This window comes from Hyperolius riggenbachi, chromosome 10, assembly GCF_040937935.1.
Source record: "Hyperolius riggenbachi isolate aHypRig1 chromosome 10, aHypRig1.pri, whole genome shotgun sequence".
Classification (NCBI taxonomy): domain Eukaryota; kingdom Metazoa; phylum Chordata; class Amphibia; order Anura; family Hyperoliidae; genus Hyperolius; species Hyperolius riggenbachi.
In genome coordinates this window covers 216,678,753-216,743,778 of record NC_090655.1, presented here as the reverse complement: position 1 = coordinate 216,743,778, position 65,026 = coordinate 216,678,753, and the positions used below count along the sequence as shown (strand labels likewise).

Sequence of the window (65,026 nt, the reverse complement as noted above, 5' to 3'; positions counted from 1 at the left end):
TTATTGCAGCTGTTAGAGAGAGAATAACAACAAAATACCAATCAAAAACCCAGTGCCTTAAAGAGACTCTGTAACAAAAATTTCATCCTGTTTTCTACCATCCTACAAATTCCTAAACCTATTCTAATGTGCTCTGGCTTACTGCAGCATTTTCTACTATCACCGTCTCTGTAATAAATCAATGTATCTTTCCCCTGTCGGACTTGTCGCCCTGTGTCTGGAAGGTTGCCAACTCTTCAGTGTGATCTGCTATGCACGCCCCCCTCCAGGCCCTTCTATGCACACTTCCGTGTGTGTGTTATTTACATAAGTCAGCAGCGTCTCTGCTCTCTGATATCAGTGAGAGAAGAGAGCTGGATAAAAATCCTCCTCTGTAGGCTGTGAAATGAGCTGGCTGACACATACTGAGGAATTACAGACACAGGCAGAGCTGTCTGCAGGAACAAATAGGAGATGTCCCCTAACGCACTGGTATGTTTACTTTTGTGCAATTTTAACAATACAGGTTCTCTTTAAAGTCAGAGCTTGATGTGCATTGTAATGACTGAAATAAGTACTGTATTTGATCCCCTTTGAAAAGATGACATAGTAGTTGGTAGCAAAACCCTTGTTGGCAATTACAGAGGTCAGACGTTTCTTGTAGTTGGCCACGAGGTTTGTACACATCTCAGGTAGGATTTTGGGCTCTTCCTCCTTGCAGATACTTTTCCAAGTTAGTAAGGATTTGAGGCTGAAGTTTAGCAACTCGGACCTTAAGCTCACTTTACATATTTTCTATTGAAGTAAGGTCTGGAGATTGGCTAGGCCACACCAGGACATTTGTGTTTCTTCTAGAGCAGGAGCTTATTTGTTACTTTGGCTGTGTCATTTGAGTTATTTTCATGCCGGAATACCCAATCACAACCCATTTCCAATGCCCTGACTTAGGGAAGGAGGTGCTTGCTCAAGATTTGATGGTTTATGGCCCCATCCATTGTCCCTTCGATAAGGTGAATGGTGTCCTGTCCCCTTAGTAGAAAAATACTCCCAAAGCAGAATGTGTCCATGTTTGATGGTGGGGATGGTGTTCTTGGGGCCAGCATTCCTCCTCCTCCAAACATGGCAAGTTGAGTTGATGCCAAGGAGATTGATTTTGTTCTCATCTGACCACAACACTTTCACCCAGTTCTTCTCTGAATCATTCAGATGTGCACTGGCAAACTGCAGACTGGCCTGGGGACCTTGTGGGCTCTGCAAGATTGTTTTCAAGGTGACTATAGTCCAAGCTGCAATAAGTTCCCCCATGTAGTTCTAGGCTGCTATGTCACTGTTTTCATGATCATTGCAACTTAACAAGGTGAGATCTTGCATGAAGTCCCAGATCGATGGAGATTGACAGTCATTTTGTTTGCAAATTTAATTTGCACTTTTATTTGCAAATTATCACACCAACTATTGTTATCCTCTCACCAAGCTGCTTGGTGATAGTCTTGCAGCCTAGTCCAGCCTTATGCAGGTTGACAATCTTGTCCCTGACATCCTTGGACAGCTCTTTGGTGACTAGTTTGGAATCTGATTGATTTATTGATTAATTGCTCCTGTGGACAGGTGTCTTTTACACAGGTCCTGTAACAAGCTGGGATTATAAACACTCCCTTACAGAGGGGACTCCTAACCTCAGCTCATTACCTTCATACAGTGAAGACACCTGGGAGCCTGAAATCTTGCTGGTTCATAAGGGATCAAATACTTATTTCATTCATTACAATGCACGTCAAGCTTTGACTTTGGGGCACTGAGTTTTTGAGGGTTCTTTTGTTGGTATTCTGTCTCTCAAAGCTACAATAAACCTACCACTACAATTATTAACTGGTCATTTCATGGTCAGAGGGTAAAAAAGCTAAGTCATCATGGTATTAAAGAGACACTGAAGTGAAAAAAACATTATGATATTATGATTTGTATGTGTAGTACAGCTAAGAAATAAAACATTAAGATCAGATACATCAGTCTAATTGTTTCCAGTACAGGAAGAGCTAAGAAACTCCAGTTGTTATCTCTATGCAAAAAAGCCATTAATCTCTACGACTAAGTTAGTCGTGGAGAGGGCTGTTATCTGACTTTTATTATCTCAACTGTAAGTGAACTGTTTTCTTTTTATCTGCTAGAGGAGAAGTCATTACTTCACAGACTGCTCTGAAAGAATCATTTTGAATGCTGAGTGTTGTGTAATCTGCACATATTAGAGAATGATGCAATGTTAGAAAAAACACTATATACCTGAAAATAAAAGTATGAGAATATTTTCTTTGCTGCTAATCTTCTAGTAATTATTCATAGTACACAACCAATTCATTATATCATATTTTTTTTTTCGCTTCAGTGTCTCTTTAAATACTTCATTTCTTCACTGTATGAGACAACAAATATGATAACAACATAGTACTCAAAGTTCTGCAACTTGGACCTATCTCAAGAAGGAATTTGTGGGTTCCTTCAAAATTGTTATCATGCTGAAATATCAGTGGGACGCGTTTATTGTGGGAAGCCAAACAGGATTGCTGTTGTGTTGTCTTGCATTATCTATGTGACTGCAATAAGGTTCCATTTTTTTAATAGCCACCACTAACAGACATCAAGCATATTAACCCTCCTGGCGGTCTAGTAAATTCCGCCAGGAGGCAGCGCAGCAGTTTTTTTTTTTTTTTTTTTTTAAATCATGTAGCGAGCCCAGGGCTCGCTACATGATAGCATCCCCCCGCCCGCTTCGATCGCCTTCGGCGATCTCCGATCAGGAAATCCCGTTTAAAGAACGGGATTTCCTGGAGGGCTTCCCCCTTCGCCATGGCGACGGGACGGGATGACATCACCGACGTCGTGACGTCATTGGGAGTCCCGATCCACCCCTCAGCGCTGCCTGGCACTAATTGGCCAGGCAGCGCACGGGGTCTGGGGGGGGGGGGGGGCGGCGCGGCATGATGGATAGTGGCGATTTAGCGCGGGGCGGCGGCGAACGGTGTGCTGACGCAGCTAGCAAAGTGCTAGCTGCGTGCAGCAAAAAAAAAATAGTAAGCAAATCAGCCCAGCAGGGCCTGAGAAAACCTGCGCGGCTTATCCCGAACTACGTTCGGTGTTACCGCCAGGGAGGTTACAGGACACCCGAGGTGAAAATGAACTAATGAGATAAACAACTGTATCTATCTTCCTTTCCCTAAAAAAGATTTTTTTAAGATATCCCACAGTTGTATTTTATATTTCAATCTACTTTTTGAAGTTTTTACCGTTTTATTGTTTTTGCTCAATGACACATTCATTCGAGTATGCCAGAGCTAAAATTCTATGAACTGTTAACCCTTTATCTCCCCTGCTCTCCAAAGCAATTTTCTGCTAGGAAAGTGTTTTATAGTTGTAATTTCTTATCAGTAAGGGACACACTGTGGTCTGACTCAGTACTGACCCAGACAGGAAGTGCTGCTTACATACCTGATGTTTAACTCTTTCAAGCAGAGAAAGAAAAATAGGAACACAGCATAGTTATCTGTGTGCTAGAAACTGTACATACACATGTCTATCTCATCATGTCACATGTCACCTCAGGTATCCTTTAAAATGGTACTACAGAACAGCACAGACAGTTTATATTCTTAGGCAGGAAGCCTAAAGTGATTTTGGTACAAAAATTAGAGAACAGAGTCACAGGAAATCATTTTATGATGACATTAACCACTTCAGGACCACAGTCTTTTCGCCCCTTAAGGACCAGAGCCTTTTTCTCCATTCAGACCACTGCAGCTTTCACGGTTTAATGCTCGGTCATACAACCTACCACCTAAATGAATTTTACCTCCTTTTCTTGTCACTAATACAGCTTTCTTTTGATGCTATTTGATTGCTGCTGCGAGTTTTACTTTTTATTATATTCATCAAAAAAGACATGAATTTTGTCAAAAAAATGACTTTTTTAACTTTCTGTGCTGACATTTTTCAAATAAAGTAAAATTTCCTATACATTTGAGCGCGAAAGTTATTCTGCTACATGTCTTTGATAAAAAAAAAACCATTCAGTGTATATTTATTGGATTGGGTAAAAGTTATAGCGTTTACAAACTATGGTGCCAAAAGTGAATTTTCCCATTTTCAAGCATCTCTGACTTTTCTGCGCACCTGTCAGGTTTCATGAGGGGCTAAAATTCCAGGATAGTCCAAATACCCCCCAAATGACCCCATTTTGGAAAGAAGACATCCCAAAGTATTCAGTGAGAGGCATGGTGAGTTCATAGAAGATTTTATTTTTTGTCACAAGTTAGCGGAAAATGACACTTTGTGACAACAACAACAAAAAAAAAAGTTTCCATTTCTTCTAACTTGCGACAAAAAAAAAATGGAATCTGCCACGGACTCACTATGCTCCTCTCTGAATACCTTGAAGTGTCTACTTTCCAAAATGGGGTCATTTGTGGGGTGTGTTCACTGTCCTGGCATTTTGGGGGGTGCCTAATTGTAAGCACCCCTGTAAAGCCTAAAGATGCTCATTGGACTTTGGGCCCCTTAGCGCAGTTAGGCTGCAAAAAAGTGCCACACATGTGGTATTGCCGTACTCAGGAAAAGTAGTATAATGTGTTTTGGGGTGTATTTTTACACATACCCATGCTGGGTGGGAGAAATATCTCCGTAAATGACAATTTTTTTATTTTTTTTACACACAATTGTCTATTTATAGAGATATTTCTCCCACTCAGCATGGGTATGTGGAAAAATACACCCCAAAACACATTATACTACTTCTCCTGAGTACGGCAATACCACATGTGTGGCACTTTTTTGCACCCTAACTGCGCTAAGGGGCCCAAAGTCCAATGAGTACCTTTAGGATTTTTACAGGTCATTTTGAGAAATTTCGTTTCAAGACTACTCCTCACGGTTTAGGGCCCCTAAAATGCCAGGACAGTATAGGAACCCCACAAATTACCCCATTTTAGAAAGAAGACACCCCAAGGTATTCCATTAGGAGTATGGTGAGTTCATAGAAGATTTTTTTTTTTTGTCACAAGTTAGCGGAAATTGATGTTAATTGTTTTTTTTCACAAAGTGTCATTTTCCGCTAACTTGTGACAAAAAATAAAATCTTCTATGAACTCACCATACTCCTAACGGAATACCTTGGGGTGTCTTCTTTCTAAAATGGGGTCATTTGTGGGGTTCCTATACTGCCCTGGCATTTTAGGGGCCCTAAACCGTGAGGAGTAGTCTTGAAACCAAATGTCGCAAAATGACCTGTGAAATCCTAAAGGTACTCATTGGACTTTGGGCCCCTTAGCGCACTTAGGGTGCAAAAAAGTGCCACACGTGGTACCGCCGTACTCAGGAGAAGTAGTATAATGTGTTTTGGGGTGTATTTTTACACATACAGATGCTGGGTGGGAGAAATATCTCTGTAAATGACAATTATTTGATTTTTTTTACACACAATTGTCCATTTACAGAGAGATTTCTCCCACCCAGCATGGGTATGTATAAAAATACACCGCAAAACACATTATACTACTTCTTCTGAGTACGGCGATACCACATGTGTGACACTTTTTTGCAACCTAGGTGCGCTAAGGGGCCTAACGTCCTATTCACAGGTCATTTTGAGGCATTTGGATTCTAGACTACTCCTCACGGTTTAGGGCCCCTAAAATGCCAGGGCAGTATAGGAACCCCACAAGTGACCCCATTTTAGAAAGAAGACACCCCAAGGTATTCCGTTAGGGGTATGGTGAGTTCATAGAAGATTTTATTTTTTGTCACAAGTTAGTGAAAAATGACACTTTGTGAAAAAAACAATAAAAATCCAATTTCCTCTAACTTTTGACAAAAAATAAAATATTCTATGAACTCATCATACACCTAACAGAATACCTTGGGGTGTCTTCTTTCTAAAATGGGGTCACTTGTGGGGTTCCTATACTGCCCTGGCATTTTACGGGCCCAAAACTGTGAGTAGTCTGGAAACCAAATTTCTCAAAATGACTGTTCAGGGGTATAAGCATCTGCAAATTTTGATGACAGGTGGTCTATGAGGGGGCAAATTTTGTGGAAGCGGTCATAAGCAGGGTGGCCTCTTAGATGACAGGATGTATTGGGCCTGATCTGATGGATAGGAGTGCTAGGGGGGTGACAGGAGGTGATTGATGGGTGTCTCAGGGGGCGGTTAGAGGGGAAAATAGATGCAATAAATGCACTGGGGACGTGATCGGAAGGGGGTCTGAGGGGGATCTGAGGGTTTGGCCGAGTGATCAGGAGCCCACACGGGGCAAATTAGGGCCTGATCTGATGGGTAGGTGTGCTAGGGGGTGACAGGAGGTGATTGATGGGTGTCTCAAGGTGTGATTAGAGGGGGGAAATAGATGCAAGCAATGCACTGGCGAGGTGATCAGGGCTGGGGTCTGAGGGCGTTCTGAGGTGTGGGCGGGTGATTGGGTGCCCACAAGGGGCAGATTAGGGTCTAATCTGATGGGTAACAGTGACAGGTGGTGATAGGGGGTGATTGATGGGTAATTAGTGGGTGTTTAGAGGAGAGAAGATCTGCGGGCGATCTATTGGTGTGGGTGGGTGATCAGATTGCCCGCAAGGGGCAGGTTAGGGGCTGTTTGATGGGTGGCAGTGACAGGGGGTGATTGATGGGTGGCAGTGACAGGGGGTGATTGATGGGTGATTGACAGGTGATCAGTGGGTTATTACAGGGAATAACAGATGTAAATATTGCACGGGCGAATTGATAAGGGGGGGTCTGAGGGCAATCTGAGCGTGTGGGCGGGTGATTGGGTGCCCGCAAGGGGCAGATTAGGGTCTAATCTGATGGGTAACAGTGACAGGTGGTGATAGGGGGTGATTGATGGGTAATTAGTGGGTGTTTAGAGGAGATAAGAGATGTAAACAATGGATTTGGGAGGTGATCTGATGTCGGATCTGCGGGCGATCTATTGGTGTGGGTGGGTGATCAGATTGCCCGCAAGGGGCAGGTTAGGGGCTGATTGATGGGTGGCAGTGACAGGGGGTGATTGATGGGTGGCAGTGACAGGGGGTGATTGATGGGTGATTGACAGGTGATCAGTGGGTTATTACAGGGAATAACAGATGTAAATATTGCACGGGCGAATTGATAAGGGGGGGTCTGAGGGCAATCTGAGCGTGTGGGCGGGTGATTGGGTGCCCGCAAGGGGCAGATTAGGGTCTAATCTGATGGGTAACAGTGACAGGTGGTGATAGGGGGTGATTGATGGGTAATTAGTGGGTGTTTAGAGGAGATAAGAGATGTAAACAATGGATTTGGGAGGTGATCTGATGTCGGATCTGCGGGCGATCTATTGGTGTGGGTGGGTGATCAGATTGCCCGCAAGGGGCAGGTTAGGGGCTGATTGATGGGTGGCAGTGACAGGGGGTGATTGACGGGTGATTGACGGGTGATTGACAGGTGATTGACAGGTGATCAGGGGGGATAGATGCATACAGTACACGGGGGGGGGGGGGTCTGGGGGGGGTGTCTGGGGAGAATCTGAGGGGTGGGGGGGTGATCAGGAGGGAGTAGGGGGCAGATTAGGGACTTAAAAATAAAATAGCGTTGACAGATAGTGACAGGGAGTGATTGATGGGTGATTAGGGGGGTGACTGGGTGCAAACAGTGGTCTGGGGGGTGGGCAGGGGGGGGTCTGAGGGGTGCTGTGGGCGATCAGGGGGCAGGGGAGGGGGAAATCAGTGTGCTTGGGTGCAGACTAGGGTGGCTGCAGCCTGCCCTGGTGGTCCCTCGGACACTGGGACCACCAGGGCAGGAGGCAGCCAGTATAATAGGCTTTGTATACATTACAAAGCCTATTATACTTGTTACATGCGGCGATCCGGGTGCTAGTAACCCGCCGGCGCTTCCGAACGGCCGGCGGGTTACAACGAACGGTGGGCGGAGCCAGTCCCCGGCGGCTGATCGCGTCACGAATGACGCGATCGCCGCACAGACACTCCCGCAGCCGCCCCCGCCGATGGGCGTATTGCGGTCGTTTGGGCCCGGTCTTTGCCGCCGCCCATCGGCTGGGGGCGGTCCTCAAGTGGTTAAGTCCAAATTATACTTATGTTCAGGTAACTGTTTCTACCCTGTGCATTTTCCTTCGATGTTTTGCCAGTCCTGATTTCTGTCTAAAAAACCTTTCACACTCTGGACAGGAAAAAGGTTTTTCACCTGTATGAAGTCTTGTATGGTCTATAAGATGCTGTTTTTTAGTAAACCCTTTCCCACACTCTGAACAAGAATAAGGCTTCTCTCCAGCATGCATCTTTTCATGTACGATGAAGACAGATCTGGCGATGAAGCCTTTCCCACATTCTGAACACGTATAGGGGTAATCACCTGTGTGAATCCGTTTGTGCTTAACCATGTCGGACTTATCCGTGAAACACTTTCCGCAGATGGGGCATGAATATGGCTTCTCCCCAGAGTGGATTCTACGGTGACTAATGAGGGTTCTCTTGTTGGTGATGTGTTTCCCACATTCAGGACATGAAAAAGGCTTCTCCCCTGTATGAGTTCTCTGGTGGGAATCAAGAGAGGCTTTCTGGGCAAAACACTTTCTACATTCAAAACAAGAATAAGGCTTCTCCCCTGTATGGGTCCTCTCATGAAGAACAACATTAGACTTCTCCCCAAAGCATTTGCCACATATTGAACATGAAAATGGCTTCTCTCCAGTATGAACCCTCAGGTGCTTCAGGAGATTAGAATTTTGATCAAAACATTTTCCACATTCTGAACACGAGTAAGGTTTCTCTCCCAAGTGAACAGTCTGGATGTGTCGGAGAAGGCTGGATCTCCGGCTGTAACATTTCCCACATTTGGAACACGAGGCTGCTTCGTCCCCTTTCCGGCCACCATGATTGTTGGCAAGAGAGTTGGTGGAATCTTGTGTGCCATCTTGTGAAAAATTCCTTCTACATATTTCATACATCTGGTATTGTCCATCTGGAAGACATAAGAGAAGAAAGGGGATGGATGATTTTAAATGTTTTGTCATGTGAAGGATCTGTGAAGGATTGCGGAATAGCCGCCGCGTGCTCTGACGGCGTGGCGGCTGTTTCCGCATCTAGTCCGGCGGTTTACACGCAGCGACATGTGTCTGATCTGGTTCAGCCTTCCCGTGCACATAGGCTAAGGAATACACGCGCGCGCGGAGAGGCAGAAGCTTTATGGGAAGCAGAGACGGATCAGCTGACTCCCTTGGTCAGCTGATCCGAGGATGAATGCGGATTGGCTGGAAGGGACTGGGCGGCGCTGATTAGCGCTGCACTATATAACCACTCGTCCCTCAGTCTCACGTTGTCTGCTGTTGCAAATGCTTTATGTGTTAGCACACAGACCTCAGTCAGACCCTACAGTGTGTTAGAACCAGGACGGACCTGGGAAATCACACTGAGCTAGATTCTCCTGCATGTCATGTTGTGTTATGCTGTAGACTAGTTCCAGGGTGTTGTGACTACGGACCTCACACCCAAGCCTAGGAAACTGTCTCAATGCTATGTTATGCTATACACTAGTTCCAGGGTGTTGTGACTACGGACTTCACACCCAAGCCTAGGAAACTGTGTCAATGTTATGTTATGTTATAGACTAGTTCCGGGGTGTTGTGACTACGGACCTCACACCCAAGCCTAGGAAACTGTCTCAATGCTATGTTATGCTATAGACTAGTTCCAGGGTGTTGTGACTACGGACTTCACACCCAAGCCTAGGAAACTGTGTCAATGTTATGTTATGTTATAGACTAGTTCCGGGGTGTTGTGACTACGGACCTCACACCCAAGACTAGGAAACTGTATCAGTGTTATGTATGCTAGTTCCAGGGTGCTGTAACTACTAACCTCACACCCAAGACTAGCATTGTGTTTCTACACTACCTTAGCCCGTCACTAGGGTGTAGAGAGCCAGTATCTCTCATCCAGTAGGGCAAGTTTGTTCATTTAGCAGCAGGGCATCCTGCAACCTAGCCCAGGCCCCTCTCCTAGGGAGCCTTTGGCCTATAGGGATTCACCCACAGTCTGGGGTGAATTCCCTTCACCGTCCTACCTCCAGTTCCTCTGGTGGTTCTCGCTCAAAGTATTACTGTTATTCCATACACTCATATCTCAGATGTCCAGAGGTTAGACATACCTGGATTATTGGTGATTCTGCAGATCATCCATAATCTTGTGTATATCTGTATTACTGGTGATTCTGCAGATTGCCAATAATCAGATTCTCTCTCTGCGTGTTGACACCGATCGTTACAGGATCTAAACCAAGGATATCCAACTCGAGTTATTGATGCCATATTTTGGAATGAATAAAGCAATTTACTTTGAAAACCACTGTTTTCATTATTTACTATGTTTATTTAGAGCTTTGCTAAACATTTGTGTGGATCTAGGCCCTCAAACAATGGAGTTGGCCAGATAGTATCCAGACCAGGATTCCTCCATGTTATTAGAGCATGCACTCATTTATTAATAGTGGTCTTTACCAGGTACCCCCAATGCCATGAGCATCATTTCAAGTACCTCATAACACAAACACACACATATTTTTAGGAGTAATCCACTGAAAGTTGGCTGCATGAAAGCCCACTAGAGGGCGCTCCTGGAGCATAATTCCGATCGCCTCCGTCGATCAGAATTAACAAGGGAGGCCGCAATGAGCAGCCTCCCTTGTTTTGTTTACCTCGTCGCCATAGCGACGAGCGGAGTGACGTCATGGACGTCAGCCGACGTCCTGACGTCAGCCGCCTCCGATCCAGCCCTTAGCGCTGGCCGGAACTATTTGTTCCGGCTGCGCAGGGCTCGGGCGGCTGGGGGGACCCTCTTTCGCCGCTGCTCGCGGCGGATCGCCGCAGAGCGGCGGCGGTCAGGCAGCACACGCGGCTGGCAAAGTGCCGGCTGCGTGTGCTGCTTTTTATTTGGTAAAAATCGGCCCAGCAGGGCCTGAGCGGCGACCTCCGGCGGTAATGGACGTGTATACTCGTCCATACCGCCAAGGAGGTTAATGACAGTATGTTTGTTTAGGCTGGAGTTCCTCTTTAACTAAAATTTCATGAATATAGCCCTGGAAAACACAATGTGCATTTTGTGAACTTAGGATCCAGACTAAACTCAGAAACCAACCACTTTCCATGCTGCTGCAAATTTGTTAGCATGCAGAAACCCAATCCTTCCCGCTGGGCACATACTGTCTCCCATTACTTCTAATAGAGGCTGATGTCTCCTGACTCCTCCACCCGGGCACATACTGTCTCCCTATTGCTTCTTATAGGGGCTGATGTCTCCTGACTCCACCACTGGGCACATACTGTCTCCTCATTACTTCTAATGGAGGCTGATGTCTCCTGACTCCCCCACTGTCCACATACTGTCTCCACATTACTTCTAATAGGGGCTGATGTCTCCTGACTCCCCCACTGGCCACATACTGTCCCCCCATTACTTCTAATAGGGGCTGATGTCTCCTGTCTCCCCCACTGGCCACATACTGTCTCCTCATTACTTCTAATGGGGGCTCATGTCTCCTGACTCCCCCACTGGCCACATACTGTCTCACCATTACTTCTAATAGGGGCTCATGTCTCCTGACTCCCCCACTGGGCACATACTGTCTCCACATTACATCTAATAGGGGCTGATGTCTCCTGACTCCCCCACTGGGCACATACTGTCTCCTCATTACTTCTAATAAGGGCTGATGTCTCCTGACTCCCCCACTGGGCACATACTGTCTCCCCATTACTTCTAATAGGGGCTGATGTATCTTATCTCCCCCACAGGTCAAACACTGTCTCCCCATTACTTCTAATAAAGGGTTAATGTCTCCTGACTCTCCCACTGGCCACATACTGTCTCCCCATTACGTCTAATAGGGGCTGATGTCTCCTGACTTCCCCACTTGTTACATACTGTCTCCCCATTACTTCTAATAGAGGCTGATGTCTCCTGACTCCCCCACTGGGCACATACTGTCTCCACATTACATCTAATAGGGGCTGATGTCTCCTGACTCCCCCACTGGCCACATACTGTCTTCCAATTACTTCTAATAGGGGCTGATGTCTCCTGACTCCCCCACTGGCCACATACTGTCTCCACATTACTTCTAATAGGGGCTGATGTCTCCTGACTCCCCCACTGGCCACATACTGTCTTCCAATTACTTCTAATAGGGGCTGATGTCTCCTGACTCCCCCACTGGCCACATACTGTCTCCACATTACTTCTAATAGGGGCTGATGTCTCCTGACTCCCCCACTGGCCACATACTGTCTTCCAATTACTTCTAATAGGGGCTCATGTCTCCTGACTCCCCCACTGGCCACATACTGTCTCCCCATTACTTCTAATAGGGGCTCATGTCTCCTGACTCCCCACACTGGCCACATACTATCTCCTCATTACTTCTAATAGGGGCTGATGTCTCCTGACTCCCCCACTGGCCACATACTGTCTCCACATTACTTCTAATAGGGGCTGATGTCTCCTGACTCCCCCACTGGCCACATACTGTCTTCCAATTACTTCTAATAGGGACTGATGTCGCCTGACTCCCCCACTGGGCACATACTGTCTCCCCATTACTTCTAATAGGGGCTGATGTATCCTGACTCCCCCACTGGGCACTCACTGTCTCCCATTACTTCTAATAGGGGCTGATGTATCCTGACTCCCCCACTGGGCACATACTGTCTCCCCATTATTTCTAATAGGGGCTGATGGGTCCTGAACCCCCCCTACACACACACACACTTTCTCCTCATTACTTAACAGGGAATGACAGCTCCTGACACCCCAAAAGACACACATGATCATTCCATTAATAGTAACAGAGGTGGTTGGCTTTTGATTCCTTCACTAGTCACATGCTGTCTCCCCATTATTTTCTACTCACAGACAAGGGAGGAGGGGTGGAGAAAGAGAGTTGTTCATCACCTGTATTGATCTCTGGATGAATTTCCTCTTCTTCTTCTTTAACAATAACTTTAATATTAAGCAGGTCAGCAGCCTAAAAAGTATAATGTACAATAAACAGGATTTCGCAGACTAGCGAATTCAATATATTAAGTCTATGTTCATATCATGCAGTGCACACTCCCCACAATGCTTAATACAAGTCTTAAAGGATAATGCTACTTTTTATTCCCATAAAGCCTCATTATATAAAAACAGCTACCTTGCTTGTCTGCATTCCCAGCTGCTTGACTTTGGGAGGATGTGGAAGTGCAGGAATTTATAAACTGTCTCAGTGACCAATAATAAATCCGACTTTAGGGCCCTTTTACACTGTGCCAAAACCGCTCCAATCCAGCAGGGCAGAAGCGGATGTGTAAATGGATGCCATGTTAAAGTAAACCAGAGACCACTAAATATAAGGATTTGATACTTACCCAGGGCTTCCTCCAGCCCCATAAGCACGTGTCACTCCCTCGCCAATCTCAGATGGTCTGTCGTTCAGCCGTGATCAGCCCCGGTAACAGGCTCAGTCGCGTCAGTCGTGGCCTTCTGCAGTCACGGCCCACCTGACGGGACTGAGCCTGTTGCCGGGGCTGATCGCAGCTGAACTACAGACCGCAGGAGGACGGCGAGGGACTCACATGTGCTTATGGGGTTGGAGGAAGCCCCGGATAAATATTGATTTTTTATATTTAGTGGTTTCTGGTACACTTTAAGCATAGAATCCGGTTACACTTGTCAATTTCAATAGAACTCAGAGGGCGCAGAACGCACGTTCCCGACCAGTGCGATTTTTTTCGGAGCCCGCATACACTGCAGATGCTCATAGAATCATTGCAGCCTATGGGAGCAGACTGTGTCATTTCTTAATCGACTGTTTTTCCCCTCCGTTTCGGATCTACTCACCTGTCTTCTGTGTCTTTGTTCGCCATTCGAGTCCTTCATGCTGCAGACCACTGCTGGGCTCGGGAACAAGCACCGGTATAGAAGTCCCGACAGAACTATCAATGGTTTGCGAAAAAAGGGCTATCATTGGTTTGCGAAAAAAAACAATGAGAATCCTCTCTAGCACCAGGAAGGATTTTCATTGGTTCACTGAGAGGTGGACCAATGAGAATCCTTCCTATTGCGAAGAAGAATTCCCCTTGACCTAGCCAATGGTAGGCCTATGTTGTCCCCAAGCCCAGCAGTGGTGTCAGCACACCAGAGGACCCAAATGGCGGTGGCAGCATGGGTCACATTCTCTGCCATAAAGCACAGTACAAAGCTAAGAAATATTGAGGTGACTCCAGAAGGGAGAAGAGAGTAGACCAGCCTGCAGACTCTAGCATGGCAAATAAGCTAGGTTTTACAAATGTTATACTATGTAACTACTACTTGTGTGCTATGTTGGGGCTGTGAAGCAGGCAATGCATGATAATTGTTAAGATTCACATAGATAAGGGTCTCATTTCCACCTACCAATTGATTTTCCTCTTCAAGATCCTGGGATTCAAGCGGGCTGGTACATCTCTCTGGTGGCGTGTTATTGCTACAGCCATCTGTAAGAAGCAGTGAGAAATAAACATTTGTACTCCTCTGAATTGATACTGTAAAGTTTATCGAATCAGATGAAAATCATGCCGCAACAAGCATCCCCGATCCATGATTTGACCGATTTTGAGTCGAAATCAGTCAAATCTATTGATTGAGCAAGCTGGAAAATCTTGTTCCGATGTAGCTGATCAAGTGCGCAGCATTAACGATATTGGGAAGACCGACTAACGTAATGTACCCCTGGACACTGTCCCCTGTAAACGTGAATGTCCCTTCCCCCAGTTCCTTTGTATTTTAAATCTCGGTTGAAAACACAGCAACTGGCACTATGACAGCGCTTAAAATAATACATTTCTTGCAATCTTAAGGTGCATACACACATCAGACTATAGTCTTTGGAAACTGAAAGATCACAGACCAATCTTACCACCCTTCATGTAGTATGAGAGCCATACTCTACACAGTCTATTCTATGGAGCTGAACTCCCCATCAGAAAAAAATCTTTGCAAGATGCTGCACACACAGATGCTGTACAGACACAAAAGATCAGTATCTGCAAAAGATCTGTTCCTGCCAAAAATCCATTCCTGCAAAAAGCAATGATAGTCTATGGGATCTGCAGATCATCATACACACATGATTTAACTGACATTCATCTGCAGATCAGACAATCATCTGCAGATCTGAAAATCCATCCTGGTGGATCTGATCTGCAGATGAATGTCAGTTAAATCATGTGTGTATGATGATTTGCAGATCTCATAGACTATCATTGCTTTTTGCAGGAATGGATTTTTGGCAGGAACAGATCTTTTGCAGCTACAGATCTGTTGAGTGTGTGCAGCATGTTTGTGTGCAGCATCTTGCAAAGATTTTTTTCTGATGGGGAGTTCAGCTCCATAGAATAGACTGTGTAGAGTATGGCTCTCATACTACATGAAGGGTGGTAAGATTGATCTGTGATCTTTCATTTTACAAAGACTATAGTCTGATGTGTGTATGTAGCCTTAGAGGTATATTAATTCCAGAGGATAGTCACACATCCAAAACACAGCGTGCTCAGGATCCAAGAGAAATATAGACATCAAGTTCATGCAACAAGCAAGAATATGAAGATCCGGCACTGCATCAATTGTATTTAAAAGAGCTTTATTTCTAATTGCTCTTCCAGTTTGCTAAAAAGTAACTTATGCAATATGATCATATCAGGTGCACATACCCGTTGTGGTTAGAGGTTGTGGGGCATGGTGGTAGGAATAGGCGGGCCGTTCCTACCACCATGCCCCACAACCTCTACTAACCACAACGGGTATGTGCACCTTATATGATCATATTGCATAAGTTACTTTTTAGCAAACTGGAAGAGCAATTAGAAATAAAGCTCTTTTAAATACAATTGATGCAGTGCCGGATCTTCATATTCTTGCTTGTTGAATGTATTTTAAATCTCACCTGTCCAGCTGTTGTGACTCCCGCCCTCCTCCACTGTCTCCCCAAGTACCGCCAGTCACGTGTGTGTATGAGGTCATGCGCTACATGGTATATGCCCAACCACGGAGTGTCGATTGGTGTGATAGTGCCCTCGGGTGAGAGTGGAGGAGACCGGGGGTCACTGCAGCTAGACAGGTGAGATTTATAATGCACGGGCCCCGGGAGGTATTAACATTTGGGGTGGACAGAATTGGCGGTGTCGCAAGGCCGATCCATGAGAGATTTCATGCTGAAGTCGATCGGGCATCAGCCTGTGGTGTGCAACAAACAGATCTCTCTCTGATCAGATCTGATTAGAGAGAGATCTGTCTCTTGGTTAATCTGCCCTTACATCATTAGATGTATGGGCACTTTTATCAGCTGACCCTTTGTTTACCGCTTATCTGATCTGCAAGTGTAAACTCGGTGCTTAAAGAGACTCTGTAACAAAATTTTCAGCCTTATTTCTTCTATCCTATAAGTTCCTATACCTGTTCTAATGTGGTCTGTCTTACTGCAGCCTTTCCTAGTTGCACAGTGGCTGAATTATCTCTGTTATATAATCTAATCTTCTTTCCTCTGACGGCTTTGTCGGGCTCAGGCACTCAGGCAAGAATGTGCTGCTCTGCTTGTTATAGGCAGAAGCTATGAACACCCTCTCCACGCCCCGTGCAGGCTCTGTATGGGTCACAGACTGAGCTCCTCTCAGCCTATCACATGCCATGTCTTTTGTTTGTAAACACTGCCAAAAACTGGCAATTACAAGCCAGGATTGCAGCAGGGAGTGGCAGAAACAGCACAGAGGGGCCCAGGAGAACATAATGAATAGAATGGTATGCTTTTTATTGTAAGAATTTTAGAGTACATATTCTCTTTAAGAGCAGTCAGCTCAGATATTTGAGACTTCCAGTCCCTGTTTAATTAAGATAGCCTAAGAAATGCTCATGTTTCCTTCTTGCGTAGAAACTAAATGCAATTTATAATTGGACGAATGAAATACACTTCCTGTCATTTTGGAATGGCCCAACTTCAAGCTGCACACAACTTGCATAAGACTGGGGCATGCAAGCAGGCCCCTAATAATTCAGTACCTAGAAATTACAGGATACTCCTTTTTTATTTTGATTCTGGCAGTTAATTTGTGGAGTAACATACAGATATAAATACATATAAATAAACTCCCACTGACAGTGTGTTCGGGCCAGTGCAGTTTGGTCCATTTACAAGAGACCCGTCAGCCATTGCCTTGGCAACGTATCAATGCCCAGGAGGAGGCTGGGGGTGTGGGGATCCTGGGAGAGATCTTCCATATGCCTGGAAACTTCTTTTTGCCCGGAACTAAGAGCAGGTTCAACCAGTTAATAATATTAAAGAGGAACTGTAATGAAAATAACATAATGAATACAACTGCTTTTTTTTTTTTTTTACAATATTTTTAACCCAGGAAATCATTTTTCATTTCATCTACAAAATAAGTTTTTAGCACGACTGAAAAAGTAACATAAAAAGTAATATCAATAAGTATTTCCTTGCTTGCTGCCAGCTTAACGAATGATAAGAAATGAATTGACTATTTCAGTGTGCTGAACTAGAAATGTTAAATCATTAACCTTTAATGGCAATAATAATTCAGCTGTCAAAAATGTAATTTACTCCCCCACTTGCCCAAAAAACAGATAGATAGCTGAAACCCCACCCCTTCATCAGTAAAACCGCTGTGGTGGTTATTTTTCAAAGCTTTGCTAGATCAGACCCCAGCTCTGTGGCCACCCCAAGCTCTGTTGCCATGGACACCCCAACTCCTTATCTCCCCAGCTATGTAACATCCCCTAGCTCTGTTGCCCTGGCCTGCCCCCATCTCGGTGGGGGGCGAGGGTTTCAGCTACATTTTTCTCGGGATGAGTAAAATACATTTTTGACAACCAAATTATTATTGCAGTTAAACGTTAATGATTTAACATTTGTCGTTGAGCACATTTTGGGTGCTCTTTAATAAGGTGTGAAAACATCTGTGAGAAAATCAGGAGAAAAGTTAATTATGGTCCCTTGTAATATCTGAAAGATTTGGAGAAATTATTGAGCAGAATTTTAAAGAGTACCCGAGGTGCTGCGGCGCCTAAAATTGGCGACAATGATTGTCCCTTATGCTCAAAATGCCCACTAGGGGCGTTCTTGCAGGCTTTCCCCAGCTGCCATTGGGCAACTGTCTCTCTCTGGCCGCTCCCTCGTGTCCCTGCATGCTGACAGAGATGGTGGCTACCTGATCCGGGGGGCTGGGCGGATCAGGTAGTCGCCATCTCTGCCGCTCCTGTGGTCTGCATCCCGTTACTTTCATTTTCGTGGCCTCTGAGGTCACGATGCTGGAAGGAGAGCTAGCTGCTCTTTCAGCATGCAGGGAGGTGGAAGAGCGGCAGAGGGAGCGGCCATGGAGAGACAGCTGTCCAATGGCAGCTGGTGAAAGCATGCAAGAACACCCCCATTGTTTGTTTGTTTTTAAATTTAAGTCCACACCTCGAGTTCCCTTTGAAATAGTGCTGGACTGTAACCTAATGTGGTTTGACTGACCTGTACAGATCTCTGGTGGAATTTTCTTCTCCTTAAACCCCACAAATTCCTCATCCTCTTCCTCAACTTTTACTGGTATCTTCATAACTTTGGTATCTGTAATGAGAGATGAAGGTGAAGCTAAAACACAAACAGATGATGGGTTTTGGGGGGATTGGGGGTGGAAGGTTATTGATACAATTGAAATTCAGCACAAATACCATATCTGGTGACCGTCTAACACAAGAGAATACTACAGTCACAGAAAAAGAGGCAGCACAGTATCTGACTACATAAAAAGATAACAATCCTTAATTCACAGTCTCTGGACCCTTAAAATGTACCCTGAGGTAAATGGGACACAGAATCATGCTCACTTCTCAATGTCATGCCTCTGTGTACCTTCTGCACCTCTCTCTGTGTCCCCCGCGACCCACTGCCCCCCCCCCCCCAATGGGGAAAGGGTGTCCCTTGCAGGAAAGGAACTCCTGGGAACTCCCCCCCCCCCGACTCTCAGTGCCACCTCATTAGCTCTCCCCCACCCATTCCCTACCTCTTCACTGCCTCTTCCACTACTCTCAGTGCTCTTAGAGGAGGACGCAGCCAATTTTTTTTAAAGGGAACCTGAACAGAATGTAAAATGCCATACTGAACTTACCTGGGGCTTCCTCCAGCCTCTCGTAGTCCATGAGGTTCCTCAGCATCCTCTGGGCTCCCTCTGTTCTTCCGCTGGCAGCTACATTAGCACACGGCTTGGCCGGGAGTCATGCACATGTGCGGTCTGTGCTCGTTCTACACGTGTGGTTCATTCTTTTGAGAACTGCACATAAACAGAACACCCACAGTGACGGGGATGCGAGCGGGACCGTTCATGCGCAGTTGTGCACGACTCCCGGCCAAGTCGCGTGCTAATGGAGCCGCCATTGGGAGAACGGAGGGAGCCCAGATGACGTTGAGGGACCTCATGGACTACGAGGGACTGGAGGAAGCCTCAGGTGAGTTCAGTATGGCATTTTATATTCTGCCCAGAGTCCCTTTAAGAAAAACAAAACTGAAGATTAGTGGTCAAGAGCGGCAGTAAGTTCCTCCTAATCCAACCAGCCCCCCAGATCAGGTAGTATATATATATATATATATATATATATATATATATATATATATATATATATATATATATATATATATATATATAATTTTTTTTACCAACTTGTGTTAGTTTTAAGGACCAAAGACTTTTTCTCTACAAACAAGTTGTGATTACTGTGATTGGTTGACAGTGATCACAAGGTCAAAAGCCAATGAAACTGGCTCCTGACCGGCACATGGAGCTCTTCTGTCAATACAAGCAGGCTGTAGCGACCACAGAGTGGTGTGAATTGTAAGAGCAACGAGACCACGCAGCGTGAGTAGCTGATATCTATACCTTGGCAGGGGTAACAGCACCCAAACAGGGTAAAGGCTTCAATTAAATTGGAAACGGTTAATGAAGAAAAAAAAAAAAGCTTCAGAACAAACCACACAGTGTGCATGATAAAAAAAACATTCAATACAAAAATCATATTAAAAACGATAACATACTTGCTTCGTGCATAGCCCTTATAAGACTTTGCAAATAGATATAGTTATCTGGTACAAGCATGTTTAATTTAACTGTACACAGGAAATATGCCAAATTATAGTAGATATTAAACCATCCATCCAACATGTCTGACAGCAGTGTGTGCTCATTGGCCTTAAACACACTAGATTAAACTTGGCTGAGGTGGCCGCTAAACACCGCCTATGCCGAGAATCCATTGTATGTACATTGGCGCCGACCCTTCCCGATGTGTTCCAGCCTGCCAGATATTAGTCAAACACTGTTGTTTTCCTGCCTCACCACTCTTGCTTTGTTGTGCACTGCTCACCGTCACTCCACACCCCTATGTAGCAACAGAATGGGTCTATACAGCGTTGGGCCCTGAATTGTCACACAGATCATGAATTCCCTGCCAGCTGACCGTGATTGGATGCAGCTTTACACTACTAGTAAAACTTGGATGTAATTCTAGTTTACCAAAGAGGAGTGGTTTTCCTGCAAACTCACAACACATTCCAATCTCAGAGATAAATTTTTAGAGTAGTTTAATAACTTTAGACAATGCTAGAACAGGTGTATAAACCCAGTTCCCTCTTGTAGGCATTTGGGACACCTATTATTCTGGTTCAAATAAATACGAGCTACCTTGCAGGGGGTTTAGTGAAAAGTCTCTTGCAAGTAGGACATCATATAACAGGGGTCGGGAACCTATGGCTCGCGAGCCATATATGGCTCTTTTGAACTCCGCATATGGCTCTCTGGCTCGCTAAAACACGTGTGACGGAGCGGCCAGAGAGACTTTGTTTACTTTTAAATTCAGTGTGCGCCGCCGCCTCCTCCTGCCCCCCGGGCTTCATTTACATATCCACCTCCCGCCTTCCCTCACATGCGTGCTGAGCGCCGCCTCCTCCACCCGCCGCGGCCAGCGTACTGTAGCTCCACCCCCATGGTGACGTGGCATGCAGGGACTGGAGGCCGGAGTGAGTTGTGGCCAGTGATTGTCAGCCGAGCCCGCGCTGTGGAACTCCGGTGAAGCTGACTAGAAGCTGGTGAGTGTTAGCATTATTAAGCCTGCCACCCAGCGCCTCACCTGTTTCCCCCCACCCAGCCACCCACCAAGCGCTATTAGCTGCCTGTCCAGCACCTCACATGTTTCCCCACCCACTCACCAAGCAATATCACCTACCTACCCAGCACCTCACCTGTTTCCCCACCACCACCCACCAAGCAATATCACCTACCCACCCAGCACCTCACCTGTTTCCCCCCACCACCCACCAAGCAATATCACCTACCCACCCAGCACCTCACCTGTTTCCACCCACCCACCCACCAAGCAATATCAGCTGCCTGTCCAGCACCTCACCTGTTTCCCCCACCACCCACCAAGCAATATCGCCTACCCACCCAGCACCTCACCTGTTTCCCCCACCACCACCCACCATGCAATATCACCTACCAACCCAGCACCTCAGCTGTTTCCCCCATCCACCCACCAAGCAATATCAGCTGCCTATCCAGCACCTCACCTGTTTCCCCCATCTACCCACCAAGCAATATCACCTACCCACCCAGCACCTCACCTGTTTCCACCCCACCACCCACCAAGCAAGATCATCTACCCACCCAGCACCTCACCTGTTTCCATCCACCCACCCACCAAGCAATATCAGCTGCCTGTCCAGCACCTCACCTGTTTCCCCCACCACCCACCAAGCAATATCGCCTACCCACCCAGCACCTCACCTGTTTCCCCCCACCCACCAAGCAATATCAGCTGCCTGTCCAGCACCTCACCTGTTTCCCCCACCCACCCTCCAAGCAATATCACCTACCCACCCAGCACTTCACCTGTTTCCCCCCACCCACCCTCCAAGCAATATCACCTACCTACCCAGCACTTCACCTGTTTTCCCCCACCCACTCACCATGCAATATCACCTACCAACCCAGCACCTCAGCTGTTTCCCCCACCCACCCTCCAAGCAATATCACCTACCCACCCAGCACTTCAGCTGTTTCCCCCATCCACCCACCAAGCAATATCACCTACCCACCCAGCACCTCACCTGTTTACCCCCACTACCCACCAAGCAATATCACCTACCCACCCTGCACACTGCCAACCCAGCACCTCACTACCCCCTCCCCCCAGCAAGAAATATTACCTACCCACCCAGCACCTCACCATCCCCCCCCCCCCCCCAACAAGCAATATCACCTGCCCACCCAGCACCTTGACCTACCTCTCCACACCCTAACCTGCCGCTCCCATTATTTTCTGGTGAATGCTGCCCACATTGCGATTATTTTCTGGTCACTGCTGCCCACTTTACGATTATTTTATGGTGAAATGCTCCCCACTTTATGATTATTTTATGGCGAAATGCTGCCCACTTTACGATTATTTTATGGTGAAATGCTCCCCACTTTATGATTATTTTATGGCGAAATGCTGCCCACTTTACGATTATTTTATGGTGAAATGCTGCCCACTTTATGATTAATTTCTGGTAAAGTGCTGCCCACTTTACAATTTCTGGTAAAATGCTGCCCACTTTACGATTAATTTCTGGTGAAACATTGCTGCATTAGGTAAACAATAAGTCTCTGAATTCTTTTTAATAATGTTGTTATGCAGTTGCTAACCGTTAGCAACAGCATAACAACGTTATTAAAAAGAATTCAGACACTTATTGCACTTTAAACTGTTGGTTTTGCATAAAATGCACACATTTCCTTGTATTTAGTTATTGTATGGCTCTCACGGAATTACATTTTAAAATATGTCGTGTTTATGGCTCTCTCAGCCAAAAAGGTTCCCTACCAGGAAGATAAAAGCCTAAATGTATTGACATGATGATGACAGATCCAGCAAGACATCCGATTGTTATTAATGTGTATTTATATAGCACTGACAATATAGTCAGGTCACTAACTGTCCCTCAGAAGAGCTCACAATCTAATCCATACCATAGTCAGTCATTGTTTTATGTTCCTAGTGTAGTCTTGGGGGGAAGCAAATAACTGTATCTGTATGTGAACACAGCTGAACTCTGGTCCCCTACCTCTCATGTCCCTACCTCTCCCTTTAGATTGTAAGCCTTTGGGCAGGGTCCTCCTCCTTTTGTGTCCTACCTGATCTTGCACCTCCATTACTGTGAACTCATGCTAGGCATCTGAGTGAACCTAACTTGCCTAATCTCCATGCTCCCCTCCAGTGACTGACTAAGCATTACCTTGTACTCATACTGTGCTGCATGATCTGATGTTTCTTGTATTCAGGTATTGTCATTTTGCTGTATGTCACCCCTAAATATTGTATGTATCCCTATTTATTGTCCAGCGCTGCATAATATGTTGGCGCTTTATAAATGCAATAAATAAATAAATATGTGGGAGGACACCAGAGTACTCAGGGGAAACCCATGAAAACTGTAACGAACGGTGAAGCACAGAGAGGATCTGATTACCGGTGATCTGCAGTATCACTGGGAATACAGATGTATACCAGATTATAAGTGATCTGCAGTATCACCGATAATCCGATATACCAGCTAACCTCTGTTCACCTGAGTAGAGTGTAGTGTTTGGTGTAACAGTAACACTTAGAGGACTGGCCTCAGTGCAGTGAGGAGTACTGCACGGCTTCCTTCCGAAGGCCTGAACTCTCCAAGGCGGGAGGAGTCAGGCTGACAGTAGAAAGGTTAGTCTGAAAGTAACACTCAGGAGGTAGTGTCACTAACAGGACGGGGAACCGCCTCCAATAGTAAGGTCGGTTCTCGAGGTCGGACAAGCCAGGTTGTAACACACGGACAGATAAAGTACAGAATCAGAAGGCAGAGGCGGAGTCTAGGTACAGGCAGGGTTCGGCAACAGGGTATCAGAAATATCGAGGTACAAGATCAGGAGGCAGAAGCAGAGTCTAAGGACGAGCCGGGGTTCGGCAACAGAGTATCAGAATGGCAAGGTACAAGATCAGAGTTCAGGAGGATAGTCAGGCAGGCAAAGAGTCATAACAGATAATCACAATCAAACTAGTACTTTAAGCTATCAACAGAATCTAGCTAAGTGTAGGATTACAGCTCCAGCTGGTCCCGGCACACTTAAGGATCTGACTACAGGTCTGAGTGCTCCCACGTACAGTATGTGTTTGCAACGCCAGACAAAGAGCAAGTGAACAGCCAGCAGTATATATACACAAGGACCTCTCTAATTGCTGGACCAATGAGAGTAGTGGAAAATGTCAGCTGACCCGCCTGGTCAGCTGACTCCCTTCTGGCTGTTATTTAAGCTCTGCCTCTGTGCGCGCGCGCGTCACTCTGAATCTAGGTGGACTATCAGTCCCAGCCACACCAGTACTGTTTTGCAATGTATCCAGTGAACTGAGTGTGGGAGCCGCCTCTAATGCGGATTCCGCCGTTACCAATGCGGATTCCACCGTTACCAATGCGGATTCCGCCGCTCTGCCTATGCGGCATGTGGCGTTTTTTCCGCGTTGTGACGCCCTGCTCGACGCGGAAACAGTCGCCTCACCTTGAGAGGCAGCGGCTTTTCCGCGTTTCATCACAAAAACATGGGAAGAATATACAAACCCAATGCAGATAGTGTCCAGGGCCAGATTGGAAGCAGGGGCCCAAGTCCTGCAAGGTGTGAGTGCAATCCTCTATGCCGCCCATTCTTCCAAAGTTAGAGAATATTCCTCACCTGTGCTGATATCTGGAGAAATAATGCCCTCCTCATACAGCTCATCTTCTTCCATGTATGATTCCTCTTCATTTACATCTTCCACTTTGACAATATTCAAGCTGTCACCCTAGACAAGACACAAACCACTTATCTGACTGGTGAACTTAGAAATAAAAAGAACATATCTATTTATGAGATCAATGAAACAAAATGTAATTACCCCGGATGCCCTTTCCCTCATGGAGGTAGTTTTATGCAATGCTTTTTCCCATACCTGATAATCTTCTGGATTTGAGTTATCTTCTTGGAAATAAAGAGGACCTGTACATCTCTCTGGTGGATTTCTGTTACTGGATCCATCTGTAAGAAACACACACATTGACTGAAAACCTTTTCTTTGTGCGTCTTCATTTATCTAGGTAGACCCTCCATACTGTTCTCTCCTTCACGTGAAATAAAAAGTCTTCTTGCCCGTCCCCAAGGAGCGGAGTGTTACTAGTCCACTACCTATGAGGAAAATATAGTATCATGAACTTTATATTTTGATTTTGGAAGTAGAAGCACCTTTCACAATTTCTATGTCTTTATATGTAATGATGTATGCATCTACATGGACCTTGTGTATTTTTTAAAGGATAGTTGACCTGAGGCAAAGCTACATAAGGTAAGCACAGAGGTATGTTCATACTGGAGCCATATACTTCTGTGCATTGTCTATTCCTCTCCTCATTCCCCCTGGTTCACATAATCACTCCTTGAAAAATCTGACTTTTGGCCTAAGTCAATTTTTTTTCAGACAGGAAGAGGCAGGCTTGCTGCAATGTTCCCTCCTATCACTCTCCGATTTCCTTCCTCCTTGGTTCACACTAAGGGCATTTTTGCCATTTTTTCAAGCGCAGGTGATTTTCGCCATAAAAGCGCTTGTGCAATAATTCCCTATGAGAGAGTTCACATCTGAGAGGTTGGTTTCCGCTCAGCAAAGCAGTGCCTGTACCATTTTTGGGGTGATTTTGCCTCAATGGAAGGTATAGGAAAAATGCAAAACGCTCACGATTTGTGCAGCGATTGCGTTCGCGTTTTTAACCTCCTTAGCCGTATGCCCGACACTGTGTCGGGCATACCGCTTGCTGGCTCCAGGAGTCCCCCATGCGTAATAAATGTGATCCTATGTAAAACCTTTAGCTAGCACTAGGATTGCTAGTACAAGTGTTCGGCACCCCCAGAGCCCCTGCGATCCCCCCGTTTATACATTACCCAGCCTGGATACAGCGATCGCGCAGCCTCCCTGCACAGCTTCGGTTTCTCTATGGGAAGGATCGGGTTTGCGCATGATATCATGACGTCGGCGACGTCATGTGCGATCCTCCCCATAGTGAAGACCGGAGCTGTGCGGGGAGGCTGCGCCGATTGCTGGATCCAGGCTGGGTAATGTATAAACGCGGATCGGCGGGGATCGGGGGGTGCCAGACACTTGTACTAGCTAGCCTAGTGCTAGCTAAAGGTTTTACAGGCATGGAATCAAATTAATTATACTGGGGGCACAAACTGGCAAAAGCTCCTGAGCGGCATGACGTTTAGGAGGTTAAGAATAAATACATTGTATTCATTATTTTCCGGGTCAAAGAGTTCACTTCCTGACTTGTGTCAGGGAGTGACTTACAAAATCGCTCTGAAAATGCGCTTAGAAATGCATTTTTACAAAAACACAGCGCGCAGTGGAGTGCCGGGAGGCACAAAAAAAACCTGCACAAAAACGCAAAATGCTTCCGTTTGCGTTTTTATATGTGAACGAGGCCTAACCAGGATTGAACTTCATTCCAATCAGTAGCCGATACCCCCTTTCCTATGAGACAGTTTCCTGCCTGTAAACCTTGTTGCATTGTGGGTAATAATGTCTGTTTCCAACTGCCAAGCAAGCAGCATAGAACTCTCAGCAAATGAACATTCCACAGAGATCACCTGACAAGACTAGAGATGTCGCCACCTGTGATACATTTCAGAATGTAAATCAGGGAGAGGAAAGCTTTTCCAATGGGCAAACAATGACTACATAATTTATAACTGATTACTGCAAAGTATAAGCAATTGTATTCATTATGTTATTTTCATTACAGTTCCTTTTTTAAATAATTCTGTAATGAAATAAAAGAGCCCCTGAGAGGTACAGTAATTACCTCAGAAGGAGGAAGCCTCTTGATCCTACTAAGGCCTCCACTGTCCTCTTCAGCCTTGTGCATCCAGCGCTGGCAGCTCCCGGAAATCCCCTGACAAGCTTGTCGGCTGCGCCTGCACAGTAGAGCGGACCACCCCATCGGGCTCGGCTATTTCTGCCTGAGCCCGAGGAAGCTTGTACTGCGCCTACGCAGGAGCGCAGATTGTACATATTGCTGTGTGTGACATTAGGGGGCTGCCAGCGTTGGATCCCGGAGCGTGAAGAGGACGGGGGAAGCCTCAATAGGATCCAGAGGCTTCTCCTCCCGAAGGTAAGTACTCCCAGGGACTCTTTTTCTCCCCACTAGTTTATTTTAAGGGACGAGAATATGGCTGGGAAGAGCTAGGAATGGGAGGGTGATGTAAGGGAACAGCTAGCCTGCCTTATCCTATCTGAAAATCTGGCCAAAGAGAGTGACTGTGGGGTCAGAGGGAATGAAGAGTGGAATGGACAACGCACAGAGATATGTGAATCCAGCATGAACATACTGTACTTCTGTACTAACCTTACGTAGCTTTGCCTCGGGTCAGGTGTGCTTTAAACTCTCCTCTTACTTCGGGGTGTGAGGGGTAATGGATTCTCCATCACGTCCTTGTTCAGATCTTCATGTCCTTCTAAATAATGGCATGCCTGTTTATTCACCACATTGTGGCTGCCTGCATATCATATATGCTTTGGAGGATGTTTTTAATGCTTTGTACGCCCTTTCTGATGTCCTTGCATATCGCACACTGACGTGTTGCAGAAATCAGCAACACAACGCAAAAGTGTACTCAGGCCCTAAGCCATTAGACTTTATTCCAGTGCTGAAGTACTGATAACACTTTGAATCCAGGCTCAAGCCAGTATGTAAAACAGTAAGGAATCTTTAGGCAAGGATCCCTAATGATCCTGGTTGCCCATAGAGCGCACCCTAAGGGCCCGTTTCCACTAGGAGGCGGCACCTCCTGGAATTCCAGAATCTGTGCCATGCACGGCTATGGGATTCGCTGCCACCCTGAGGCAGGGAACACACTTGCAGGGCCGTTTTTCCCTGCGTTTCCCAGGTTTCCATCGGGTCTTGCGTTCGCGTCTAACGCGTGAGTTTTTCCGCATGCGTTTCCGCATTTATGCGTTTGCATGGCATGTACTGCCATGCAACATGCAGGAAATAGCAGAAAACTGTGCGTTTAGAAAACGCGAAAAAAAAATGCAAACCTGCACAAACGGACGCAGCGCACGCATTTCCAGCACAAGGCTATAGACTTCAATAGCCTTTACAATTGTGCGCTTTTTGCCATTACGGCAAAACCACATGTAGTGTGTTCCCTGACCCTGCCTCATAGAAAAATGCTGCAATGTCGGCGAATCGTTATGGCAAGCGATTCGGCGGGCGGCAGCATTATTCCCTATGGCAGAGTTTCACCCACACGATTTGCCTGTGGGGAAACTGCTGATTCAACCCAATTTCCGCAATAGTGAAAACGGGCCCTAAGTGGCTGCAGCCCTTAAAGAGAACCTGTACTGAGTAAAAATATTTAAAATAAACACACAAGGTAACTTCAAATGAACATTACATAGTTACCATACCATCAGTTCCTCTCAGAAGCTCACCATTTTCTTCTGACAATAATCCCTTCCAGTTCTGACAATATTTTGTCAGATCTGAATTATATCAGTTGCTGTCAGTAAAATATCAGTTGCTGTCAGTTATAGCTGAGAGGAAAACTGATGTACCAGGTAATGTCCATGTTTCCCTATGGCTCAAGTGGGCGATGTTACAGTTTAACTGTGTGCTGACCAGAAAGCGGTTATGGGTAATAGTCATTTTCAAAATGGAGGACGGAAAATTCCCTTGATCACAGTGAACAAACAGGATGCGGGACAGGAGAAAGACACTGAGGAGTAGACTACATGGAAGGTAAGTATGACTTGTGTATGCTTATTTTGACTTTTAATTTTCAGTTCAGGTTTTCTTTAACTCCAACCAAGAATTGAACTTTATCCCAATCAGTAGCTGATACCCCTTTACATGAGAAATCCATTCCTTTTCACAAACAGACCATCAGGGGGCGCTGTATGACTGATATTGTGGTGAAACCCCTTCCACAAGAAGCTCTTGAGTACTTACTCCTGGCAGTTTCCTGCCTGGGAACCTTGCTGCATTGTGGGAAATTGCTGTTTACAGCTGTTTCCAACTGCCAAAAAACCATGCAGCAGCTACATCACCTGCCAACATTAAAAATGTCACCATGTAATAAATGTCAGAATGTAAATCAGGGATTTAAAAGATTTTACAATGGGCAAACACTGACTAAATCATTTATACATAATTATTGTAAAAATGAAGCACTTTTTTATTACATTATTTTCACTGGAGTTCCTCTTTAAGTCCACCAGGAGAAAAAGTGTGATATAAATGTTCTGTGTCTTATCTTCATAGGGATGATAACGTGTGTACAGAAAATTGCTATGTAATGTGTTCTTTATCTCGAAAAAAGTGTGTTTGGAAAATGTGATCTGTTACAAGGCAGAGATGTGAACATGCCCATATAATTATATAGGCAGTGTGTTTATATACAGCAACGCAGAGCAACAACACACGTTGCAGAACCATCCATAGTATGAATGCAGCCTTAGTTACCGGATAGGAAGCAAAGGTGATAAGTTATATACTTACTCTCCCACCTTTGAAATCTTTAAATGCTCCCTCAAAACCGACCTTTTCCGACAAGCATATTCGCTAGCTTAGGCCATGCACCCACTAAATAACCTAATTACGCACTGCCTGTACATATACTGTATACTTCCCCCACCTCTTGTTTCCACCCCATTCCTTTAGATTGTAAGCTCGCAAGGGCAGGGCTCTCACCCTTTTGTGTCATGGACTGTTATTAATTTAATTGCTTGCACTCTGTTAGACATTTATACATTTTAGTCATCATGTTAAAATTGTAATCAGCAGTGCTGTATCTTGTATCAGTGTTCATATTTGATGTATATCAGTCTGTATCATTATGTATCCCTTGTTTGTTTTCTTGCATTGTACATTGCCACGGAATATGTTGGCGCTTTATAAATAAATAATAATAATAAATAATACTTACCCAAGTAGTGGGAAGCCTCTGGATGCTCCCCATATTGTCCTCAACCCCACCCCTGCTGCTCAGGACCCTCTTCTTGTTTGGGGCCCCACTCCTGTCTACGTACCAGCACAGCCGTACCGCGCATGCACAAGGTCAGTCTGTGTCTGCACAGTAGCATGAAGCCGATCGTGCATGGAGGAAAAAGACATGCATGGACGGCTTCATGCTACAACACAGGCGCAGACCATATCTATGCATGCGCAATACATTGCACTCGTACACGGACGGGAGGGTGGCTATGAGAGCCTATCTGACAAGCCCCTGTCACTCGAGGGTCGAGGATAATGAGAGAAACTTCTTGACTATCCATAAGCTTCCCTCTACTAAAGGTAAGTATTTATTTTTTCTTCCATATCCTGCATCAGGTTCACTTTAAAGGATAAGTGTACTTATAAATATTTCAAATCCACTCCAATTATCTTCTTGATCAATAACATAGATATAATCCATCCAAGACATCTCACATCACAATGACAGCATACAGTTTACAATTGCCTCACTATGAATGCAGTCTGTACAAAAGTTAAAGTGAAATTCAATTTGCTATAAATATGTATTGTACTTACGCAATATTTTTTATAATTTGTTTTTATATATAAAAAAGACCTCTCTGCTTCAGTTGGCACTGATTATAAGCAGAAGTTGCACTTTTGCACTTCTTTTCTGGTCTGGAATCTGTACTCTGCAGAACCCTACACTACACACAGCCCAGCTGACCTTTTCCTGCACGAGAATTGAAGTGCACAGAGCAAGAACAATTGTTCCTTATTTTACACACCTGCACTAAATGAGTGACAAATCTGGCAATAACAGTAAGGCCTCTTTTCCACGGAAAGTTGAACTGTGTGCTCAGTGAGCAGGTGACAGGCAACACTGAGCAGATACCAGGCAGCAACAAGCAGTTACCAGGCAGCAGTGAGCAGTTACCAGGCAGTAGTGAGCAGTTACCAGGCAGCATTGAGCAGTTACCAGGCAGCAGAAAGCAGTTGTGAGAGTTTGAGAGGCATTTCATTGCCTATTAACTGTCTGTGGAAAAGAGGCCTTAAAAAGAACCTGAACTGAGTAAAATTATTTAAAATAAACACATGATGTAGCTGCAAATGAATATTACATACTTACTTCACTGTCAGTTCCTCTCAGAAGCTTACCATTTTCTTCTTACAGTAATCTCTTCCAGTTCTGACAATATTTAGTCGGAACTGAAATATAACAGTTGCTGTCAGTTATATACAGTATCAGCAGCTGTCAGTTACAACTGAATGTGCAAGGTAATGTCCATGTTTCCCTATGGCTCAAGTGGGCGATGTTACAGTTAACAGTGTGCTGACCAGGAAGCTGTTATGGGGTAATGGCCATTTTCAAAATGGAGGACAGAGAATTCCATTGATCACAGAGGACAAACAGGACGCAGTACAGGAGAAAGAGATTGATAAGTAGACTACACAGGAGTTAAAGGAGTACTATCGATTGAAACGACTTTTTTTTTAATACTCTATATTAGTGTACACATTACCACTAGTGCTAAGGGCACTTTATTTATTCACCCAGGTCTCTCTCTCACTATCCCTGCTTAAAAATTCATTTCTCACACAGCTCATAGTAGTTTGGGTCACCCTGAGCTGCTTGGTTACTCTGTCACACAGCTCACAAATATATTTCACTGTGTCACTCACAGCATGCAGGAGAGCTGAGGAGAAATAGGCTGATCTGAGGTGGTATCAGGTAACTAAATGAGCTGTAATATTGCTGGAATATAACTAGCTATACCAGGAGTCTGTGTTTACACTCAGACTGGCTGCCTGCTTGAGGCGATTCACTCCAGGCTGCATCCACTTTACAAGCTGCTGAGAGGGGCAGACCACTGTCTACAATTAGCATTATTAGTATCTTTATCAGTAAAGAGAAGCAAAGATAATAAACACACATTGCTAGAATCTTTAACCCCTTACCACCATATCAACAAGATTCTTTCAGCAAGGTGATAATTAAACTATAAACTGAGGAGTTGATAGCATCTCCCCTTTGCAGAGACATGGTCTAGCCCTCTGTGAGCTCAGTATTAGATACATTTGTATCCAACACTGACGCCAAAACTGACGGAGGATTTTACAGCTGAGAGGAACAGCTGTGTGAGGAATCAAATTGCTCCTAGTACTTGCCCTAATGTGTGCTACAACATACAGCATTTAAAATTAAATGCATACATCGATAGTATTCCTTTAAGCAGAGCTGGGACAAGGTCCTCTAGCTCCCAAGGCTGAGACACCAAAGTGCGCCCCTCCATCCTTCCCACCCCAGCCATCACACACTGATTGCTATTAGACTAAGAGGTGGCCCAGGTCCCCCAACACCTAAATCTCTAGTTATCTGGCTTGCAGTCACTTTCATGTATCCCCTTTTCTAATTTCCCTCTGCTTTAAACAAAATAGGGGAATGATAGCTGAGCGAATTGTGTGCCCCCCTCCTGCACTGCGTCCTGAGGCTGGAGCCTCTCTCACCTCAGCCCTGGAGGTAAGTATGACATGTTTATGTTTATTTTGACTTTTAATTTTCAGTTCAGGTTCTCTTTAAAGAGACACTGCAGCGAGAATAATTCTCGCTTCAGAGCTCATAGTTAGCAGGGGCACGTGTGCCCCTGCTAAAACGCCGCTATCCCGCGGCTAAACGGGGGTCCCTTCACCCCCCCTCCCCCCCGCAAAATCAACGACCAAATTGGTCGTAGATTTTGCTGCTGCTGGAGGCAGGGCTAACGGCTGCAGCCCTGCCTCTCAGCACGTCTGTCAGACGCGCATCGCCGCCTCTCCCCCGCCCTTCTCAGTGAAGGAAGACTGAGAGGGGCGGGGGAGAGGCGGAGGTACGCGTCTGATAGATGCGCATGAGGCAGGGCTGCGGCGGTTAGCCCTGCCCCAATGCGGAAGCGCTCCCCCGCTGCACGGAGGGGGATTTGGGGGTGAAGGGACCCCCGTTAAGCCGCGGGATAGCGTCGTTTTAGCAGGGGCACACATGCCCCTGCTATCTATGAGGTCTGAAGCGAGAGTTATTCTCGCTTCAGACTCTCTTTAAGGTGCCCATTAACAGTACAGGTCCTTCTCAAAAAAATTAGCATATTGTGATAAAGTTCATTATTTTCTGTAATGTACTGATAAACATTAGACTTTCATATATTTTAGATTTATTACACACAACTGAAGTAGTTCAAGCCTTTTATTGTTTTAATATTGATTATTTTGGCATACAGCTCATGAAAACCCAAAATTCCTATCTCAAAAAATTAGCATATCATGAAAAGGTTCTCTAAACGAGCTATTAACCTAATCATCTGAATCAACTAATTAACTCTAAACACCTGCAAAAGATTCCTGAGGCTTTTAAAAACTCCCAGCCTGGTTCATTACTCAAAACCGCAATCATGGGTAAGACTGCCGACCTGACTGCTGTCCAGAAGGCCATCATTGACACCCTCAAGCAAGAGGGTAAGACACAGAAAGAAATTTCTGAACGAATAGACTGTTCCCAGAGTGCTGTTTTGAGGCACCTCAGTGGGAAGTCTGTGGGAAGGAAAAAGTGTGGCAGAAAATGCTGCACAATGAGAAGAGGTGACCGGACCCTGAGGAAGATTGTGGAGAAGGACCGATTCCAGACCTTGGGGGACCTGCGGAAGCAGTGGACTGAGTCTGGAGTAGAAACACCCAGAGCCACCGTGTACAGGCGTGTGCAGGAAATGGGCTACAGGTGCCGCATTCCACAGGTCAAGCCACTTTTCAACCATAAACAGCGGCAGAAGCGCCTGACCTGGGCTACAGAGAAGCAGCACTGGATTGTTGCTCAGTGGTCCAAAGTACTTTTTTTTCGGATGAAAGCAACTTTTGCATGTCATTCGGAAATCAAGGTGCCAGAGTCTGGAGGAAGACTGGGGAGAGGGAAATGCCAAAATGCCTGAAGTCTAGTGTCAAGTACCCACAGTCAGTGATGGTCTGGGGTGCCATGTCAGCTGCTGGTGTTGGTCCACAGTGTTTTATCAAGGGCAGGGTCAATGCAGCTAGCTATCAGGAGATTTTGGAGCACTTCATGCTTCCATCTGCTGAAAAGCTTTATGGAGATGAAGATTTCATTTTTCAGCACGACCTGGCACCTGCTCACAGTGCCAAAACCACTGGTAAATGGTTTACTGACCATGGTATTACTGTGCTCAATTGGCCTGCCAACTCTCCTGACCTGAACCCCATAGAGAATCTGTGGGATATTGTGAAGAGAAAGTTGAGAGACGCAAGACCCAACACTCTGGATGAGCTTAAGGCCGCTATCGAAGCATCCTGGGCCTCCATAACACCTGAGCAGTGCCACAGGCTGATTGCCTCCATGCCACACCGCATTGAAGCAGTCATTTCTGCAAAAGGATTCCCAACCAAGTATTGAGTGCATAACTGAACATAATTATTTAAGGGCTGGTGCACACCGAGCGGCTTTTTCAGCGTTTCTGCAGCCGCTTGCGGCTGCGGATCCGCTTGGTCAATGTATCTCAATGGGGTGGTGCACACCAGAGCGGGAGGCGTTTTGCAGAAACGAAAAATGCCGGGGTGAGGCATTTTTTGGATTTCGGATGCGTTTCTGCCTCAATGTTAAGTATAGGAAAAACGCAAACCGCTCTGAAAAACACCTGTTCAGATCGGTTTTGCCGGCGTTTTTGTTACAGAAGCTGTTCAGTAACAGCTTTACTGTAACAATATATGAAATGTACTATACTGAAATCCGCTGCAGCAATCCGCAAAACGCTAGCAAAACGCCATAGAAAAATAAGAAAAAGCGTTTCAAAATCTGCTAGCATTTTGCGGATCTGCTAGCGGTTTTTGGTGTGCACCAGGCCTGAAGGTTGACTTTTTTGTTTTAAAAACACTTTTCTTTTATTGTTCGGATGAAATATGCTAATTTTTTGAGATAGGAATTTTGGGTTTTCATGAGCTGTATGCCAAAATCCTCAATATTTAAACAATAAAAGGCTTGAACTACTTCAGTTGTGTGTAATAAATCTAAAATATATGAAAGTCTAATGTTTATCAGTACATTACAGAAAATAATGAACTTTATCACAATATGCTAATTTTTTGAGACGGACCTGTACAGCTTTTAGTGACTGTTGGTGATGATTCAGATCATACTGCATGAAAACAGAAGCTGATAGGCCAAATCAATCTTCAACTTTGTCAATCATTTTCTTTAAAGGTGCCCATTAACGACACAATCCTATGGACAAGTGATTGTCCAATTCAATCTTTATGTTTGATCAGTCATGCCCACTAAAAAATGCTATCCACTTCAATCAAATTAATGGGATTGATCCAAAAAATTGACCGATTCCATAATCTGATCGAATTGGTTAGATATTTTTGTCTGTTAGTGGGCATGACCGATCGTTTCCGAACGATAATGATCAATTGTTCGCTGGATTGTATAGTTATATTTTTTTTTTTTTTTTTTTTTTTAGAATGAATTTCCCCATAAGGGAGGTTCTCAACTGTGTGTGCCAATGGGAGAATAGGAGTTGGGAGGAGAATCATTACTTACCTACAGGTGCTGCTCCTCTGGCCCCTCGGACGTGCCGCAGTGGCCGGAGTTTGCATGTTTTTCTGACAGTGTTGTGCGTGGATCCTGATGCATGCCGGGAGATGTAGTCCGTGTCTGTGGGTACAGCTGTGTACTCAGTCATGAACTACATCCCAGAATGCATTGAGCTGCGAACGTTCACAACACTGCTGGGGACATGCAAATTGGTGTCTCTGCAGTGAGTTTGAGGAGAAAATGGTGCATCCCAAGTGAACGGGGGCACCTTTAACAACAAAAGTTACAGATTTCTTTTCATAGATATGTTCAGTAGTGGTATATATATATATATATATATATACATATATATATATATATATATATATATATATAATCGCAAGTTAGATTCTTTAGTAGCATGGAGCGACTAAATACAATCTTTTCTTCCAATCCAAATAATCTTATTGAAAATATGGTTGTTCGCTATGAATTGTACCATTAATGGACACCTTTAGGAGCACTAACTGACGGTGACCTTTCCTTACATGTCCCCAGAAATATTTTTCTGTTTGCACTTTTCAACTCTATAATTTCAGAGGAAGAAGATGCGTGAACTTAATTGCATATTGTAGTTTCTGTAGTTTAGTATGCATGCTTTATGTAGCATACAATGCACATGTTATGGTCCTGTAATATGCAGCTAGGGTTGCCAGGTCGGCTGATGGAGAAAACCGGACAGGGGGTGGAGTTAGGGGCGGAGTCAGAAGCGCACTTTTATGTAGAGTGGGGCTAAGCAATGGGCTTTTTAAAAAAATGTTTTTTACAGTATTTATATCGCACTGACATCTTCTGCAGCACATTACAGAGTACATAGCCATGTCACTAACTGTCCTCACCAGTACATGCACATAAGAGACCACTTTTCACCAGTAAATGCACATAATAAGAGACCGCTTTTCACCAGTAAATGCACATAATAAGAGACAGAGCAGAAAACTATTACAAAACTGGAAAACTATGCAAATAATGCAATGCATTTATGGCGTTTTTGCACAGTGAAGTGGTCGATTTCTTGCGGGAAGTTTTAAAATTTATTTATTTTTTCCCACCAAAAATTTTTATTGAGAACAATAAAGTGGACATACATAGGCATAAAGTTAAAATATAAATCTGCGCATACATGTATGTACACATTTTGAGCAAATATAACAAATATAACAGTATAACAGTATAAATTGCGTTGTACAATAGTATGAATTCAAGTGTAAAGTATAGTAAGCAGCGGGCTCAGGTGAGATTGAAAGTCACGCCTGGACTATACGGAGGGGAGATAGAGCGGAGCCAATGCACACAAAGAGCGGAAATACAACCAGAGAATTATGGGTCACTCACTCACCATATCTCCAGACTCCTGACCTTACCTTGCTTCCTTCGCAGATGCAGAATCGCATTGCAAATGACGTGAGTGACGCACGTCATGCGTGCGTTGGCAACGCAGCGTTGGCGTTGCCGTAGCAACGTCGGGAAGCGCGGGCTCGGGGGCGGTACTTAAGCTGGCGTAACTTACGCCGTGTAAGCTGGCTGGCTGTGCCTTTGACTGACAGCCAGGCAGCGAATCAGCGGTCGCGCAGCGCTGGCGGACGGGTGGCGGCAAGTGGCAAAAGGCATAAAACCGGACATCTTAATTGTCCGGTTTAACATGCCTTTTTGGACAGGACACAGCGGCCAAAAACCGGTACCGGACTGTCCGGTCTAAAACCGGACACCTGGCAACCCTATACGCAGCCAGCCATATTGCAGAACCGTTGTTCTGGTTACAGATTAGCAAAGGAGATGGAGTGCTAGATGGGTTTATATAGGTGACACCACAGATTGCACCAACACTCCCAGTAGTGTATAATTATAGTCTGTATATGTCCACCATGCATCAACTAGAAATCCTGCAAAACACAGCAGTCATCTGTTAGTAATAATATATATGCAGTATCTCTGCAGTATCCAATTACCTCCTCCTCCTTCATCTGCCAGACTCCATCCGTACACCATCACTAGCAAAATTGTGCTTCTATTGAAGATCCTCCTGTGAACTACGACAAAATGGCCGCCTACTACACACCGAGGACATATTTATTAGACAACATAATTACAATTGGATGGATGTGATGAGTAACTAATGGTCACTGGGGTCGTGCAATATGCAGAGTCGTTTCTGTTGTACTAGTTAATAAATAGGTATTTAATTCATCGATATAAAATAATTCCATAGACATCACTAACAAAGAAAAAAACTGCCTTCACAAAATGGCCACCGATCTACAGTATTTAGGTACTGTAAATTCGCTCTCAAGTGTTTGTTTTCATTGGGTTCTTGTAAGCAGTAGAGGAGGACCTTTATTCGTCTAATGAGAGAGTCACTATGGCAAACGGAAAGCAGCTAAGAAGTTATGGAACGCATAATGCACTGCTAGTACAGTACAGTAACAAAGAAAACCCTGAGAATTCCCACATGGGGAGATGGACTAGTCCACAACCTTTAGGTTCTGTCAGATATTAACTGCCTGCTTTTTTCGCTGGAGTCTGTTACAGTCCCGATTAGTACATACTGTAGAAAAACTGATTTCCCTGTACTGGTATTTCCGGTTTTCTTTCTGACTTCCAGTTATTTTTTGTTCTTGTTAATCTGTCTACTTTCAGCACTAAACGTCTGCCTATTTTACTCTACATCAGTGTGCCCCCTGACACGACCTCTCTGATCACATCTGCCACACTGCCTGACCTGCTTCCTCTTTTCTACCTTCTTTCCTGACCTCTCTGACCATTACTCCACTTAATTTAGGCATCTAGAATGCGGCAGAGGTGATAAGGCTTCTTTATTTTCATACTTGTGCCTTTCCTTATACTCCATATATATCGCTACTGAAAATGCCTGCGCCACAGTGCATCATTCTATCTAGTATCAATGCTTCTCTTCCTCAGGCTGTGTTAGCATTGTTTTCATCCCACTTCCAGTGTGTGGCCTCTGCGCTTCCGCTGGATGCGTTCCACAGCTGTCAATTACCGTGGTGATGCCCATATATGGACTGTTTCCCCTCAACCAACTATTCATACCTCTAATTATTGTTCTCTGTACTACTGCCATTTTATCATAGTACAATTTACTGTTTGTCTCCTGGGACCTGTTGATTTATAGAAAGTGAAACAGTAAAATGATGACAGATCTTAGATCAAGAGCTTTGTATTCAACAACACCTTCCACGTGACGTGAGAACGTGCCCCTGATTATACAGGCAGACATTTTGGTGTAGCTCGGAGGTGGTAAGGATAATGCTTTCTGTGTGGGTTTTTGTTTGGGGTTAAATAATGCATTATTATGTTATTTTAAAGTCGACAAGAGTAAGACTGCCATTTTCTCCTAAGTCTGCTAACCTGATTGTGTGTGGCAATAGACTGTACCAGTGAAACTCTGATATTATTGAACCTGCTTTATCAAGCTTAAAAACGTGGAGTAAAAGAGGAGTTCCTTAGTGCAACCAGGCAGTTTTCATATTCACTTTCCTTTTTCTTTGCACGGTGATGGTAAATCAGAGCTATGTCACTTAAAGTACCCCTAAAGTGAGATATTTGGTGAATTAAGCCCATGGTGGGCTAGGTTACTGGCTGTACCTAAACTTCTTCGGGATGCTAGTTGTCTTTTTGCGGTCCCGCACCCTGCCCCTTTTCTCTAAGGGCTCGTTTCCACTGTTGCGTTGCGGAATCGCCTGGATTCCACCACGGACGAAATCGCATGCGGATGCGTTTCTGCATGCTGTTTTCCCCGCGATTCCGCATGCGATTTTGCATGGCTAAGAAGCAGGCGAATTTAACCATGTCACTGCCTGTGTAAATTGTCATAGCCGTACATGCGAAATCGCTGGGAAAACCGCATGACAAAGCCGCATGCGATTTCTCTATTAAAAGCATTGCGGGCGATTCGCCCGCATTCCAGCCGCACGCGAAATCTGACGGCTCTGCCGTGCAGATTTACCCCGCACACCAAAACGCACCCGCACGACGCACAAGTTGAAACAATCCCATCCACTTGTATTGCCTATGCGAATCCGCATGCGGTGCCTGCATGCGGATTCGCTATAGTGGAAACGAGCCCTCAGTCTTTAATATTTGTCTGTCAGTTGAATGAACTAAAGGAAGGGCCTGTAGTGGATGTTCATAAGCAAAACTGCGCATAAGGGTAGGAAGGAAGGCCACTGCCACCAGACACCAGGGATATGTATAGGAGGCAGGTGGTCACTGCTAATAGACACCATGGAAATGTATGGGGGAGGGGAGCCACTAGACACCGGGGAAATTTATGGGGGAGGAGAGACACTGCCGCTAGACACCAGGGAACAGGGTTGCCACCTTAACCCTTTAAATACGGACACACATGAATTATACATGCCTTGTGGCTAGTTAGATGCAATTTAGGCACTGATTATGTGTGAGTAGCCCCAGAACCCGTATAACTTAGATGTGTCTGTGTTTAGTAGCCGTCTGCGCCACGCCAGGGCCGCCTAACGCCGACCGGCGTGAAGTCCTGGGGCTCTGTTTTGCAGGAGATCGCGTGCATCTCCTGCTTAGTGGGCAGAGTCGAGCTCCGCCTTCAGTCTCCGAGACTAAGATGGCAAAACCGCCGTCTAATTCCATTGTACAGCGCTGCGATCTGCAGCAGCGCTGTACTGGGGACAGCCGTGTGACACGGCTGTCCCCTCCTGAGGCACAGAACTGATCGGCTGTCATAGGCTGACTCCTATGACAGCTGATCACGGGGATTGGATGGCAGGGGGAGGGAGGGGGGTTTACAATAATGATTTTAAAAAAAAAACACCTTTTTTTAATAACAAAAAAAACACATAAACACAAAAATAGACAAACAAACATCTGGGGGGTGATCAGACCCCACCAACAGAGAGCTCTGTTGGTGGGGAGAAAAGGGGGGAAGAATCTCTAGTGTGCTGTATTGTGTGGCCCTGTAGCTTGGCCTTAAAGCTGCAGTGGCCCATTTTACATAAAATGGCCTGGTCATTAGGGGGGTTTAAAACTGTGGTCCTCAAGTGGTTAAAAGGATGAGGTGGCAACGCTCACTAGACACCAGTGAAATGTGTAGGGGGGGAGGAAGTCACTGCCACTGGCCACCAGTGAAATGTGTAGGGGGGGAGGAAGTCACTGCCACTGGCCACCAGTGAAATGTGTAGGGCGGGAAGTCGCTGCCACTAGACAGCATAGAAATATATAGGGGGGAAAGCAGGGTTGCCGCTTCATCCCTTTAAATATCAACACATATGAATTATACAAGTTCTTGGGCTACTCACACATTCAGTGCCGAAACTGCATCTAACAAGGCATGTATAATTCATATGTGCGGGTATTTAAAGGAATGAGGTGGCAACCCTGGAGGGGGGCCACTAGACACCAGGGAAAGTTATAGGGAAGTAGAGCATTAGAAAGCTGGTATGACACTATTGGGGCATTGGGAAGCTAGAAGACACTCTTTGGAAAGCTGGGAGACACAATGGAGGAAGGGGGTACTTGGGAAGCTGGAACACATTATGAGTAGCTGTGGAACGCTGAGAAATTCTGCAGGAGGCATCATCCATATTCCCTGCTTCTCTGTAAGTTGCATGTGCCCCACATTTAACAAGCTATTGCTTCTTCATGCTCATAAAGATTTATATAAAACAGATACTGTATATAGATGAGCAGCACAGTAGGAGCAGTTGAAAAAGTCAAGACCTTAAATGGGTGCAATTGTTATTTATTGGTATATATGGGCGCAATTGTTGTTTATCGGTATACGTGGGCACAATTGTTATATATTATAATATAGAAAGCCGTTACGCTATTTAGCGGACGACTGCAATTAAATTGAAATTTATTGCATTATTGTTAGCGGGGATCGGGGGACGTTACGGCATTACTAGGGGGGGGTCTTAGGGTTAGGCACCACCTGAGTGGTTTTAGGGCTAGGCATCAAACCCCAAAATTCTGGTAATTCATTTGCTGTAAAACTTCATTGCTCGCTCTGCTTACTGTTATACTGAATTTTACCATCTCACCTTATCACTGGTCAGGGTGATTTTCCCTGAAGATAGATGGAATGTTGGCAATCAGGGAGGGAGCAGAAGTATGAACATTTGATCAAAATGATGACCTGTACTTGCCATTGATTCGAACAGGCAGTTGGTGATTGGCCACTTTAAATTGGTCCTTAACTCTTGCACAGGACAGAAGGAAAACATAAAGAAATGCACCCTTTATGTATTTAGAGAGTTTAGCCTGTCTAATCCCCCTCCCCATTTGATCTCTCCCCTGTGCCATGGCAGAGATGGCAGATAAGCTAATTTGAAAGCACAGGCTGTTAACAATATGCCTGCTTCCATGAATCAGGAAATAGAAACAGTGCAGATTTATTTCAGGATTCGTATCAGCTGTAACAAATGTTTTTTTAAAGGTTATTATGCTGTTCTGTATCTCTTAAAGGATACATCCAAGCTGTAAGATCCACTTACCTGGGGCTTCCTCCAGCCCGTGGCATCCGTCCTGTGCCCTCGTTGCAGCTCCGGTGGCTCCCGCTGACGTAGCCGACCTCGCCAGGTCTGGTTCTGGGTCGGCTTCTTCTGCGCTCCACCACGCGGGTCACGTGGTCTGTCCGACGTCATCAAGACGGTACTGCGCAGGCGCAGTGCCGTCTTGATGACGTCGGGGAAACTACGTGGCCCGCGCCGTGGAGCACAGAAGAAGCCGACCAGGGAACCCGACCAGGCCAGGTCTGCTGCGCCAGCGGAGAGGCCCGGGAGCCACCGGAGCTGTGGCGAGTGCACAGGACGGATGCCATGGGCTGGAGGAAGCCCCAGGTAAGTGGATTTTTTTATTTTTTTTACAGATTGGATCACTCCTTTAACCACTTGAGGACCACAGTCTTTTCGCCCCTTAACCACCCTGGCGTTCTATTGAGATCGCCAGGGCGGCTGCGGGAGTTTTTTTTTTTAATAAAAAAAAAACTATTTCATGCAGCCAACTGAAAGTTGGCTGCATGAAAGCCCACTAGAGGGCGCTCCGGAGGCGTTCTTCCGATCGCCTCCGGCAAGCATAAGTAACAAGGAAGGCTGCAATGAGCAGCCTTCCTTGTTTGGCTTTCCTCGTCGCCATGGCGACGAGCGGAGTGACGTCATGGACTTCAGCCGACGTCCTGACGTCAGCCGCCTCCGATCCAGCCCTTAGCGCTGGCCGGAACTATTTGTTCCGGCTGCGCAGGGCTCGGGCGGCTGGGGGGACCCTCTTTCGCCGCTGAGAGCGGCGGCGATCAGGCAGCACACGCGGCTGGCAAAGTGCCGGCTGCATGTGCTGCTTTTTATTTTATCAAAATCGGCCCAGCAGGGCCTGAGCGGCACCCTCTGGCGGTAATGGACGAGCTGAGCTCGTCCATACCGCTAAGGTGGTTAAGGACCAGAGCCTTTTTCTCCATTCAGACCACTGCAGCTTTCACGGTTTATTGCTCGGTCATACAACCTACCACCTAAAGGAATTTTACCTCCTTTTCTTGTCACTAATACAGCTTTCTTTTGCTGCTATTTGATTGCTGCTGCGAGTTTTAGTTTTTATTATATTCATCAAAAAATACATGAATTTTGGCAAAAAAATGACTTTTTTTTAACTTGCTGTGCTGACATTTTTCAAATAAAGTAAAATTTCCTATACATTTGAGCGCGAAAGTTATTCTGCTACATGTCTTTGATAAAAAAAAAAACATTCAGTGTATATTTATTGGATTGGGTAAAAGTTATAGCGTTTACAAACTATGGTGCCAAAAGTGAATTTTCCCATTTTCAAGCATCTCTGACTTTTCTGCGCACCTGTCAGGTTTCGTGATGGGCTAAAATTCCAGGATAGTACAAATACCCCCCAAATGACCCCATTTTGGAAAGAAGACATCCCAAAGTATTCAGTGAGAGGCATGGTGAGTTCATAGAAGATTTTATTTTTTGTCACAAGTTAGCGGAATATGACACTTTCTGGCAAGAAAAAAAAAAGTTTCCATTTCTTCTAACTTGCGACAAAAAAAAATGAAATCTGCCACGGACTCACTATGCTCCTCTCTGAATACCTTGAAGTATCTACTTTCCAAAATGGGGTCATTTGTGGGGTGTGTTCACTGTCCTGGCATTTTGGGGGGTGCCTAATTGTAAGCACCCCTGTAAAGCCTAAAGATGCTCATTGGACTTTTGGCCCCTTAGCGCAGTTAGGCTGCAAAAAAGTGCCACACATGTGGTATTGCCGTACTCAGGAGAAGTAGTATAATGTGTTTTGGGGTGTATTTTTACACATACCCATGCTGGGTGGGAGAAATATCTCCGTAAATGACAATTGTTTTATTTTTTTTACACACAATTGTCTATTTATAGAGATATTTCTCCCACTCAGCATGGGTATGTGGAAAAATACACCCCAAAACACATTATACTCCTTCTCCTGAGTACGGCGATACCACATGTGTGGCACTTTTTTGCACCCTAACTGCGCTAAGGGGCCCAAAGTTCAATGAGTACCTTTAGGATTTCACAGGTCATTTTAAGAAATTTCGTTTCAAGACTACTCCTCACGGTTTAGGGCCCCTAAAATGCCAGGACAGTATAGGAACCCCACAAATTACCCCATTTTAGAAAGAAGACACCCCAAGGTATTCCGTTAGGAGGATGGTGAGTTCATAGAAGATTTTTTTTTTTTGTCACAAGTTAGCGGAAATTGATTTTAATTGTTTTTTTTCACAAAGTGTCATTTTCCGCTAACTTGTGACAAAAAATAAAATCTTCTATGAACTCACCATACTCCTAACGGAATACCTTGGGGTGTCTTCTTTCTAAAATGGGGTCATTTGTGGGGTTCCTATACTGCCCTGGCATTTTAGGGGCCCTAAACCGTGAGGAGTAGTCTTGAAACCAAATGTCGCAAAATGACCTGTGAAATCCTAAAGGTACTCATTGGACTTTGGGCCTCTTAGCGCACTTAGGGTGCAAAAAAGTGCCACACATGTGGTACCGCCGTACTCAGGAGAAGTAGTATAATGTGTTTTGGGGTGTATTTTTACACATACCCATGCTGGGTGGGAGAAATATCTCTGTAAATGACAATTGTTTGATTTTTTTTACACACAATTGTCCTTTGAGGGCTGGTGCACACCGAGCGGCTTTTTCCGCGTTTTCAGATCCGCTTGCGGCTGCGGATCTGCTTGGTCAATGTATCTCAATGGGGTGGTGCACACCAGAGCGGCAGGCGTTTTGCAGAAACGAAAAATGCCTGGGTGAGGCATTTTTTGGATTTCGGATGCGTTTCTGCCTCAATGTTAAGTATAGGAAAAACGCAAACCGCTCTGAAAAACGGCACTTCAGAGCGGTTTTGCAGGCGTTTTTGTTACAGAAACTGTTCAGTAACAGCTTTACTGTAACAATATATGAAATCTACTATACTGAAAACCGCAGCAGCAATCCGCAAAACGCTAGCAAAACGCCTCATAAAAATAAAAAAAAGCGTTTAAAAATCTGCTAGCATTTTGCGGATCTGCTAGCGGGTTTTGGTGTGCACCAGCCCTTACAGAGATATTTCTCCCACCCAGCATGGGTATGTGTAAAAATACACCCCAAAACACAATATACTACTTCTTCTGAGTACGTGTGTGACACTTTTTTGCAACCTAGGAGCGCTAAGGGGCCTAACGTCCTATTTACAGGTCATTTTGAGGCATTTGGATTCTAGACTACTGCTCACGGTTTAGGGCCCCTAAAATGCCAGGGCAGTATAGGAACCCCACAAGTGACCCCATTTTAGAAAGAAGACACCCCAAGGTATTCTGTTAGGAGTATGGTGAGTTCATAGAAGATTTTTTTTTTGTCACAAGTTAGCGGAAAATGACACTTTGTGAAAAAAAAAACAATACCTATCAATTTCCGCTAACTTGTGACAAAAAATAAAATCTTCTATGAACTCATCATACACCTAACAGAATACCTTGGGGTGTCTTCTTTCTAAAATGGGGTCACTTGTGGGGTTCCTATACTGCCCTGGCATTTTAGGGGCCCTAAACCGTGAGGAGTAGTCTTGAACCCAAATGTCTCAAAATGACCTGTGAAATCCTAAAGGTACTCATTGGACTTTGGGCCCCTTAGCACAGTTAGGCTGCAAAAAAGTGTCACACATGTGGTATCGCCGTACTCAGAAGAAGTAGTATAATGTGTTTTGTGGTGTATTTTTACATATAACCATGCTGGGTGGGAGAAATATCTCTGTAAATGACTCATTTTTGATTTTTTTTTTACACACAATTGTCCATTTACAGAGAGATTTCTCCCACCCAGCATGGGTATGTGTAAAAATACACCACAAAACACATTATACTACTTCTCCTGAGTATGGCGATACCACGTGTGACACTTTTTTGCAGCCTAGGTGCGCTAAGGGGCCCAACGTCCTATTCACAGGTCATTTTGAGGCATTTGTTTTCTAGACTACTCCTCACGGTTTAGGGCCCCTAAAATGCCAGGGCAGTATAGGAACCCCACAAGTGACCCCATTTTAGAAAGAAGACACCCCAAGGTATTCCGTTAGGGGTATGGTGAGTTCATAGAAGATTTTATTTTTTGTCACAAGTTAGTGAAAAATGACACTTTGTGAAAAAAACAATAAAAATCTAATTTCCGCTAACTTTTGACAAAAAATAAAATCTTCTATGAACTCATCATACACCTAACAGAATACCTTGGGGTGTCTTCTTTCTAAAATGGGGTCACTTGTGGGGTTCCTATACTGCCCTGGCATTTTACGGGCCCAAAACTGTGAGTAGTCTGGAAACCAAATTTCTCAAAATGACTGATCAGGGGTATAAGCATCTGCAAATTTTGATGACAGGTGGTCTATGAGGGGGCAAATTTTGTGGAACCGGTCATAAGCAGGGTGGCCTCTTAGATGACAGGATGTTTTGGGCCTGATCTGATGGATAGGAGTGCTAGGGGGGTGACAGGAGGTGATTGATGGGTGTCTCAGGGGGCGGTTAGAGGGGAAAATAGATGCAATCAATGCACTGGGGAGGTGATCGGAAGGGGGTCTGAGGGGGACCTGAGGGTTTGGCCGAGTGATCAGGAGCCCACACGGGGCAAATTAGGGCCTGATCTGATGGGTAGGTGTGCTAGGGGGTGACAGGAGGTGATTGATGGGTGTCTCAAGGTGTGATTAGAGGGGGGAAATAGATGCAAGCAATGCACTAGCGAGGTGATCAGGGCTGGGGTCTGAGGACGTTCTGAGGTGTGGGCGGGTGATTGGGTGCCCGCAAGGGGCAGATTAGGGTCTAATCTGATGGGTAACCGTGACAGGTGGTGATAGGGGGTGATTGATGGGTAATTAGTGGGTGTTTAGAGGAGAGAAGAGATGTAAACACTGCACTTGGGAGGTGATCTGATGTCGGATCTGCGGGCGATCTATTGGTGTGGGTGGGTGATCAGATTGCCCGCAAGGGGCAGGTTAGGGGCTGATTGATGGGTGGCAGTGACAGGGGGTGATTGATGGGTGGCAGTGACAGGGGGTGATTGATAGGTGATTGACAGGTGATCAGTGGGTTATTACAGGGAATAACAGATGAAAATATTGCACTGGCGAATTGATAAAGGGGGGTCTGAGGGCAATCTGAGCGTGTGGGCGGGTGATTGGGTGCCCGCAAGGGGTAGATTAGGGTCTAATCTGATGGGTAACAGTGACAGGTGGTGATAGGGGGTGATTGATAGGTGATTGATGGGTAATTAGTGGGTGTTTAGAGGAGAGAAGAGATGTAAACACTGCACTTGGGAGGTGATCTGATGTCGGATCTGCGGGCGATCTATTGGTGTGGGTGGGTGATCAGATTGCCCGCAAGGGGCAGGTTAGGGGCTGATTGATGGGTAACAGTGACAGGGGGTGATTGACGGGTGATTGACGGGTGATTGACAGGTGATCAGGGGGGATAGATGCATACAGTACACGGGGGGGGGGGGGGGTCTGGGGAGAATCTGAGGGGTGGGGGGTGATCAGGAGGGGGCAGTGGGCAGGGGGGGATAAAAAAAAATAGCGTTGACAGATAGTGACAGGGAGTGATTGATGGGTGATTAGGGGGGTGACTGGGTGCAAACAGTGGTCTGGGGGGTGGGCAGGGGGGGGGGGTCTGAGGGGTGCTGTGGGCGATCAGGGGGCAGGGGGGGGAAATCAGTGTGCTTGGGTGCAGACTAGGGTGGCTGCAGCCTGCCCTGGTGGTCCCTCGGACACTGGGACCACCAGGGCAGGAGGCAGCCAGTATAATAGGCTTTGTATACATTACAAAGCCTATTATACAATGTAAATGCGGCGATCCGGGTGCTAGTAACCCGCCGGCGCTTCCGAACGGCCGGCGGGTTACTACGAGCGGTGGGCGGAGCCAGTCCCCGGCGGCTGATCGCGTCACGAATGACGCGATCGCCGCATAGCCACTCCCGCAGCCGCCCCCGCCGATGGGCGTATTGCGGTCGTTTGGGCCCAGTCTTTGCCGCCGCCCATCGGCTGGGGGCGGTCGGCAAGTGGTTAAGCCTCATACCCATGGTACAATTTTCCTTCAGATCGACCAGTGATCTGATTGCATCATGTGTAGAGTAGACATCCAAATTGTTCTCGATCGATTTTGCATTGCTAAGTAACAAAATCGATAGCAAAATCAATCGGAATTTCGATCGGAGTGGTTGGAAATTATCTTATAGATCCATCGATCTGAAGGAAAATTGTAGTGAAAGACCAATACAAAGTGGTGTACATGTGAGAAGTGGAACGAAAACCATACATGATTCCAAACATTTTTTACAAATAAATAACCGCAAAGTGGGGTGTGTGTAATTATTCAGCCCCCTTTGGTCTTAATGCAGTCAATAGCCCATAGACATTGCCCTATGAGTGCTAATGACTTAATCGAGTGCACCTGTGTGTAATCTAATGTCAGTACAAATACAGCTTCTCTGTGACGGCCTCAGAGGTTGTATAAGAGAATATTGGGAGCAACAACACCATGAAGTCCAAAGAACACACCAGACAGGTCAGGGATAAAGTTATTGAGAAATTTAAAGCAGGCGTAGGCTACAAAAAGATTTCCAAAGCCTTGAACATCCCACGGAGCACTGTTCAAGCGATCATTCAGAAATGGAAGGAGTATGGCACAACTGTAAACCTACCAAGACAAGGCCGTCCACCTAAATTCACAGGCCGAACAAGGAGAGCGCTGATCAGAAATGTAGTCAAGAGGCCCATGGTGACTCTGGACGAGCTGCAGAGATCTACAGCTCAGGTGGGGGAATCTGTCCATAGGACAACTATTAGTCGTGCACTGCACAAAGTTGGCCTTTATGGAAGAGTGGCAAGAAGAAAGCCATTGTTAACAGAAAAGCATAAGAGGTCCCGTTTGCAGTGGGGGGACAGCAAATGTGGAAGAAGGTACTCTGGTCAGATGAAACCAAAATGGAACTTTTTGGCCAAAACGCAAAGCGCTATGTGTGGCGGAAAACTAACACTGCACATCACTCTGAACGCACCATCCCCACTGTCAAATATGGTGGTGGCAGCATCATGCTCTAGGGGTGCTTCTCTTCAGCAGGGACAGGGAAGCTGGTCAGAGTTGATGGGAAGATGGATGGAGCCAAATACAGGGCAATCTTGGAAGAAAACCTCTTGGAGTCTGCAAAAGACTTGAGACTGGGGCAGAGGTTCACTTTCCAGCAGGACAACGACCCTAAACATCAAGTCAGGGCAACAATGGAATGGTTTAACCACTTTACCCCCGCCCGTACGAATTTCTCCGTCCCTTTTTCCATCCTTTAACCCCCAGGGACGGAGAAATCCGTACTTTCCGCGCTCCGGCCGCTGCCCGCGCTCCCGCTCGTAAACACGCCACCCGCCACTAGTAAACACACCGCCGCCCGCTCGCCCGGAGATCAATGAACGGGAAAATCCATTCCCGTTCGTTGATCTAAGCCCCGCAATGATCCGCTGCTCTCCGATGGGCAGCGCGATCATTGTGAAAAAAAACAAACACAGCCTCCTTGTACTTCCTGCGAAAAAAATTTACAATTAAAAAAAATACATAAATAGTTACCTTAGGGACTGAACTTTTTAAATATTTATGTCAAGAGGGTATAACACTGTTACTTTATAAACTATGGGCTTGTAATTAGGGATGGACGCAAAACTGAAAAAAATGCACCTTTATTTCCAAATAAAATATTGGCGCCAAACATTGTGATAGGGACATAACTTAAACGGTTTTATAACCGGGACAAAAGGGCAAATACATTTCATGGGTTTTAATTACAGTAGCATGCATTATTTAAAAACTATAATGGCCGAAAACTGGAAAATAATTAATTTTTTCCCACATTTTTCCTATTTTCCCATTAAAACACATTTAGAATAAAATAATTCTTAGCATAATGTCCCACCTAAAGAAAGCCTAATTGGTGGCGGAAAAAACAAGATATAGTTCATTTCATTGCGATAAGTAATAATAAAGTTATAGACTAATGAATGGAAGGAGCGCTGAAAGGTGAAAATTGCTCTGGTGCTCAGGGGGTAAAACCCCTCAGTGGTGAAGTGGTTAAAACAAAACATATCCATGTGTTAGAATGGCCCAGTCAAAGTCCAGATCTAAATCCAATCGAGAATCTGTGGCAAGATCTGAAAACTGCTGTTCACAAACACTGTCCATCTAATCTGACTGAGCTGAAGCTGTTTTGCAAAGAAAAATGGGTAAGGATTTCAGTCTCTAGATGTGCAAAGCTGGTAGAGACATACCCTAAAAGACTGGCAGCTGTAATTGCAGCAAAAGGTGGTTCTACAAAGTATTGACTCAGGGGGCTGAATAATTACGCACACCCCACTTTGCTGTTATTTTTTTTTTTTTACTGTTTGGAATCCTGTATGATTTTCGTTCCACTTCTCACGTGTACACCACTTTGTATTGGTCTTTCACGTGGAATTCCAATAAAATTGATTTGTGGCAGTAATGTGACAAAATGTGGAAAACTACAAGAGGGACGAATACTTTTGAAAACCACTGTATCTGCTGCTGCAGATCACAAGTCCCCAGGTCCTCATCACCGACCCCTTGATGCCTCCTTGTAATGCTCCTCCCACCGCCCGAAATCCTAAATTAAATGCAGTTCACCTCACCACTCTTCCGTAATAACTGACAGCAAAGCTATGTAAATCAGTGAAAAGCAATACATGAGTAAGCGTTTTGAAATTTGTGAGTTTGTTGTTTTGTTTAGTGTTGTCTTGGTGACATTTTTGATGTCCATGCAGAGTTTACCCAGTTCCTTGACATCTCAGATGGCGATAATGAGAGATTTCCTGCGGGAGTAATGTCAGCTGAAATGTAATCGTGTGGTTGACTTAGCAGAAGAAACTGCAGTTTTGTACAAAGCAAACATTACCTCAGCGATGTGGTCCTGAGGAAGAGACGTGTCCCCAAAACAAATGAGGCATTTCTTGAAACAGCAGAAGGTAGGTGGTAGAGTAGCTGACATATTTTCATTTTCACTGTTCATACAGTACCATTTGAAAAAAATGCTGTAAAGTGAGGGATCGTGCAGAATAATACATTAGCCGGTTTTTTTCATCAATTGACACCTTACAAATTGCTTGAAGAGACTCTGAAGCGAGAATAAATCTCGCTTCAGAGCTCATAGTTAGCAGGGGCATGTGTGCCCCTGCTAAACCGCAGCTATCACGCCGCTAAACGGGGGTCCCTTCACCCCCAAACCCACCCCCGCAAGACTTGGTCGTAGACTTGGTCATTCCTGGAGGCAGGGCTAACGGCTGCAGCCCTGTCTCCAGTCGCGTCTATCAGCGGCGCATCGCCGCCTCTGCCCCGCCCCTCTCAGTGAAGGAAGACTGAGAGGGGCGGGGGAGAGACAGAGATACGCGCTGACAGACGCACGTGGGGCAGGGCTGCGGCGGTTAGCCCTGCCCCAACCAGGAAGCGCTCCCCCGCTGCACCGAGGGGATTTGGGGGTGAAGGGACCCCCGTTTATCGGCGCGATAGCGGCGGTTTAGCAGGGACACACATGCCCCTGCTATCTATGAGGTCTGAAGCCAGATTTATTCTTGCTTCAGACTCTCTTTTTAAAGACACCACAGGTGAAAATAAACTGCCTGCCGAGAAACTGTCACTTGCATTCCTGATGTTTAACTCTTTCAGGTAGAAAAAGAAAAAAAAAACACAGCATAGTTATGTGTGTGCTTGGCACTGTACATACACATGCTTATCTCATTATGTCACATGTCACCTCGGGTGTCAAAGCAAACCTGAGCCGGTAAATAAAGTAAAAAAAAAAAAAGGATACTACCTGATCCAGAGGACTGACTGAATCAGATAGAGCCCCTTACCGCTGCTCCTTTTGCTCGATATCCTGCAGTTTTGTTTCTGTGGGAAAAAAATGACCCTGGGGTCACAATGCTGCAGAATCAGCTCTGTGCTCACAGAGCTATGTGAGACATGGAAGGGGCAGGGGAGAGGCGGGGAATAGGCGGCGAAGAGCAAATGAGATGGCCTGAGAGGCTGGGAAGGGGCGTTAAGCAGAAGCACCATACCCTGCTAGTCTACTGCCAATCTGCTTGTCAGTAGATTCTGGTGGGGGAAGGGGGGGGGGGGGGTTGTCAGGGTGAGTCTAGTGCGGTACAAGAGAGTCTGAGAGTGGGGGAGGGGGGCCAGAGGCATGTCCTTCAGATGGAAACATGCCTTTGTGTCTAATTTGTTACTTACAAAACCACCTCATGTACACTTTTAAGCAAACCTGAACTAAAAATAAGCTTTGAGATAAATAATTGTACCTATCCTCCCAGGACTGTTTTCTTTAGAATCCCAAAGTTTTATTTTGTATTGAAAATCTACAAAAAGGTTTAGGTTTAGAGAAATCCTGTAAAGAAAATAAAAAGTGCCCCTGGGCAGTACCTACCTTGGTAGGGGGAAGCCTCTTGATCCTAAAGAGGCTTCCCGTCCTCCTCTTCTTCGGGGATCCAGCGATGTCAAGCCCCGAAAATCTGGTGGTACAGGCCTAGTAGGAGCTTTAGCTTGCGGCAATATTTGCCAATCCACGCTCCTGCACAGGCATGGTACAAGCTTCCCCTCAGGCGCTGGTGGAAATAGCCGATCCCAGTGGAATGTGCTGTACTGCGCAGGCACGAGTCGATCCCTTAATTGATCGGGAGCTGATCGATCATGTCCGAAATAATAGTTGTGTGTGCATAGCATAAGAGATCTGTAACAATTTAAAAGCTACACTTACTAGAAGTGAGCAGAAATAGGCTTAAGAAGGGCAAATGCCCGTCAACTGTGTCTGCCGCCTCCTGCAGTGTTGTGGCCACTAGCTCTGGCCATCCCAGATGTTACAAACCAAGGCTCCAGCAGCAGACCTCCGTGTGCCAGTGATGTTGCTATGTGTTTCAGCATTCCATGGCTTTGTCAGGAATGTTGCGGTTTATATACCTTATGAGTTAATTGATGAATTTCTGAATTAATTGCCACAACAATTGAGAATAGCTGACAAAGCTACTTAAAAGGACCGGAGCACCTACAGGTTATAAATGAAAAGATATAAAATTAACCTCCCCATAAGGAAGGTTAGCAGTGTAGTGGGACATTGGTGGTAGTGTTTGGCATTACTTACCTATGGTGCAGCTCCCCTAGCAACCTGTCAAAATGGGATCTGCCATCTTCCCCAGGGAGAACCGCATATTCAAGCTCCCGGGGAAATCATGTACCTCAGACCGCCGCAACGCATATCGGAAGATGTACTTAAACCAAAGGACTACATCTCTAGCCATGCTCTCTTCACCAGCAGGACCTTCAAGATGCTGCAGCTATGTCTCTCCTTGGGGATCCCATATAGATGGGGAAGGGAGGTGTAAGGGGAGTGGCCTCCACTTAAGTAAGTAGTGTGCCTCCACACCACCAATGGCCCACTCTATGGGGAGGTTTGTTTTATGTTTTTATACATAGGTGTTGAGATGCATTTGAAGGATACACAAGGCAGGGGTAGAAATTGGAGTTTAATTTATCTGGGGATTCTTCCAGCCCCCTCCCCCCAGTCTATCACACAGAAAAAAAAGCAGACCTGCCATGCAAAAACACAAATTGCACTCAAACGTACAAAAAAAAAAATACAATGCCATTGATGATCACTTCAAATATACCAAATGGTATCTTATAGAACATTTGCAGGGGTCCTTGGGTCGTCTAGATATCGCATAGGAGATAATCTATCTGATAAGTGGCTCTCAGAGATGACAGAAGGGGGGGGCGGGTTAAGGGGATGGGGGGGGGGGGGGGTTAATAGGGGACAAAGAATTCAATAATTGTATATTCTGGGAACAAACAATCGTTTACTATGAGTAAGACTTAATGCGCTGCATATCTTGGAAATGGCTCTGTTTGTTCCAAATTTATGTGTAATATCTCCTGTACACTTACTTGTTGGGATAAAAATAATAAATATGTTTAAAAAAAAGAAATATATTTAATGTGCAACAAATGCAATTTCGCCAAAGCGCACACCAATTTAAAAGAATATCTGTATTAAAGAGGAACTAAACAAAAGGATCCATAATAGCCAACACTGCAATTTAAGCTTTGAATATAACCATTGATTAACAGTTTATCCTAGTCAGCATTTAGACACTGTTTTGTTTTTTGCTTTTTTTAGGTAAACTTATCATACTTTGACCTGTTATGCAGATTATCTGTTCATCTTCAAACCTCTTGACATAGGTAAGTCGGCCAGCTGTCTACAGAGAGTATCATTTGCAAATTATAGCTTTTGAAGGGCAATTTTTTAAAAACGTTGAGGGGGTGGGGGTTGTGGTTATAGTTTTTAAACACTGGTTAAAGCTCACCCTAGCCACCATTTAGAGCTATACAGTTCCAAGTCTAGCCCAAAACTAGCACCCACGTAGCTCATCTCTTCTGAACTGTCTGGCTGTGGAGATATACTTCTTTGTTGGCACTAAGCCACGCCACCACTCTGGGTCTTTTCGCATATAGCTATGTGAATAGATCCGACCACTGTAAATGGTATACAGTCACATGCTCCTCCTATCATGCAGCTAGAAGAGATGTGGATGGCGCATGGTGCTCGTTTCCATGCTGAGGCAGAAGAAATAATGTATAAGATTGTATTTGAAATGTACTATGGGGTCCTGGTGCTTAAAGCATAGATAAAAGAAGATAAAAGATAAATAAATCTAGATACTTACCTCTTTAGTGGGAAGCCTTTGGATTGTCCAGAGGCTTCTCCAATCTCCGTAGAGGATAACAGTAGCAAGAGGGATATGGCAATATTTATTTCCTTATAAGCAATACCAGTTGCCTGGCAGCCCTGCTGATCCTCTGCCTCGAATATTTTTAGCTATAGACCCTGAACCAGCATGCAGCAGATCAGATGTTTCTGACATTATTGTGATATCTGACTAGCCACATGCTTGTTTCTGGTGTTATTCAGACACTACTGCAGCCAATTAGATCAGCAGGGCTGTCAGGCAACTGGTATTGTTTAAAGTGGACTTGAACTCTTGCACAGGACAAAAGGAAAACACAGAGAAATGCTACCTATATGTATTTAGAGAGTTTAGCCTGTCTAATTCACGCTCATTTTTGTCTAATCACAAGTTGTAATCGGATCTCTCCCCTGTGTCACATGACTGCCATGGCAGAGATGGCAATAAGCTCATTTGAAAAAGCACTGGATGTTAGCAATATGTCTGCTACTATGAATCAGGAAGTAGAAACACTGCAGATTTATTTTAGGACTTGTAACAGTAACAGCTGTAACAAAGAGATTTTTTTTTTGTTTTAAGGTTATCTTTTAGAGAGGAGAGGACTTCTAAGTTCAGGTCCGCTTTAAAGAGACACTGAAGCGAAAAAAAAAATATGATATAATGAATTGGTTGTGTACTATGAATAATTACTAGAAGATTAGCAGCAAAGAAAATATTCTCATATTTTTATTTTCAGGTATATAGTGTGTTTTCTAACATTGCATCATTCTCTAATATGTGCAGATTACACAACACTCAGCATTCAAAATGATTCTTTCAGAGCAGTCTGTGAACTAATGACCTCTCCTCTGGCAGAGAAAAAGAAAACTGTTCATTTACAGTTAAGATAATAAAAGTCAGAAGACAGCCCTCTCCACAACTTTAAAGTCGTAGAGATTAATGGCTTTTTTGCATAGAGATTACAACTGGAGTTTCTTAACTCTTCCTGTACTGGATACAATTACACTGATGTATCTGATCTTAATGTTTTATTTCTAAGCTGTGCTACACATACAAATCATAATATCATACATTTTTTTTTTTCGCTTCAGTGTCTCTTTAAGAGAAAATAAATATGGCAGCCTCCATGTACTTCTCACTACAGTTGTCCTTTCGTGGTAAACCCTTTCGTTGCAGCACTGGGTTCCTCTATAACACATTTGACAAAATTGTCAAACATGTTGGTTGGCGCCTGCACAGTGGCACAAAGCTGCTCGTTCATGGCTTTTTCCTCCGCGCACGAGGTGTAAATCTTACTGACACTGATGCAGTACGACCGTGCTCATATACAGATGAGAGTGCGATCACAGAGGTAAAGAGGGTCCTAGCCAGCAGCAGAAGGGTCAAGGAGGTTCAAAGAAGCCTCTGGACTATACAGAGGCTTCCCTCTACTTTGGTAAGCATCTGCTTTTTATTTTTTTTTCATTGTTTCAAGTTTACTTTAATGATATTTCACCTGTGTGGAACATCATTTTTAAGTGCTCTCTTTCATTTATTCTTATGCTGACCATACACTGTTCGAATATAGGATGATCGATTGACCTATCGATTCTTAGAATCGATTCAAAATAAATGAATCCATCAAACATGAATCAATTTTTTTAACCATATACTAGAATCCATTTTTGTTAATTTTTGCACCTTTAATCACAAAATAAGCACCTTCATCAATCTGATCGAGTAAAGGTTGATCGAATACATAATGAAAAGCTCTCGATACTCGTTCCATTGATTGAAATAACCCGACATACTCAATCATATCATTTTAAGAAATTGATCATATATCGGTCGATAAGAATGGATTCTACATCAAAATGACAGCTCGATATTTGATCCATTTGATTTATTTAACGGGTATAATAATCGATCGGATTAAAAAATCGACCAATGTATGGCCACTTTCAGGGGTAAAATGTGTGTGTATGTGTATATATATATATCTATATATATATATATATATATATATATATATATCTATATATATATATATATATATATATATATATAGATATATAGATATATATATATATATATATATATATATATATATATATATATATATATATATATATATATAGTCCTAAAACAGTAACTTCTCCCAGTTACTTGAAAAAAACCAAAAAAAAACATTTAAACGCATTCCCAAGTATTCTCTGGAAAATTGTTTATTTAATGCAGAGAGCAGTAGAAGCCGACTTATCTCCGGTTCCTCAGCAAGAAGGCAAGAATCTCTGGCCTAGTGCACACCAGAGCGGTTCGGCAGCGTTTTTGGATCCGCTTGCAGCTGCAGATACACTAGGGTAATGTATTTCAATGGGCTGGTGCACACCAGAGCGGGAGTCGTTTTGCAGAAACACATACTCCCGGGCTGCTGCAGATTTTGGATTGTGGAGGCGTTTCTGCCTCCAATGTAAAGTATAGGAAAAACGCAAACCGCTCTGAAAAACGGCAGTTCAGAGCAGTTTTGCAGGCGTTTTTGTTACAGAAGCTGTTCAGTAACAGCTTTACTGTAACAATATATGAAATCTACTACACCAAAAATGCTTCCCAAAACCGCAAAATGCTAGGTGAAATGCTACAGAAAAATAAGAAAAAGCGTTTCAAAAACTGCTAGCACTTTGCGGATCTGCTAGCGTTTTTTGGTGTGCACCAGCCCTCCTTGTGCCTGTGTCTTCACTCTGCCTCCTCCTTTTCTGTGTTGCCAGGGTGATGTGTGTATTCAGCAGAGGGAGGGAATGGAAGAGGGGCAAAGTAAAGACCCAGGCGCAGGGAGATTCTTGCCCTTGTCAAGGGACCAGAGATAAGCCAGCTTTTTCTCCTCTCTGAAGTGAAAATAAACAATTTTACACATAGTTTTATACTTGGAAATGCTTTCAAATGTTCCTTTCCGTAACTAAGAGAAGTTATTGAAATTTTAGTTTGGGGAGTATAATTCCACTTTACAAACTACTTTGCCATCTTACAATAATCATTATTGTTTCTGCTTAGCATGTAGGAAAATGCCCAAGTGCGTGGTTAAAGATTGTCCCCATGGCACGGGCATGAAATCGGAATTTCCCGATGTTGTCCTTCATCATTTTCCAAGAGACATAGACGCTATAAAACGATGGCTGACTGCCGGAGGTCTAGATGAAGAATCTATGGAGAGCGCTGTCCTGGAAATATTTAACGATAGACGAGGAGATAGGTTTAGGATATGCTCCACACATTTCACTGCAGAGTCCTACCGTAAGGGTTGTAAACGAAAATTGTGGCCTCATGCTACCCCTACTCTAATGCCTGAGAACACTACTATGAAAGATAGAAAATCACAGGAGTTGACCAAAACCTCTACGGGTTTGCCTAAACACTGTTTTTGCTCCTGCCATTCATACAGAAAGTCTTATGTGGATGCATCCTCCCAAACAGATCAAAATGATTTCTCACCTTTAGCTGCAGAAGTATCCTATTCATTGGCGGCAAGTTACAAAGACATATATAGCGATCATAGATATGATTTATACACTCCATATGTTTTGGATGATATCAGAAGCTCCACACCTAATCACCTTTCTGCTGCAAGCTACGGAGACATAGACAAAGACAGTGGGACCTCTCCCTCCAATGACCTTTCTGGTGCAAGCTACAGAGACATAGACGGAGATCCTGGACCTGACTTGAATTCTTCCTGCACTTTGGAAGACAGTGGGACGTCTCCCTTCAATCACTTTTCTGATCTCCTTTCTACTATAACTTACAACGACATATACAGAGATCATGGATATGATGCACATTGTTCAGGCTTTTCAGAGGATACTAGAGGATCTTCTCCTGCAACTTACAAACCCAAATATAGAACTCCTGGAAAACACAGATATTCTTCATTCTTTTTTAAAGATGCTATTAGAGCTATACCGAATCAGGTCTCTATTGCAGGCCAGCTTTGGAATGTTAGGTCGCCCTGTAAATACTCTGTTACCAATATACCGTCACTTCAGCCATGTCAAAATGCTGAGAACAAGGAGATGAGTTTTAATGCTGAATCACACCCAAAGAGGTCATCTCTATGGTTTTCACCATTAACCGATTTCCAGGACCTGGGAGCTGATATGCATATTGAGGCACCGCCTTCACCGGTCATACTGGAATCTACAGTGGAAATGTTAACTTCTCTCTCTGAAACTTCACCAGTGGATGAACCATTAATAACTCCTCTCTCTGATACCTCATCAATAGATGAACCAATTTTTAAAAAGAGAAAAACCCCTTCTGATGCTTCATATGCGCCTCACCTAAGTGAAGTAAGTGACTCTGATTATGCAGACTCAGAACTGGATGCTTCAGATAAGCCAAGTGACATTACCACGGGTGAGAAGAATGTGGTTATGGAACGCAAATTCATTGTTTTTGAATCTTGCCTTGATGAGCTTTTAAGGAAACGTTGCTGCACAGTAGATTGCTGTTTTGAAAGATTGACAAAATTCGATAAGAGAATGGTGGGGACACTTTTAAAAGTCTTTGCAACCTGTGCAGGTGGCCACAACTTTCTACTCTGGCAAAGTCAGCCACGCATCCAGAGTGTTGCAGTGGGAAACTTACTACTTGCATCTGCCATCGTTTGCAGCGGTTCATCGTATACAAAAGTAAAAGAAATGTTTGATCTGATGAATATAAAAATTTTTGGCTCCCAGAGTTTTTCTAACTATCAAATCGGAGCCATTTTTGGAGCAATAGATCACAATTGGCTTCTAGAAAAAGAGCGAGTGTCCTCAATAATTAGCCATAAACCGCTGTATTTGATTGGCGATGGCCAATGCGACAGCCCTGGCTTTAATGCTAAATATTGCGTGTATACCATGATGGATATGCAGACTTCCCTCATCCTGGACTTTGAGGCTGTACAAGTGTCTCAGACCACGTCCTCCGTAGCGATGGAAAAGCTTGGGTTTAAAACATGTGTTGACCGAATTAGAGAAGAGAAATATGATGTTCATATGATCGGGACCGACAGTCACCCAGGCATTAAAAAAATAATGAGAACTGATTACAGCGACATCAACCATCAGTTTGACTTGTGGCACTACAGCAAGTCTATCAAGAAAAAATTACTAAATGCCTCAAGACCTGCTGGCTGTGAAATCATTAAAGACTGGATAAGCCCCATTCTTAATCACTTTTACTGGTGCAGCAGGACATGTAAGGGCAACATTGAGGTGTTTCGTGATCGCTGGCATGGCGTTTTAAACCATGTGTGCAACATTCATCAGTGGAAGAATGGCGACGTAGAAAGTGGATGTAAGCATGGTGAGCTGACTGGAGATGACGTTAGTCGACCCTGGCTTAGCAAACCAAGTCTGGCTTACATAGCACTTCGGGACGTCATCCTATGTCCACAGATGGACAGGGATTTGAAACATCTAGTTTTTTATTGCCGTACGGGAGCCCTTGAGTCATTTCACAGCCTGGTGTTAAAGTACAGAACCAAACAACATCACTATCCAATGAATTCCATGGAGGCTAGAACCAAGTTAGCAATTTTATCTAATAATAGAAACACAAATCGTCCTCAGGCTGTTTTGAAAACATCGACAAGTGCTCCAGCTGGAACTCCCATAACAAAACTAGTATACTCCAGATTACAAAAAAAATGGTATGTGCGTAAAATATACGAGCCAACAAACAATGAACATGTCAAAACCATAATGATGGATGTTGTAAATGTGGCCAAAGGTCTTCTAAAACCAGTATGGCAGTCCAAAGTAGACAAATTGCCTAAAAATGTTGCAACTGTTAAAAAACCAGACAAGTCTACAGCCATTGCACAACATCGTTCAAGGTTTTGAAACCTGATTTCTCAGAACTAATTGTAATCTAGAATGTGATGAGACTACTTGAAACAATCCTTTCTTAATGCATTCTTCAAATATGATGATGTTCTCTTCTTCTTGAAGTAGTTGCTTGCTACAATATGTTTCCACTGTTACTTTTTCCCATACCACATTTCTGCAGCCTTTTTTTTTATTTTTTTTTTCTGTGCATGGGAGCTGCCATCTATTTGGTGTTGTCAGCACTATGCATAGAACAAGGAGATGTCATAGCATGTCTAGCCTTCTCTGTAGCTGGAATTGGTTAAACGTCAGAAAATCAGTTTTTTTATCAGTTCTTTTTATACCTTTCTTTTAATTTGTAATAAGTGAGAGAGATAAGTATTCTCCACAAATAAAAGATGATACATGAGTAAAGAGGCTCCGTAGAACCAGATGAGGTCATTGAGACCCTCAGAACTAAATACAAACTGAAATTTCTAAATGTACATTGACATTAAAGCAAACTAAAGAAGTAGACAACTGTATATTTTGTCCTCTTCCCACATTTTTTTAATGGTTAAAAATCCCAACTGTAGACAACCTGTTATTTAGAACCCTGGATTCTAAACCTTTAGTAAGAAAAAAGAACACAGCCTAGTTCTAGGAGCACTTGTTTAGGTGGTGCCCAAGTAGGTAATCAAAAACATATAATTAGGTTGGAGGTAAATTGTATCACAATCTCTTATTCTACTGGATTTTATTGTCACGTAACAACTCGTTTTCGGGGTACTGGCCCACTTCTTCAAGTATTGCGCGTATTTGGCAGGAGTCTCACTGTGGTTTGTTTTTGACTAGTCCTTCTCTTTATGAGGATTCTCAGTATTTCCTTTTATTTTTTTACCAAAGCCCTTACTGGAAATCTATACAAAGATACCGGCTGGCCTCCCTACTTGTTTGCACACTATTTTAGCAGTTGGACTGAGGTACTGCCATTCAGTAAGTGCTTTAGAAAATAAAGGAAACCCTGATAATCCCTCATAAACTAGTCCAATGCTTATAATATATGGGGTCTTAAGGAGAAAAAAAATTATATCCCTGTACTGTACAGGGCGTGCAGTACAGAGATATAATTTTTTGCTCAAGTAGCAACAGGCAATTGTCACAGGAGCCCTGGTGGTCAGATCGCAAATGGCCTTCCAAACGGTGCCAGCGCACGGATCGTGCGAACTCTGGTCGCAGTCAATGCGCAGGAACCGTTGGGACAAACCGCAGACAAACCAGAAGGGAGCCCGTGAGATATGGGTAATTACAACTTTACACGATTTCAGGGTATCTGCCACCACCTCGGTTACCATGGGACCGAGGAGCCCACTGACTGACTAGTCCTGCGAATAAAAAACGGTTAAACACACTCTATTCTGTCTAGTTAACCACAATACAATAGTAGTAGCGTCTCTCCAGAGGTCTGGTTCAGTTGTGCGGCTGATAAGCAGGGTAGCGGACAGTGAATGACTTTGATAAAGTCGTTTATTCACGGCAATATAAATAATTAATATATACAGACAATTATTAAAATCAACAATTATTAAAACAGTAATAGCCAGTATGAAAAATAAAAGAAGGGAGAAAAAATACTTAGTTCCTGGAAAGATGTCCTTTTTGTGGGAAGAATCATAAAGTTCTTGGTTTCAATCAAAGTTCAGAGTTCAGATCAGGTGGATGCCAGCATATCCTCAAGCTGGCACAGATGAGTTCAAGATGTTTCAGGGTGGAGGACCCTGAGTTTGTCTCCTCTGCCATTCTTATGCCCCTGATCCAGTAGGAGGGAGTGAGGGCAGGGCCACACACCCCCTTAGAACATGAGATGAGTCCTCCCCTTGTCCTGGGGACAAGAAATCATGTCTTAACCACATATGGGCTCTATCTCACAGAACCGTACAGGTCAGGGCAGATTTACTAATATTTTCAGGTCTGCCTCGATTTACCCAGCAGCCTGATACCAAACATGAGGGGTGGGACCCCTGTGGTATCATCAGGGCACTTTCGAACTGCCTAACTGACAGTCTTTACCTCAGAATGTTCTGAAATGTTCTCAGAACCAGCGCCAGACAGGGCCCTACATGCTCTGTTAGTTTGGAGGGTCTGCCAGCCTGGCAACACAGAAAATATGACACATATAGCAGTTTATGGAATATGATCTGCATCTGGGATTGACAGCAGGTCATCCCTAGGTGAGGTTGTTTTTGAAGCTGGCAGCAGCAAGCCACATGTCGGCTCCCCTGCTGGGGAAGGAGCCCGAGTGTCTGAGTTTTTCCACTCTAGATTGCTTCTGTCATGGTGCTTGTCACCTATACCTGATGGATGGGCCATCAGCACAGCTTATAGCCAGGGACTCTCTCCAGATGGCTAAGGCCCTTTTGGTGGAAGGAGGGAAAGAGAGAAAAAAGAAAAAAAAAGAAAAAACCCCCAGGGATGTCATTTCTGATTCCTGTAATGGTCCTTCCAATTCGCCCACGTTTCTCACGACTGTTCCGTGACAGCAATGTATCGATATTAAAATAAAAACCTCCCCAACCGGGTTATGTGGGAGGGACTGGTGTGAACCACACAGGTGTGCTGGGGTCCTTGCTGATCCCCCACCTCCCCGTGTAAAGGTGGACACTAACGGTCCAATTTCTAGCGAAAAATCGTTCGAGCGATCAGAAATTTTGATCAGATTGGTTGTAAATAATCTCAGTTGGTGGGCACAATCGAGTGAAAAAAATGTCGGCTGAATGAATTTTCATCGAACCAAAATATGGATTTTCTTGTTGGTTATGATAGATAGGAAGCAAAGATTGGTTCGTTGATGGTGTAGTGAACGATGTATTACAATATTTCACTTCCGATCAGAATTTTTGATCGCTCGATGGATTTGTCGCTAGAAATTGGATTGTTAGTGGCCACCTTAAAGGTCTCAAGGAGGGGTGTAGCTATCCAGCACACAGGTGGGACAAGGAGAGCGTAATACAACTGGGTGAGTAGATAAGTCAGATACTTATATATTTTTTAGAGTCCATGCACATTGACTCAATATATTTCTAACCTCAATAAAGTCACTTAGAAACGTATATACCAGTGCCGTCCTCTTCTAGTTTTATTCTTTTTGATACTTGGCAGGGGCTAAAGGGACACCCCATACCATGAGGACCAGGCAGCTGGAGGATATATCAGTTCAGTTGAAAATAACAGCAGCGCCCTTCAAATACTCCTTTTGGCAGATAAGTCCGAGGGGCAGTGTTATCAACCACCTCAGGTCCTGTGCAATACTACTCACAGCAGTTGCTCAAACAACATACTAAGAAAGACATACATAGGGTGCAAATATGAAAGTTGTCACTGTATATATTTGCATCCTATGTATGTCTTTAGGACCTGAGGTGGTTGATAACACTGCCCCTCGGAATTATCTACTCACCCAGGTGTATTACGCTCTCCTAGTCCCACCTTTGTGCTGGATAGCTGCACCCCTCCCTGAGACATACACATGAGGAGATGGGGGATCAGCAAGGACCCCAGCATCCCGATGTGGTTCACACTAGTACCTCCCACATAACCTGGTTGGGGAGGTTTTTATTTTAAAATCGATACATTACCTGTTGCTACTTGAGCAAATATTTATATTGCTGTACTGTACAGGGCTGTCCTTAGGACCCTGTACAGTATATTATGTCTTTCCCTTCAGTACAATATTCAGAAGTTGTTTGTTATTTATAAGTCCAATACTTGTCAGAGCTTTCAGATTTTTACTATCTACTAGGGTCATTTGCCACATCTACCTCTATAGAAATATGGTAGTGTAATTTGCCAGATGGCAGGCTCATTTGCCTGATCTACCTCTGTAGTAAGATAGCCAAGTCATTTGTTAGGTCTACATCTGTAGGAAGATAACAGGGTCGTTTACCAGGTCTATCTCTATAGAAAGATAGCAGGGCCATTTGCCAAGCTTACCCCTGTAGAAAGAGGCTAGGATCATTTTCCAGGTCTACCTCGTTAAAAATATGGCAGGGTCTTTTGCCAGGTCTACCTGTGTAGAAAGGTGGCAGGGTCATTTTCCAGGTCTACCTCTGTAGAAACATAGCAGGGTCATTTGCCAGGTCTACCTGTGTAAGAAGATGGCCAAGTCTTTTGTCAGGTCCACTTCTGTACAAA

The 65,026-nt window shown here is 44.6% G+C and overlaps 2 protein-coding genes across 2 annotated transcripts; one reads left to right on the top strand and one right to left on the bottom strand.

Moving 5' to 3' along the window:
- Window positions 1–8,005: 8,005 nt before the first annotated feature.
- On the bottom strand, window positions 8,006–37,762 carry LOC137534495 (zinc finger protein 501-like). The gene is made up of 7 exons (XM_068256021.1): window positions 37,676–37,762; window positions 25,069–25,154; window positions 24,813–24,921; window positions 18,548–18,643; window positions 14,437–14,516; window positions 12,955–13,027; window positions 8,006–8,971 (listed from the first exon to the last, which is right to left on the bottom strand). The coding sequence occupies exons 1-7, from the start codon at window positions 37,713–37,715 to the stop codon at window positions 8,091–8,093; spliced, it is 1,365 nt and encodes a 454-aa protein (XP_068112122.1). The 5' UTR covers window positions 37,716–37,762; the 3' UTR covers window positions 8,006–8,090.
- A 1,027-nt stretch (window positions 37,763–38,789) lies between these two features.
- LOC137534459 (uncharacterized) lies at window positions 38,790–63,398 on the top strand. Its single transcript, XM_068255958.1, has 4 exons — window positions 38,790–38,984; window positions 51,039–51,239; window positions 54,440–54,504; window positions 58,038–63,398. Exon 4 carries the CDS (start codon window positions 58,049–58,051, stop codon window positions 60,869–60,871), a length of 2,823 nt encoding a protein of 940 aa, XP_068112059.1. The 5' UTR covers window positions 38,790–38,984; window positions 51,039–51,239; window positions 54,440–54,504; window positions 58,038–58,048; the 3' UTR covers window positions 60,872–63,398.
- Window positions 63,399–65,026: the final 1,628 nt, after the last annotated feature.

Coding starts and splice junctions, on each gene's coding strand:
- LOC137534495 (XM_068256021.1), bottom strand. CDS start 37,715: ATGGTGTACGGATGGAGTCTGGCAGATGAAGGAGGAGGAG. Junction 24,922..25,068: donor CAAATCCAGAAGATTATCAG/GTATGGGAAAAA, acceptor TGTCTTGTCTAG/GGTGACAGCTTGAATATTGT. Junction 8,972..12,954: donor TCATCCAGAGATCAATACAG/GTGATGAACAAC, acceptor TATGTCTTCCAG/ATGGACAATACCAGATGTAT.
- LOC137534459 (XM_068255958.1), top strand. CDS start 58,049: ATGCCCAAGTGCGTGGTTAAAGATTGTCCCCATGGCACGGGCATGAAA.